A 72,089-nucleotide genomic window follows, 5' to 3' on the forward strand; every position below is an offset into this window, starting at 1 on the left:
AATACAGAGTTGGAAATTTTTTTAATATTGACCATATCAATTTTGTTGTCCCATTTTACACTTTTTTTTTTCAATGATGAATTTGTGATTTTATGCACACTTCTTAATTCTATTAAGAATTTTTCTCATGTTTCAGGAGGAGATGTTGTTGTTATTTCAGTTCATTTTCTTTGGGAATGAAGAAATGAATTGTAAGTGTTATATTTAAATACTCTAAGATTAATGAATTAATTTAGATTTTATTACTGTAAATTTAAACTTATTTGATAGTTTACCATTTGATCGTTATGTAATCAAGTGCTCCTGCTATTTTTAGTTGATGATTCAGAAGAGGAAGAAGATGATGATGCGGAAATGTTAATTTTTAAGGACGATGGTGGTTTGGTTAGTGACTCTGACAATGATGGATACACAGAAGCATTTGATACCTTTCCGCCTGATAAAAATGGTGAATTATATTACTATCTGTTGTTAGTTCCCATTGTGAAATTTTCTTTTGTTAAAAAAAAGTAATCTTCCCCACACAAAATGTGCAATCGATTCCCACCCCACATAAAAGTTATCTGATATCTTTACTACGAGCGATAAAGCAAAATTTGCCATGTGAGCATGTATCACTGGAATATTTTGGGCCATGAGCTATTGACACTCTAAGGAGATTTCCTCTAACTACTTAGTCAGAAGGGTAATGCGAATTACGTTTTCTCACCACAGTAATGCTGAGGTGTTGAGGTTCATAGTTTGGTACTTTGCATTGCAGGGAAACTTGAATCAAAACAATACAGGAAATAAAGGCTTGACAAATCGCTCTCCAGCCCTGCCATAAAAACAGCTGGAAGAGAACTCAGCTGCGGGATAAGCTTTTAGCTTTTATAAAATTAGACACCACCCAAATTTCTTAGGGGCCAAGCAGAGTTTTTTGTGTGAGAAACAATTTAAAATATTTTTTCCATCTTAGTATGGACCCCTGGTAGACATGCCAACATGAATTCCAAAAAACTCTTCCATGTCATCAGACCCCAATCAGAACCTCCTAGAGATAGAAGGCCTCTGCACTCAGCTTGTAACGTCAGTAAGCAGTCCATTTTCCCTCAGAATATTCAGGGAAAAAAAATTCCCTGCTCGTGCCAGTATCATCGTTGTGAGGAAAAGAAGTTATCGGGTTCAGAATTGGCGATTTCTACGCCCCACATCCAATCACTATGCTGTATTTGTGAGCCAACCAGGAAGATTCTACGCCAAAATAAGAAGAAACGAAATAGGATGCTGTGTTTCAAAATGTGGCAAACTTGCTAGGTAGTCTGAATGACGTTTATGGCAAACAGTGCAGAGGCCTTCTATCTCTAGGAGGTGATGCCAATTCAGTAATCATGCATAGGAAATTGTAGATGAAAACACCAATCTTTTTAGGGCCATGGCAACTGAGATTTGTCAGATGATTATTTAGCTCAAACTACGATGCCCAGTTCAAAATTAATGGGTGATCAGTAATGAAATTAAAACAATTGCAAAAATGACAAATTTATTAATGGTTTCAAAAATTTACATGATTACTTTATTTTTCTACATAATCACCATGTCGTTCCAAACACTTTTGATATCATGAAACAAGCTGCTTCAAACCTTCTGCATAAAATTCTGCTGCCTGGGATTTCAGTCAGTTTTGTACTGAAATTTTCAATTCCTCACTTTCCTCAAAACATGTAGAGACAAGCCAGTTTTTGAGATGTCCGCAGAAATGGTAGCCACTGGGGATGAGATCAGGACTATAAGGGGATGATCAAATATCTCCTATCCAAATTTTTGAATTATTTCTGTACTCCATCGTGGTTAAAACGGTTGGGAAAAGCATGTGCAGATGCTATTCTATGATCTTTGTGAGCATCTGTGAGCATTTTAGGTACCCATCGTGCACACAGTTTCCAATAACTTAGAGTTTCAGTCATGATTCTCAACAATGTTGTCCTAGAAACTTCTGGAAATTCTAGAGAAAGATTGCTTATCTTAAAGCAACAGTTTTCTTTCATTTTTGCATTCACATGCTCAATGAGATTGTCAGTCCAGACACTAGGTCTGCCACTCCTCTGCTCATTGTGAACATTTGATCGCATTCCTTAAACTCGCGACACCATTGCCTCACTTTTCTTTCACTCATTGCGGTAGGCCCATATGTTTCACACAATTGACAGTGAATTTGAGCAGCATTATGTCCTCCTGCATTTAGAAATCTAATCACTGATCAAATTTCACAACTGGCAGGATTTGTTATTACTGCACTCATTTTAACATACTGTCTTGCGAAGGCAGACAACAATCAAAGAGGACAATATAGCGGTTACATTCCGAACAGACTGAGTAATACTACTACGCATGTGTGAACCAATTGGTATTGCCATTCATTTTTTATACAGGATCGGCCCTTAATTTTGAACTGCTCCTTGTATATTACATATCGTTTTCCTATTCATTAAAATGTGATTGTGATTAAATTTAAAGTTTCATGGTTAAGTTTGAAGTTTTTAACTTAACATTATTAAAGGTTTTAAGTTTTAACTGATAATTTTTTATTTCCAGGAGAAGAGAACAAAAAAGACAAAAAACGTAAGATCGTTTATACTTGAAAAATAATTTGTGAATATTTTTTGGACTTATTTATACAATAGAATCCTTTTAATTTCTTTTGTACACTCATTTTCTGGTTTTTCAATAAAAGTAGTGTACCTTTTATTAGAATTTGACTTCTGCTATAAAAAATATAAATAATAGCCTAAATGAGAAATATTCGAAATAACTTTTATTTATAAAATATATTTCTGATTATTAGGTATATAAATGAATTGTTTTCAGAATGTTCATTGTTATTGTTGGGTTATCTATGAAAAAGTGTAACATTGAATATGTATAGAAATGTGATAAAAGCCTAAATGATATTTTCTCATAATACATCATCAACATCGTGATTAGATACATATAAGAGAATATTTCTGATAACAGCCAATTCAAAGCACAAATTTCAGATTTTGAAAGTATTAAATTAGAAATGTCTTGAACACAACAGCAATAAGGAAATACTAATATTATCAAAAGGAAAAATGGGATATGAATTTTATATGATTAGGGACTCCAGAAGGAACTAAAATTAGCTTGTAGTTGCAGTCAATCTATTTTTGATTGAAACAGTTTTTTGAATTGCTATTTCCTGATACCTTCAGCCTCAGAAAAGTGATTTATTTTTTTCTGGTTTAAATTGACAATAGCTGATAGAGCCTTGATCTGTGTAAGGTTGCAAAATAAATTGGAATATAATTGAACATATAACCTATGTCCTGCTGCTCCAGAATAAGCTCTTCATATAAGTACAGCTTGCAGGATGACTTTTGAATATAAATTAAAAATTTAAACTATGATTTTAGAATTTATATATAGCGTTTGTTGTTCTTGTTTTTAATTGATGTAATAAAAATGAAGAAACATAATTAATCTATAATTTAAATTCATTTGTCTCAATCTTTGAAATTCTATACTGCGACTTTTTTCTTTATACCTTAAGTTTCTTTTTCAGAATTTTGGGAGCAAAGCAAAAAAGTATCTAGTCATTGGGTAGAGGCCTATAGGACTAATTATAGTCTTTTTCCTGTGATGTGTTTGAAGCTAAATGTGTTTCCCAACATTTTTAAAAAAATAGATTTCATTTGTAGGGATCCACTTTTTAATCTCAAGAAAATAAATTTGAGAATTTCCTGATTTGAAGTGAGAAGTTCTCATACTATAGGGTTTGCCTGTTAAATAATGGAATGATAGGTTTAATGGTAATAAATAATAATAAAATAATAACTTCAGTAACTGAAAGTTATCTTAGTGTAATAAATAGTTTGAAATTTAAAGTAACTAGCTTCATAACCTATTTGATGGTTTATAAGATTGCATTGAGTTAACTTTGTCCATTGTTACAATTAAATCGTGTAAATTCTGTTTGTATGACATGGGAGTTATATTTAGCATTTTGCATTCTATGAAAGATGATGTATTGAATGAAGTATTCTCTATGGGTTGTTTAGTAAATTTTCTGTATTTTCTTTTTTATCAAATTGCAATGGGCACATACAGATAAAATGGAGGTATGGCTTTTGATTTATTATGCTTAAACTAAGTATATTTTATGCATTTTTTACGATTTATTTATGATAGTAAATATTTAGGCAGTGAAGAAATATGTCTGTTGATGTATACTTTAAATTTTGACACTCCTTTTTTTAAAAAATAAACAATGAATGATTAAAAAAAATGTAGTCGTTATAATTAATTATTAAGTGTTATATGCAAGCCAAGTGAAAGTATCAAATTATCAAATTGCAGATTTTTGGATTATAGAAATAGATTATGTGATGATAGTATTATAGTTGATTTGTCAAAAACGTGTTACATACATTTAGGCACTTATTAGCTCTCATACAATCTGGCCTCATACGAAGACCAATTTTCCCTTAAAAAATAATTCAGTTATATAATTGAACTTTTATATATACATCTCACAGTTAGGTTTTTTCATTACAAATATCAAAACTGGTTTAAACTATTAAAACTATGTAGCTAGTGTGTTAAAATACATTGTTGCCACAATATGTGTGTTAAATTACAAGAAACTTGCTTTTATGTAGATTAATTTTTTAAATATATTTTGAAATAATATATTGCAATAATTAGATTCAAAATATTAATTCTAATATTTGGCCTTATTATGGTTTTGCTTCCATAGTAAAATTAAATTACTATGCAACATCTGATAATGCATAACTTATTTCACTCACTTATTCTCACTCAAAATCTTTCTTAGCTTAGATTGTGCAAATCCAAAGTTTGAAACCACTCTTTTAATTGAAGCTAAGTTGTCAGTACTCAACATAGCTAAAGTATTTCTAGTTTTTCAAGTTTATACAGACTGAACTAAACAGTGGTCTGTTTTGGCCAAATTTGGGTCAGTTTTCCAGATCTTCCATAAAATTCTGGTTCTAAACAACAGACCCTTCACAAAATACAAATTAATAAAACTATAAATTTGATATTTAATTTCTTTTCTGATAATTTAACTATATTGTTCACTTTTCATAAAATTAATGGCTATTTTCACAACAGTAAGGAGCAATTTTGCAAAAAACAAGATTCTAAAATAAAGTCTGGACAGACAGATACCCTGCTAAAAACTATGAAATTCTCTGTTCCCAGATCATGGAATCAGACATTCTTCTTATTTCACTTAGAGTAAGATGTGTTAGACAATTGGAGTTTCTTCATGTGCAATCACTGACAAGCGTTTCTTTTTTTTTTTTGTATTGTTCAGTTTAGAGCCATATTATTTTTCCCTGGAACTATTATTAATGTAAGGATTTCCTACAAACTAGTGTAGCATGCTCCAGGATTCTGTAAATAAATGGTTAGAAGAAAAATTGATGCATAAGGGAGTTGAATACAGTGAAACCTCCTTTCAACTGTCACTCCTCTTTTTATGGCTGAAAGTTTTTTTTAAACTCAATAACTATCCATTCCCATCAGATATGGTTACCTCTCTTTTATGGGCAATATTTTTTTGTCCTGTGAGTGTCCACAAAATAGCGGTGAATAATATTCCCCTCATTTTTTAATTTCAGAATGTATCGATTGCTTTTGTTTGCAAGATATTTTTACTGTGTGTGTATATATAGTTTCTTAAGGCTTTTATCATTCTTCATGTAGAGGATAATGCTTACCTTTTTTTTAAATTTAACATTTAGCGGGAAGCAGTTAAAAATGCAGAAGAGCTCATCTTAGAGGAAGAAAGGGAAAAGAAGAAATCCCAGAAAAGAAAAGCTCAGAAAAAGGTATTTGAAAATTTTTGCTTGCATATGTAAAATAAATTATATAGTTTGATGTATTATAAAATTGTACCTAACATTTTATCTTTAAATCTGTATATATATATAGCGAAGAAAAGAAAAGAAGAAGCTTGAGAAATCTGAGCAGCAGCTGAAAAAAGATACAGAAGTTAGTGTTTTTAATTTTTTTAAAATTTTTCTTAATTTTTTTTATCAAATTCATTATTTTGTATTCATTTTCAGTTGATTGCTTCGTATATTAAATAATTATTTTCATTATTAGGCCGAAGAAAATGTAACAAAAACATCAGAAGCTAAAGTGTAAGTAGTACAAAATTGTTTTACTGGTTTATTTAATAATTGATACTATTATATGAGTTATATTAATACTTATGTATATACTACTTATTATGAATTTATAACAAGTCAGATTTCCCAAAATCTATCAGCACATTTGTTTTACTATAATTTTTGAGATATTGAATGTGTAAACAAGCTACAGTGGTGCCTTGCCATTTGAAGCTTAAAATTTTTTGGGAACTGTACATAAATGAAATTGCTGAAAAGACATGTGGGAAAACATTGTCCCTGAATTGGAGGTTTATTCACGGATAGATTAGTGTCAAATGATAGCTTATTTTTTCTCCTGTAAGTTTTTACTTCAGCATAGACTAAAGATGGGGGTGGATTAGCAGTGAGATGTGAGGGGATTGAGCTTAAACACATATATTGATGGCTTATAATGAAATCCTTCTGTATCAAAAATTCTGTTTCACAGTAAGAACAAAAAAGTCTTGTTATAACTATTGAAGGACACACACACACACATTCCTATTCCCCCCCCCCCCAATAGAGAGCAGATCAGTATCATTTTTGAAAAAAAAAATGTAGAAAGTTTTCATTATAAGCCCTGATATAGTGTACACCTTTATACAATTGTATCATCAGACAACATGACACTTGACCTGTTAATGATGATAAAACCACCCGTACATTCGTGCTGCCTCTGTGATACTTCCGTTTGCAACTCCGTAAATTTAATGCACGTATGCTTTTTCTGTATTACTAAAGTGCGCCATTATCCTATACATTACAACTGTTGGAATGGTTGCACGCTGGAATAACTTCACAGTGTTGAGGTCCACACCTTTTGTTCACTGTGACACAGATTTGCATAAGGTTCCCTCTTCTACCCCAATTTACATTTGCATGCTGCATGTGGTGTCCTTTTCCTCCCGTTAAATTTCAACAGGAATGCCATTTCAATGTTTGCGGAGCGGCTGTTTTGAAATGTGCTAGCGCGTTTGCGTTTCATGTTAGACCATACATTTGTTGATGAGAGTTGTTTGTTTTGGTGTGTACTACCACCTCTTAAAAGTTTTTCCCATCTTTTCTGAATCACCCTGTATAAAAGTTTCACTGTAATATGCCCTGTTTTGTTTTTGGGCAAAAAGTGTTTACTTTATTTTTTATTGAACCCATTTCTGAGTACAGTGAAACACGTTTAAGGCCGGGATTACGCTATAAAAATTTTACAAAAGTTCTTTTATAAAACTTTAAAAATACAGTCAATAAGACTATTGGTTGCATTTGCGCGAATATAACTGGTATGATTATTGGTTACATTTTCAAGTTTTATAAAAGAACTTTTATCCAACTTTTATAGTGTAATCCCGGCCTAAGATGGACACTGTATGAGATGGAAACTTGCCTTAAACCGACCAAATATGTAGTCTTGTGAATAATTAATGCTTTTTGAATCATTGGAAACCTCTTTAAGACAAACTGTCTAATGCGGAAACAGAAGGCATATTTAGTATATTTGTAGATACAAAACCTGCTAAAATGGAAAGAATTTTCGGTCAAGTTCAAGTTTCCGTCCTTTGGATGGGAGCAAAGTTAAGTGGGTTTGTTTCACCCTTTTGTTAGGTCAACTCTCACTTCTTGGAAAAACTATGAAGGCTTATTATTAGAGCCCTAATTATATGCAAATGCATATATTTTGGCCTTTTTTTTAAGCATTAATGCATATAAATGCATAAAATCAAAGCATTTTGAGAATAAGTGCATATATATAAATAAATAAATAAATAATTTATATATATATATATATATATATATATATTTGTGAAGGCTTATTTAAGCGTAATCAGTTTTTTTTATAATTTTTCAAATAAATGTTGTTAATAATACAGTAAAATTTTTCTTTTGCAGTCACCGGTGGGACAAAAAAATTTGTTCGTAAAAGAGGGGATGACCGTTGATCAGGGGTTCGAAATACATACTTCTGTTATACAAGGGGAAAATATTACTTGACCGTAAAAGAAGGGTGACTCACATCTGAGGGGTCCGTTGGGGGGGGGGGTTTACTGTATTTTTATAACATCGGTTTTTCTGTCACAGGTGGAATTTGGTGACTTAATAGAAATGTTCATATTTTCCAAACATCAAGTGTTCTATTTTTAAGGCTATTTAAATGCATACTTTCTATTTTTGGTAATTAACTTTTTCAGGATTTTTTTAGTGTATAATTTTTTGGTTTTTAATGCATATTTTGACATTTTTAAATGCATATTTTCGCATTTTTAAATGCATATTTTCGCATTTTTAAATGCATATTTTCGCATTTTTAAATGCATATTTTCGCATTTTTAAATGCATATTTGCATATTTTTAGAGCATATTTCTCCACTTTTTTAGTGCGTATAATCCAGGCTCTATTTATTATCTATCTGAACTGGTTCTGGGGTCAGGCTGGAGAGGAAGTGGATTTACTATTGAAAATTTAGTAAAAGTTTGTTTAGCATTTCATTTATGATGGAAATGGTGACTTTTGTTAGAAAACACTCTTATTTCTTGGAAAAAGTTTGATAATTTCAGGATAGTAATACGCGCGGGAGACTGAAGTATTGTTCTCAGTTTAGTGATACTGTGTTTTGGCTACTGCAGAGATTTTCCTTTAGTGTAGAGATGGCCACCAGCATTAAGAAATGCGTATTGAGTTTGAACACAAAAATGGAGTTCATAAAAAAAAACCAAAATTTAAGTCTTACTATGTTAAAAAGTATGAAATTTCTAAATTTTTATTTTAAATACAGTGAGACCTCACTACAATAGCACTCGATATAACAGTATCCTTTACTATGATAAATCCCTCTATAATGATATTTTTAGATTTTTGAAACCCTTATATAAAACAATATTTTTTTTTATATTTTGCTCAAAATCGTTTTGGATTTAAACTTTACGCCACTTGTTTTCCTTCTTCTGAAGTGCATCTGAGAACATTAATATTTTGCACTAAAAAATCACTCGAAGCTAAAGTAAGTTATTGGTATTGCTACTTTCTGTGTAAGACACAAAAGTCTTCTTTGTGAATTTTTATAATAAATTAATCAATTACAATTTTTTGCGGTGAATAAATACATAACTGTACATTTTCTGATGGTATTAACAAAAGCATAAATTTGATCACATGTAAAGATAATTTTGCCTCTCAATATAACGATAATCCCTCAGCAACTGTATCTTTTCTTGGTCCATAGAATATCATTATATCGAGGTTTCACCGTATTAAAAAAATTTCATTTTTGACAATTCTATTGCTATTCAGGAGAACGTTTTATATTGAAGTTTAACGATTAGCACATTAAATATGAAATTTCAGATGTAGTTATTTGAAACAGCAAACATGAAAAAGTTCAAAATAATTTTATGCATGGCTCTGTTTAACACTCGTTGGGGTGATGTTCTCAAAACCCAAGTTTTGTAAATGATAGAAATAAATCATTGCATACATTTTTATGTGCACTTCTTTAAAACAGAAACCTGTGTGGAATGATAGATAATTTGTCTCTTGACCTTCCGTTTTGTACCGGTTTCACTATATTAGTTTGCTTTATGTAATTCAGTATTTTGTCTTATGTTGCTATCGAGAATCTTAAACATTCATTTTGTTTTGTTTTTTTAATCTAGGGCAAGTAGTTCTTCTGATTCGGAAGAGGTAAATAAATTCCTCGATGTTAATTCCTTTAAACTTGGAAACTATTGCATTAATAAGGTTTATTGCCATGTTTACAATTTTATATTCTGAACCTCAAGTTGGATTTTAGATATCCCTGCAGAGTTCCTGATGACTTTTCAGTCGTGGGGGAATGTTAAATGTTTGGCAGAAAGCCAGAAAAAATTCTGAAGGGAAAAAATCAAACTCAAAAACTATTTGGAAGGTTGAGATTCTGAATTATGTTGTTTTTTTTTCAGGAGTATGGCATACACAGGATTTTCTCGGGGAGGGATTCAAATTTTTTGTACTTTTGGTTTTTACTGCAAAAATACACAATCTTAGATGGGGGGGGGGGGGGGTGAGTTATTTTGCATATGCCTACACTTGAGAATATTCTTGTAATTTGGTTCAGTGCCATGATTTTTTTCCCCTCAAATTCAAATTTGCTTTCTATTCAAGTTTCAGAACCTTGATACAGACAGTGCTTTTGTAACAGAGATTGCAAAGAAGAAAATTGGTCAAAAAATTCCCCAGAAAAAAGATCCAACAGCTAAGGAGGAGCTTGTAAGCTATTTTATTATTTCACATATTGTATTTTATTTCTCAGTACTTATCTCATAGCGATATGATGCTTATTTTTTTTGTGATTGTGTGAATCAAAATAACTTCGTGGCACTGGAAATGAAGTTGCTGAAGATAGTGATAAAATTTATTTTCTTAAGTCCAATCCTGTTAAATTTTTGTTTTTACAGTGACTCTTATTTAATTTACAACCTTGAGAGAATCGGTTGACATTGTTAATGCATTGTAAATGGGTGTCTCCTTGCATGAACATAATGTGAGAGTAGGTGGTTTTTCAAAAAGAAAAAAAATGAACTGATGTAAAATTGCTGTTTTTTTTTTCAACCAGATTTTCATTATCTGGTCTAGAAATAGACATTTATCATTGTTTCAAAAAAATGATTCACTTATATGTGCATGCAAAATTATTATAGAAGGTTATAGTAGTAACCAAAATGAGAAAAACATAGCCCCATGTGATCAACGTGTGATTAGCCTTAACTTTAAGCAAAAACATTGGTTTTCCCTTTTTAGTTTGTGCTCCCCCTTCTAAATCTAAAGCAGAATGTACCAAAACTACTATGATGTACATTACAGAATGATCAGTGCTGCCACAGAACAATTTCAGGAAAAACGCCGAGAAAACAAGGAAAAATATGAGAATTTTATAAATTCTCATATTTATTCGCCTTCAATTTGAGTCAGCTGAAGGCTCATTGCAGGACATTGCAAAACATTCAGTTGTGCCTGAAGGCAATTTACAGCTGCTGAACTTCGTTTCGGATCCTTTCATGGACACCAAAGTTGCTTCTGTTTTGAAACTATCATGCATGGTTATTTAGCATGTGATTAAAGCTATAAATTTGTATTTAAAATCAAGCATGTCTTATACATTTTCCTTTTATTTGTTTCTAAACTTTTGGTTTTATTTTGTGATTCAGAAGATCATTTTTTTTTTCTTTAACATGATAATCAATATCGTTACAATCTGTAAACGGTGGATGGCGCAATTTTTAAAGGGCGCCTCAAACAGTGTCACAGTTTTATGATGCAACAACATATTGGTCTAGTTTCTTTTTTTTGCACCGCCGTCCGATCGGTTGAGAATGTTCTGGAGGGTTTCATCTCCCAGAAGTTGCTGCCACTTTCGGGAAAACTATGGATCCGATAACTCTCTCTATAGAAGTTTCTTTGGATCTATAAAAATGATGCAAAAACAGATCGAGGGATTAGAGTTAGACTCTGTGAGAAGTCGGTTGGACTTTGCGAGAAAGTTTTTCGCTCTCCAAGTAGCTTATAAATATGTGTAAAATGTTGTTTTGTAAATAAATCTGTGTTTGTCCTGCGAACCACTTCTTGTTTTGCAATCTTGAAGTCTTGTAGACAATATCCGGAACAATATTATTTCATCGTCCTAAGTTTTTGAGAAAGTTTATTTGTATGCCTCAGATTACATTTTTCATTGGCTTTAATGACCTAATTGGACTGTTGTACCTTGGAAGCACATAATGTAATGTAATGTGTGCCCAAAAGTAATGTTTATTTTTTTTTTCATGTGAAAGTTCATGAGAAAAAAAAGAAAAGTCTAATTACAGTGCAAATGTGAAAAATACATAAATGAAACAGTGTGTATATACCATAATGCTAACTGAATTGAAATTAAATGTTTTAAGCTAGGAAAATTTGACAATTTTGTTATGGTTCATGAATATATTTTCTTTTAGGTTGATGAGCCAATTCCTAAAACTTCGCGTATCAGACAGTATGCATGTAAGTATTAGTAAATAGGTTTTTTTTTGTAGAAAAAACATTGGAATTTCTTAGTGCTGCATATTATCTGCAATTTTGTCGCCAGAGGCTGGGATAGATATGTTTTTAAAAGTTAGTTTGTAAAAAATAATTTTTTAAAGCTTTAATTAAAGTGAAAACTGCTACAAGTTGAATGGATATCATTTATAATTTCCTGTATGTAGCCTGTTATAGTAAAGATAAATAATTGAAGTTAAAAAAAATCTGGCATAGAGCTGGTGCCGTTCAATACTCTGCATTTGTAGGTTTGTATCACTTTTTCATTCAGTTCTTTTGGGAGAGATACTCTGAAGAGCCAAAAAAACTGGTGAACCTACCTAATATCGTGTAGGGGCCCCCGCGTGCTCGCAGAAGTGCCGCAACACGACGTGGCATGGACTCGACTAATGTCTGAAGTAGTGCTGGAGGTAATTGACACCATGAACCCTGCAGGGCTGTACATAAATCCGTAGGAGTTTGAGGGGGTGGAGATCTCTTCTGAACAGCACGTTGCAAGGCATCCCAGATATGTTCAATAATGTTCATGTCTGGGGATTTAGGTGGCCAGCGGAAGTGTCTAAAGTCAGAAGAGTGTTCCTGGAGCCACTTTGTAGCAATTCTGGACGTGTGGGGTGTCGCATTGTCCTGCTGAAATTGTCCAAGTCCGTCGGAATGCACAATGGACATGAATGGGTGCAGGTGATCAGACAGGATGCTTACGTACCTGTCACTTGTTAGAGTCGTATCTAGACGTATCAGGGATCCCATATCACGCCAATTGCACACGCCCCATACCATCACAGAGCCTCCACCAGCTTGATATGTAGGGTCCATGGATTCATGAGGTTGTCTCCATACCCGTACACATCCATCAGCTCGGAGCTATTGGAACCGAAACTCGTCAGACCAGGCAACGTGTTTCCAGTCCTCAACAGTCCGATGTCGGTGTTGTCGGGCCCAGGCGAGGCATAAAGCTTTGTGTCGTGCAGTCATCAAGGGTACACGAGTGGGAGCTTCGGCTCCGAAAGTCCATATTGATGATGTTTCGTTGAATGGTTCGCACGCTGACACTTTTTGATGGCCCAGCATTGAAATCTGCAGCAATTTGCGGAAGGGTTGCATGTCTGTCACATTTAATGATTCTTGTCAGTCCCGTTCTTGCATGATCTTTTTCCGGCCACATCGATATCGTAGATTAATTTTTTTACCGGATTCCCGATATTCACGGTACACTCGTGAAATGGTCGTACGTGAAAATCCAAATTTCATCGCTACCTCGGAGATGCTATGTCCCATCTCTCGTGCGCCGACTATAATACAATCACGTTCAAACTCACTTAAATCTCGATAACCTGCCATTGTAGCAGCAGTAACCGATCTAACAATTATGCCAGACACTTGTTGTGTTATATAGGCGTTGCCGACCACAGTGCCGTACTCTGATTGGTTCCATATCTCTTTGTTTGCATACGCATGCCTGTACCAGTTTTTTTGGCTCTTCAGTTTAAATGGGTGAAAAGATAAGATAAAAAGAGGGATAAATGGGTAAGGAAAGGTAAATGGGTAAAACATCTAATGAAATAGCGCTAAGATGTATACTATTTCTCGCAAACCTGTTTCTGGGGTGCACTTGCAAAGAATGAGTGAAAAATTAGATGCATTTTTAGACTGGGACTAGAATTTTGTCAGGTTCCAGAATAAAGAAAAATATTGTTGTATTCCTTGCATCATTAGATTGCCTGTAGAACATAAAACTTTTCCTTAGATGGCTCATGAATATTACACAAGCAATGAAGGTGTACGCACATAGAGTTAACAATTTTTGCTAAGTACGAAAACACAATAGTGGACTTCCATAATGTCATTCAAACAAATTAATAATGCAGTCCAACTTGGTTAATTCAAACTCCAAAGTAACTGGGAAGAAGTTTGAATTATCCAATTAATCTATAGATCCATAAACTGACTACAAATTGCAACTTAATTATCAACATTCACATAAAATTTTAATAATTGATAATTATTATTCTATCATCAGTTATGTGAAACTGTTTTCCAAATTTTATTAATTTTATAATTATATTAATTGATCTTAGCTGCTACATTATTCCACTGTTCTGGAATAAAGCATAAATTCAGCATCACTGTAGAATTTCTTGACCATGTTCAAAGCCTGATTTATGGAAACAGCTCATGATCATTCTTTATGAAACTGGTTCGCAAATTTCGCTTATCATTCTCATACTATCAAGGAAAATATACTTCCATTAACATACTACCATCTAAACTTTCCATATTCTTAATGACGACAAAAAATTCATATTTTGAATGTTACACCTTGATCTCAGGATTGGGTTTTTGACATGACAAGTGTCAAAAATTGGTTTAAACTGTCAAAAACTGGTTTAAACTGTCAAAAACCTAAATGAAGGCTTTTGGATATTATTTTGAACACAATAGGTTGATGACAGGATGAAGAACTTACTCTTTTGTATATTGCATTTTATTTTTAAACACAAATTTATTAAAATGATTAAAACTAAATATTAATTATAATTTTCAATTTTAATTTTTTTGACAGTGTAGACCAGATATATAGGTTTATGGTCCATTGTATCTAAACTGCTAATGTTATCTAAACTACTGATTACCTGCATTCAATTTCCTAAGCGAAATAGAGCTTTTTATTCAAAATATATGTGGTAGGAGATCACAGGATTAGGTTTTTGACCTCAAAAACTTAGTACTAAAACAGTCAAAAACATCTTGTCATGTTGTCATTCTTACTTTTACACCTAAAATAAGTTATAGGAGCTTTTCTTAAGCATCATATGCAATCAGTACTGCTAAATTAAAGGAAATTTTAGTCTAATTTAGTATTTTTATTGTTAGCTATTATTCTAATGTTATGCACAATAAGGGTATCGTTTTAACCAGTCAACTGTTCAATTAATTTCTCCGAGCATTACCCGCAGTGCCCACTTTTTTTTGAAGATGCGCACGCTTTTTCCCTTTTGTTGGAAGTTTGAAATATTAAAATATTTTTTTTTATAGCATGTTTTTTTATAGCTCGAATGTGTCGAGACTTAATATGACACCCCAAAAGTGGGGAGGGGTGGTTATAATGTCCTGTGACTAAAAGAAATGCTGTTGATGGATTTATGTGGAACCATAGTAGTTGAACCTTTGCTAAAACATATATGAGTAATAAAACAGTTGCATCTTCACAAGGGAGTTGGAAATTGAAACAAAAGCGTTGGGGATGCAGCTTTGCAAAACATGACAAAGATAATAGTAATAATAATCTCAGACCTTGAAGTATAATTGTCAACTCCATCTAGTGATGAGATGATAAAGTAGAAGTATGGCTGTACAGAGATGGCAGCACATGTATGACAAATTATTTCGTCATATCTATGTGAAAAAGACAGAAAAATCTGAGTGTCTGCAAATGCCGTCGTAGGCACCAACATTACGTATGGCAGCGACGGCAAACGCCGTCGTAACCACTTGACTGGTTAAGTATCGGTGATTATCTAGAAAATTTAATAACAAATCAACATTACATATATGGTGTAAAATCTTTTTAAACACCTATCTGTTATGAAAAGAGTACAGCAGATGGTTTATATTGCTACGATCTATAGACGATAGATGGCGCGATTTGTTCGATGCCTCTCTAAAATATCAAAATCTGTTGATACCGGATTCGGTATTGCGCAAAGTAATGCGATTGGCGAAGAACTGGTGAAGGGTTGGACAGAAGCTTCCAGAAGGTTACGCCCATCCAGAGACAGTAGTGCCACAAACCTGGTACTATGAAATAGAAATTTGTGGGATGTTCTTTTTCTTGAAGTTTCTACCGGAGCTATAAGTATGAGGCAATCGCAAGAGGGAGGTTAAATTCCAGGCTCGAATAGAGAGAGACTGGATGAAAAGTCAGCTGTGATTGAACGTTGAGAGAAAGTTGTTAGCTCTCTGATTAGCCTGTAAATATGTGTAAATTGCTGTTCTGTAAATAAATCTGTGTTTGTCCATCGAACTGCTTCTTGTTTTGCAATCTCGAAGTCTCGTGAAAAATTATCCGGAACAATATCAATACACATATACTGTATAAGCAGTTAAAGCAATTTTGGAAGGTTAAGAATGATCTTGAATTGAAGAACACATCAAATAGTTCCATAGTTTTTCCTTCAGCTTTTATATTATGCTCTATTGAAATTGTATATTTTACATGAAAAAAAAAAAATACACATATATTATCCAAAATAATTTTTTAGAAAGCAGAAAATTATTTTACAATCATATTAAGTGTTTATTCTTTGTATAATATAGTGACTTTAAGCATTACATGCAATGTGTGTATTTTCAACAGGAATTTTTATATTGAAAAGCAATATTTGAGGTTTTTGATGGTATTCTTCTTTTACTTCAATAATTTTTTGCAATCTAAAAAACATCAGTTTTCCTTAGAGAAAAAAAATTGTTCATCAATTTTTTTATTCCAAATATATTTTTCAGCGGAAGCGTATTATATGGCCTCAAGAGGTTTCTATGAAGAAGCTGTACAGTTGTATTCAGAAGCCATTAAGTTAGAACCAAAGGACTCCAGGTATATACTCTTGATACACCAGGTCAAATACTCTTGATACTTTGAAAAACTGAAAATTTCAGGCTTAGGATCCCTGGTCCAATGTAATATGAATTCTTAGACTTTTCCTTTACAGATGAGAGTCAGGTAAGACTCTGCTACAGCAAACACCCTTAGTGAATAACTGTACATCAATAAATGGAGGCGTATAAATATTTCCTTTTGACTTAAATTCTTCAACTGCTGTTCTCTTTGACTTCATGCAATGTGAGGTGTCATTTCCTGTTCAATTCGAGTTCTTTTCTTGTTAAAGTTATTTATCGACTGCGATTGCTTTAAATCAGTCATCTGTCCAATACATCTTAATAATTTTAGCAAGGAAGAATAAAGCTTCAGACTGAATGGTGGGGCATTTCATATTACTTGAAGTTGAAGAGAGGAACAGTTGAGACATTAGGGTGTGTACATAGTGAGTCAGTATTTCCGATTCTGGAAACCCTGCGTCATCTCCAATTAGTTGAAAACTTGAATTGCAACTTTTTTTAGCTTTTAAAAGCGAAAGAGTAATGAGAAAAATTTCTTGATGTTTTCGATTCTGGCAATCAGTAGTGATCGGGTCAATCGGAATAAGGAACCGGCCCATTTATTTGCATAGCGTGTCGCTGCTTTACGCGAACCGACTGTGAAAAGCAGAAAATTTCTTTCCAGTTAAAAATTCCGTGTGTGGTGGACTTGGTATAAACTTTGATTGTGAGCGATAGAAGATACTGATTTATTGATTAAAAATAAAATGTGTTTTTTTTTTAAATTTTCTTTTGAAAACTCAAACTTGGTACTCTCGTAAATCTTGTGCATGCGTGCCTATGGTTAGGAAGCCAAAAAAAAAATCTTATTTTCCAAGAAACTCAATCATATTTTTTTCATAATACATTAGGGCTACACACTCAAAGCTGTTGTATGTGTGTATAACTAATTCATTAGAAATTTTGCCAGAGAAAGTTTTATTAGGTACATGTACTCAATCCACTGATAGTTATAATCTCTACACCGAAGTTGCAGACAAAACATCTGGGAATTTATATTGTATTGAGCTGTGGCTCCTCAGGCATGGAACTTTCTACCCATTGTATTGTGACACCAGCCACAAAAGCATTAATTCTCTGATCTTTATAAATTTTTTCCCCATTAAAGTTTTTCGTTGTTGAAAATTTTTAACTGGTTGTTTGTTACCCTTGAATTTTCATCAGTCTTTAGATATATTACAGGATTATGATGTTCTCAAAATATTCATTGATAAATGAGTTTTTCCTTTTCCGTTTTGTTCTATTATGTAGGTTATTCTGTAATAGAGCTCTTTGTTTTGAAAAATTGGGACTTTTTGACAGGTAATTTTTCGTCATCAGTTTTTATAAATTTCTTGTAAAGTAAAAAAAAAATAATAAACACCATTAAAATTAATAAGGGCTTCAAAATGTTATCCATTGTTTGACATTTTTCATTTATATTGCTTATCATATTTAATTTCATTTTATAGAGCTCTCAGGGATACTGACAAAACCATTCAGCTAACACCAAATTCAATCAAGGGCCATTTTAGAAGAGGAACAGTTTTGATAAATCTGAAGGCATGCCAAACTCTTTTGAAATGTTGTAAACAAGTTTCTGTTGGGCTGCAATAGTACAGTAAAACCTCTCTTTTGGGGTCACCAGGGGGACAAAAACTTTGTCTGTAAAATAGGGAGGTGACAATTAATCAGGGGTTTGAAATGGTTACTTTTATTATACAAGGGAAAATTATTTGGTCATAAAAGAAGGGTGACCACATTCGAGGGGTGTCTGTCTAGAGGGGTTTTATTGTATATGGTTCCTCAGATATATCGTATTTTGATATGTATAAGGAACCCCTTTTTGCCAAAAATTGAGTCCCAAAAATATGAGGGGGTTTGTTATACATGGATAGCATTAAAGATATAGCTTTTCAACTTCTTTTCCAAATTTTAAGCCCCAAAAATCAGGGGAGACGAGGTTCCTTACATTTTAAAATACGGTACTTCATAAGTTGTAATGGATATGTGTTCTTTGAATTTAAAGCATTTACACTTATACAATGTCTGTATATGTATTTGTTTTAGAGGTATGAGGATGCAGAGCAATGTTTCTTGAATGTCCTGAGATTTAGCCCAGAGAATGAGGAAGCCATGAAAGAGCTTATGTTAGTTAGGATGTATGATCTTGGTGTGATGAATGTAAGTAAAATCAGTTTTTCAAGGTCAGGTTTCTTTTTTATTAGAGAACTATGGTTCTCATATAATTATGTGCAGAGGGTGGACGAAAATATGAAAACATTCTCTTTATGAAATTCAAATCAGTTACGAGTGATTTTGGAATTGTGTCTCGTCCATAAATACCGTAATTGGGGGAGTTCCCTTTTCTGGTGCTGATAAGAGTTTTCTAAGCAAAACATTAAATTCAGCAATTGCGTTTTGTCAAGTTGTCTTCTTATTTCTACTGACAATCCTATGCAATGTTGTCCATCTCTATCATTCAACACAGATTTCTGCCCACACCGGTATTTCTCAAATGATGATTGATTTGGGTGGGCAGTGTGAGTTCATAAAAATGAATATTAAATCACTTATTTTGCATTAAAAATGTTCTCTAGGGTATAACAAGGGAACAGGCCGAAGAGGCTTTGAGGGTACATGGATCTGTGGATGCTGCTATAGAATCTTTGCTAGGAGAAAGTGAGAGAGCATCTGAAATACAGAGCAAGTTGGAAGAAGTTTTTATATCAGATGATGAAGATGAATGTCTTTCAGACAATCAATTTGCTGAATATGCATCGCTACCGAAGCCGGCACAGTTTCTCCCAAAACCACAAAATGCAGCTTCATATGACATAAAGCTGGAGTAAGTTGTAAAAAACTATAAGCATAAGTAGGGGGGGAAAAATTGATTCTCACAAAACAATTGTTGTATTTAAATTTTTTCCTTCAAGCATTTCTGTCACTTATCCATTATGTGCGTTTTTCAGTCCATCAAATCCAGAGAGCCTTAGTTCAATTTGGATTGGCAACATTCAGCCAAGTTTGACGGAGACTATGCTTGTTTCTCTGTTCTCCAAGTGAGTATGTGGATATGCTTCAAGCTTTTCTAATTCTGTATTCTGGGCTGTATCATTACTCATCTAAACAAGATTTATTTTCAGACTTGGTCAAGTTCTCGATCACAAATTACCCTCATACTTTTCAAAACAATGCAAAAGATCTCCCTCGAAAGATTGGTTATATATATTTTTTGGAGATGATGATTATATGGAAAAAAATTCATTTCTGCCTCCACTGGGACCCGGACCCTGGTCTCTTGTTTGCCAGACAAGTGCTCTACCAACTAAGCTATGGAAACATAGCTAATAAAACATACAAATAATTTTTTTCCTTTTCCCGTGAGCATCGGTGCTCATCAAGCCCTCCCACATCCTGAAGCTAGGTCTTCCCTAAGAATATAGCAAATTGAAGTGTAAAACAAAAACAATGAGATTTGTGCTGGGCCTTTCTGCTACAGCCCTACAATTGTGAGGGGTCATGGTGCTAACTTAAACCATGGAGTATTGCTTGATTTCGGACTCGGGAGATATTCACAGACAACTCAGATGAACACCCTATGATTCAATGATTAGTATGATGATTATTTCAGTTAAAGCCACATGTCAGAGTTCTTGAATGTGTGCTTTTTCTTCTGGTGATGGTAATAATCAAAGATCTTGATTCAGGGATATGCCTCCCGACAGCGGGCATGTGCAGGCTAACAGGGCTTCAACCTCGTGAGTTCAACCTGGCACTGCACGGAGACCTATGGCCCCACATCTGGCAATAAGGCTGAGATCTCAATGGCAACCTGTCAAGGTTCCAGTCTGTATAGGTTTCACTGTAAAATTGACATTTTCTTTGATTATCACAGCTCTTCCTACAATTTTTACGTATTCTATTTTTGTTCCTAAAGGTATGGTCCAATCGCCAGCACTAGGTTATTGCCAGATAAATTCTGTGCTTTCATCAACTACAAAAGACCCGAAGCAGCTGGTATGGCGATGCGAGCCTTGCAGGTTGGTAAAATGCTTTTTTCTTCTCCCCTGTTATCATGTCTTTATCATAACCTCATTCACGTTTGAGGCAGATTCACATAATTGTGAATCCTCTAACTCTAGTTATATGCTGTTATTTTTCTTGTAAATTTTTCTTTCACTAAATTTGAACAATTACAGAATGTCTGCATTTATCATTTACAGTAATTTTTTGTTGCGTATCGCTGTGTCGCTAACATTGTGATGTAGCTTATCTCTCTCCCCCCCCCCCTCCGCCTGTTCCCTTCAGGGGCTGAGAACATAAAATACTAGTGAATCACTATGATAAGACTGCTCAATGCTGATTTTGTTCTCAAAGATTTTTCAGTGGTTTTAGAGCTCTGAATCTGTCATTGGAAAATGTTTGTTACAGATGTCGCCAAGAAGCATGACAGACTATGAGTGGCCAACTGTTGTCATTTTGAATAATTTTTTGTGCCTTTAGTAATTGCATTCTACTGTTAATTTTTTTTGTCTTTATGTGTTTCTGGATGATATGAATGTACTTAAGTTCTTCACACATAATATTTTGACGACGACACTTTTAGAACCTTTTCCTTGTTAGTAATAATTTTTTTAAGCATTGACTTTTTTGATAGAAACGGGAGGAGCGAGAGGTTCTAGCAAATTTCAGAACAGGTTTCTCAGTGACCTAGAAAGTCGGAAAATTAAAAATGGTCAGAGAAAGTCACAGGGAAAATTAAAATATTTGGCAATAGCTAGGAGAAATATGCAAAAACTTGATAAAAAGTCAGGGTATAAATTTTGTAAAGGGAAAGAGCAAACTTGAAAAAATTTGGAAGGTTATGATTTTTCATAATTCCCCCCCCCCCCCCCCCCAGGTGTTTTTGTCAGGGAAATGACCAAATGATCAGACTAGGAATCCTGTAGGAACTTTGGGAAGTGGTGGAAGTACGGTGGAAAGTTTGAAAATCCCTTTCTATAACTTCATATTTTCATGTTATAGTATAATTTTTTTTCTAATCATGCGTTATATTTTTTAATGTAACTGAAGTCCCCAAAGCAAGATGTTTTGCAACAAACCCTTGGCTGACTGGAAATGTTCTGTGGTAAAAGTTCCCATAATAGTGTTTCCCTCACTGTCATGTAAAGGGGGCCTTAAATACAAGAAGAAAAAGTTTAAGAAAAGAGAACAGAGAGGAGTGAATTATAGTTTGGGGGGGGGACAGAAAGAAGAAAATAAAGACATGTACGTTGTTTGGTATTATCTGCCTTTTATGTATTTCTATGTTGTATGTATTTTATGTATTTCTACATTATCTGCATGTGGTATATTTTAGTTTTTTACTTTCTGATAAGGGCTCAGAGTAACATGATGAATGAACCTTGGTTATTTTGGGTAATGAGTTTAAAAATTATGGTTAATGGTCCAGTAATTTTGGAGGGAAGGTGTCATGTAAAAGGGGCCTTAGAAACACCAAAGAAATGATCCAGAAAAAATAGACTGTGGGGGAGTGAATTCTAGCTGGGGACACGGAGAAAGAGAAAAAAAGATATATGGGGTACTTGTGGTGACGAGTGCCAGAAGGATTTTTATTATTACGTGTGTATATGCTCCAGAGAGAAAATTTTGTTGTTTTGTACTTAGCCTGTTTAAATTGTTTATAAAATGTTGTTAGTGTTTAAAAATGTGACTGGAGTTATTCGATCAATTCTATAGATGTTCATAGTTCATTAAGGTTGTGAGTTCATATGCACTTTTCTTGAAATTCTTCCGGATTGTTCTGCAGTGGCACAGATTTCCGCACATTCTGCTTAAAGGGACTGAAGTATTGAATTTTTTTTATTTTTCTCTTTGGTAGAATGCTGAGGTGTGTGGTGCTAACCTTCTCATACGTTTCCCAAATACTACTGCACAATCAAGGTATGTGGCAATTAGAATTCTAAAGTTGTTTCTACTACTTAACCGTACATGCACCTAATATACATTCCTCTGTGGATTTTCTAATGAATTGGTACATACAGGAATGTGTTGCGTGTGCATATGCATAGCCTTAATGTATTTATGTTGTTGGTGTTATGCTTGTTTTGTGTTATACTGGTGCAGTCACTTGTCCTCTATATTTTTTTTAAAGTGAAAATGGCGAGTGCTCGAATTTTCGTGTTACGTAAGTATCATGTTGAACGTCTGCCTGCTCTCAGAAACAATATTTTGAAGTAAACATTTTGATACAGCTGCTAGGCAAAGGATGATCAAATTGTCCATGTCTGTTTGATAATAATCAGTATAGATGATTCCGGGCTTTTAAATTGATGAACATTCAATGATAATCAGAAAATATAAATTATCCCTTACAAGTTCATTTCAATTATGCCAGATAGTTGAGATTTTACAGCACAAAAAAGTGCTTTTTGTATACCTGATTAGATGCATCATTAATTGAATAATATTTTCTGTTTTCTTTTGCTCAAAGTGCATCTGCTCCAAAACCCCTGGGAGCTCCCAGCAACGAGGAATGTGCATTTTGGCGAACCACTGGTTGTAAATATGGAGATAATTGTCGTTTCAGGCACATCAAGAAAAACAAGGGTGTTGATAAAGATAAGAAGAAATAAAATATTCATGGAAGCTGTAAATTGCAATTTGTGGGGTTGTCCATCATATTGTGGCATTTGTTGTTTTTGTTGGAAATTTATGGTGTTTTTCCCATTAATATTTTGTCTACTGTTGAAATGTTTAAGACCAGACAATTCAATTCCTGTCAGCTCTTTGAATGTACATATATATCGATCCTGGAAAAAAAAACAAGATGGAATTATGATTTGTATTTTATTCATACTTTTTGTGCGAGGTGATGCTTCGTTATTTTTTAACCTCCAAATGCTTAGGGATTGTTTGTTTTCTCTCGTGCTTTGTGGTGCCATGAAATTTCATAATCATTTGGTGATTTCTGAGTATTTTGCTGTTGTTCATGTTATTTGTCATGTTGTTTTAGCCTCAATCTTGTTCAGCAATTTATTCAGTGTGAAGTGTTTTCGATTCCCATAAAAATTTGAGACTATAAATTTGTTGATTTCAAGTTTTCTGCAACTGTGGGTGGATGGTGTGTATAATTGTGATCAGCTGAAATGTTTGGCTCTTGTCTTGTAATGAATTTTTTAGAAAAGTAAACACAATGTAACTAAAGGTAAAAATATTTTCTAAAAAAAATAACGGTGAGTCATCATTGTAAAAAATGGTCAGATCAGAGTTTCTTATTGATTAATAAAGCCCTATTTTATTTTAATTGTCTGACAAAGCTCAACCTCTTTGACTCGACCCTGAGGCCACAGGGAAAACCAAAGCCCAGCTGCTATTCCCGATCAAGTCACTATTCTGAATGCTTTTGAGATTCTTGTTATGTTAGAAAGCTTTAATGCTAGAATTTTGCCAGCTATTTCATTTTATGACCCCAAATACTTCTTTCAAATTGCTTTCTGTTATGCAGACTTTCGATTATCAGGATTATACATGTTGCCTGGGATGATTCCAAGACATATAACATAAAGTATTTTTCCTCAGCATCTCTAAAGCTTTTTTGTCTTGCATTCTGAAATTGTCAAGGGCATAGTTTCTCTTGAGAAGTACAGTTGGTCCTCAATCTCTCTCTTTCTATCTGTATAACCACCGGGGAGAAATTTTGGTCCTAGAACATTTTATCTGATTAAGCGGGGCTGACTTTATGTGCAGACAATTTTAGAAATAATTCCTCGCTTATTGTGGCAGACTTTTGGGTTGTTAGTCCATAGATTTCTAAAGATCTATGGACTATCTCTTGTGGAGGATAAGTTGAATATGTTAACTCAATCCACAGAGAGAGAGATGGCAGAAAGTCAGATATGTTTAAACTATCCAGATGCATCTCTAGTGTTTTTATTTTGACTGTTAAACAAAGTAACAGTAGAGCGTTAACGTGTCTCTTGTACAGGCAGAGTGTTTCAGGGCATGGGAAAATGTTATTGTTCTTTTCCCTGATTGATGCTGTTTATACTGTAATATGTATATACCAATGGTGCTCGAATTTATAAAGTTTAATGCAGAGATTTTTGATACAAATAAAGTTATATGATGATGAGAAAAGAAAGCTTATGTATTTTTTTTTTCTGTGGCACAAAATACATGTGATTTTTAAAAAAAAAATTCTCGCAGTTGTACATCTGGGATGAATCTATTTTTGATAGGTTGTTTACTGTATATATACATTTGAAATATTTAACTCGAGAGAATAATAAAAGTGTTACATTTCCACTTTGAAACACATATTTCTTCATTGATGTGAGTGTTTTTTTCCCTACACGCATTCGCCAATAGCCGTTGAAATTCCCATAGTTTTTTCTGTGTCTGCTTTCTTTTAGTGGTTCTGTTTCAGAGTTTGGAAAAATTGTTGTTGTGGCTGGTTTCATTGATCGGAATAGTGGCGCCTTTCTCAGTTTTCGAATATGGTAACCTTAGGGCCGCAACTAGATGCTTGGTCACCCGGGGCAAGTGCGCATTTTGGCGCCCCCTTGTAATGTTGAAGAAGTTTGAGAATAAAATTTGCTCCCCTCTCTGGTCCATAGGTGGAGATAGACTTGGAAGTCTGGGGGGAGGGCAATGCTCTGGTCCGGGGCACGACACCCGCTTTCTTCCCCCCCCCCCTCCCTAGTTGCGGCCCTGACCTTAGTTAGAACCGTCCTCTTTTAGGAGGACATGCCCTCGTTTTCGATGTTACTTCAAGCGTCCTCCTACGTTTCGGAAAATTTGCCCTTTTGTCCTCTTCAGATTTCCGAAATTATTTTTCTCCACTTTTTTGAAACACATCTATGCATTGATATGAGTGGGGTTTTTTTTTTTTTTACCCATACGCATTCACCAATAACCGTCGATATTGCCAGAATTTTTTTTTAGTGGTTCTGTTTCAGAGTTGAGAAAATCCTCGTTGCGGCCGGTTTTATTAGGGGGAATAGTGGCACCATATATTGCGGAAATTGGGATAAGTGACGTCACTAAGGGTGCGTACACAGTCTTCCTCCTTTTTCAGTTTGTGAAACTCCTATTGCCCCCAATCAAAGCAATTTTATAGTGAGTGTGCTGTCATCTAGTGACAGAATTACTAAACAATCCTAGTCCAAGATGCGGTGAAACGTCGTTAGATGGCAGTATCAATAACTCTTTTGAAATCGAAACTATTTCGTAACGTGATCTAATTGGTGTTGACATTGGTTTACGGAAAATTCACCGACAACAGTTCGATGAGAGTCAGAAAGCGAGGGAGTGAGCGAGTGATTGAGTTACTGAGTCAAGTGAGCGAGCGAGCTACTGAGTGGATGAGTGACCCAGCGAATAAGTGAGTGAGTGAGCTAGTCAGTGATCCTAAAGATATGGCGGAAAGTTTTAATAATGACTTTATTAGAAGAAATTTAGATGATACGGAAGAAATTACAAATTGCTGTTGCACAAGAGAGTATATTCAGAATAATTCCATTAACTCTATATTTTACTCAGAATCTTCTAACGAAACGTTAAAAGGAATAATAACAGAGAATTAAAAGATAATAAAGTAAGTGGACACGCGATGAATTAACTTCCTAAAATGCTTAAAATCATCTCCTGTTATCACTTTGATATTATAAAAAACATTGTTGATCATCAGTAAGCAATGGATTATTTTTTATGATGAACAAGCTGTTACCAGCGACTTCACTGGTGTGGGGATTCTGCAATCTTCAAATGTACTCAGCGATGATTTCCTCCCATACCACTTGAACACCTCATGATCCCCCATGGGTGATGAACTTTCAGAAATCCCGTTTTAGTGCGTGTCTACATCTATATACTGTATATAAAATAACATGTCCTGACTGATTCCTCATCGCCGAGCCAAAACCGCTGAAGCTATAAATATCAAATTTTGTGAATAGTTTTGTTTCACGACGTGAACTGACTAAGAAAGGTTTTTCCTTATACGACTCCTAAGGGGGGTTCAATAATGGAGGGGATCATTCGTTGGAATCACACCGAGCCGAAACCGCTGAAGCTATAAATATGCCATTAGATCGATATTGTAATATATACAATAAAACATATAACAATCAGATTTTTTAATCATTTGTGTTTTACTAGGTTAAAACTAACTAATTCACTCACTCCATCACTCACTTACTCACTATGTTACTCGCTCAATCACTTAATCCCTCACCCACTCACATACTCTCACTAGGTCACTCATTCAGTTACTAGGCCACCCACTCACTCCTCTCTCACTGACTCAGTAACTCAATCACTCACTCCCACGCTAACTGACTCGCATCGAACTGTTGTCGGTGAATTTTCCTAGCTGTGAATTTTCCTAGTGGTGAATTGCATGGCGGTGAATTTTGCGGTGGTGAATTTTCCTAGCGGTGAATTGTTGTCGGTGAATTGCTGGCGGTGAATTTTCCGGACACGATTGACATTGCCTTGAGGGCAGGACTCGGCGAACAATATCCTCGCATTCCGCAATTTGGTGTTGGTTTGTGGATATGTGCTTCCAAATGGATTGCTCTGTCAGAAAACATCGCCAAGAATCACTGGACACCCCTTTGCACTTTTGTCACAAAACAGATATGTAAACGAGGTGCTTAAAAAAACAAGAATTTATAGTTTGCATTATTCGTGGATGTACCGTAGTCGCTGGGATTCCCCGGAACGTAACCCTCTAAAACTGGGATTTGTTGCACATTCGTTTGTGACGTCATCATTAGTAGGTCCAAGTCTTCCGCCGATTTCCATGGATTGAAGAGCTTTTAACTGAGCTTGAGAAGTGCTCAGTTAAAAGACGTGAATATCTATGCAGCCGAGCTCTTTGTTTATAAACTTTCATTGTTGAAATCGGTAGCTTAATTTAAATATCTTCTGATTAAAGACTAAAGCTTAGGGGGGGGGGGGAAGTTAGTTTACGATCTTCGCTTCCCATGCTTTGCTATGGGAAAAATACAAATACAACACCACAGCAGGCAAAATGCCCAGCGAAGTGGCTGAGAAAAAGATGCCCATAAGAAATATAGATGTCATATACTTCAAAAATAAAGCAACCCAATTTAAAATTGAATTAGAAACATTATAAACAATATATACACATGATAAAATATTGTACAATGCCCATAAAGAATACTTATGGTTGTCTTATTCTAAGTATGGACAGAGCTTCCCGATTTACCCCAACATGTTTATCGTATTTCTTTTTAAGCGTGTCAATTGTGTTACAATTTACTACCTCCGGGCGTAAGCTATTCCATTTATTAACAACCCTATTAGAGAAAAATTCCCTGCGACACCATAGCCTTGCATTGTCCCTCACCAATCGATACTGGTGTCCCCTTGTAAAAGCACAAAATTGATTGGCGGTGTACTAAAAGTTCATGGTCCATCCTATCCATCCCATTGAAAATTTTGAACACTTCGATCATATCTCCTCGACACCTGCGTTCATCCAATGTAAACATATTCAAAAAATGAAGTCTCTCTTCATAACTCAAGCCCCGTGTTCCAATAAGAACACGTGTAGCTCTTCTCTGTACCCCTTCAACCAAGTCTATGTCCCTCTGTAGGTATGGTCTCCAAAACCTTACAGCATACTCCAGTCCAGGAGAAATTAAACCTCGAAAAAGCGGAAGAATGACTTTAGGAGAACGCGAAGAGACCTTCTTGAAAATGAGACCAAGCATTCTATTCGATTTTTTGACCACCGCTGAACAATGTTCAGAAAACCTAAGCCGCTCGTCAATGAGAATTCCCAAATCGGTGACTCTAGTTGCATCCGGGATAGTGACACCATTCAACTCGTAAGAGAACCGTGGGTTGCTTGAACCAAAATGAGCTACCATGCACTTATCAACGCTAAACGTCATGCTCCATTCATTTGCCCATGCTGCAATCCTGTTTAAGTTGGTCTGGAGCAACTCCCTATCGCTTTGATTTCCGATTACCCCCCATTAGCTTCACATCATCTGCGAATTTGCTAGTTATCCCATCGATACCTTGATCGAGTTTATCGATAAAAAGTGAAAAAAGTATGGGGCCAAGGACACTTCCTCGAGGAACTCCACTTGTGACGCCTGTCCAACCAGAGATATTCCCCGTTCACCATAACTCGTTGTGACCTATCTCTTAACCACGATTCTATCCAATTCAGCAAGTGACCCCCAATTCCAATCTCGTGTAAACACTTCAGGAGTTTACCATGTTGGACCCGATCGAATGCCTTCTGGAAATCAAGGTAAACAACATCTACATTTTTGCTCTTACCCAGAGCCTTAGTCACGTGATCATAGAAACAAAGGAGGTTAGTTAAACATGACTTCCCCTTCCTGAACCCATGCTGATTATCCGACTATAAATTATTCTCGTCTATCCACTTCACAAACTGCCTTTTGATAATAATTTCCAAAATTTTCGAGAGGGAGCTCGTCAAACTCACTGGACGATAATTGGACACAGCTTCTCTACTACCCTTCTTAAATATCGGAACAACATTAGCAAGTTTCCAATCCCTTGGGACGATACCCTCAGCAACACTACTCCTGTACATCTGTGCGACTGGCCCTAACACTTCATTAGCACATTCCCTGAGGACCCTGGGATATATATCATCTGGTCCTGGTGCTTTGCTCGCACATATATTTTTTTAGAAGATTTAGGACCTCCACATCTTCCACTTGAATATCGTTGAGGATTTCATTTCCCCATGAAACACCCGTACATTGAATATCGTTATCTCTGTTAAAAACCGACGCGAAAAAGTCATTGAAAGCACTACACAAGTCAACTTTGCTCTCTAACCTATCGAGAGGGGGCCAACTGTCCCCTTACATCCATTATTGATGTATCGAAAAAATGATTTCGGATCAGAGCCAATGTTATCTACCAACCTAGATTCAACTTCCTTTTTACTATCCCTTATCGCTTTCTTCAACACTCTTCTTTTATCAGTAAACAATGATAGGTCACCTCGTCCACTTTTATACTCCCTGAATGCTCTTTTCTTTTCAAGATAGAGGTTACGCACGCTATCCGTGAACCATAGAGGGTGCGATGTACAAACACGCTTTTTTCGAACAAAGTGTATGACTTCGTGCAAAACAGAGGACAGTTTCGTACTAAATTCCTCCCATTGACTTACCACCCCTACTGATTCCAACCGGTTTTTGAAAACTTCCGCTAACCTTCCTCTCAGAACATCAGAGTTAGTTCTTCGAAAACAAGGAACCAGTCTTTTGTTATCAACCTTACCCGAGGAAAAGTTACAGTGAAATCTGACGATACGATGATCACTGGAAGAAAACTCTTCCCCTACCGAAACATGTTCAACAAGATCCTCAGAACTAGTGAGAACTAAATCCAAAATTGCATACCCCTAGTGGCTTCTGATACATGCTGATACAAAAAATTTTCGAGTGCCAACTTAAGAAACTCTCTTTCATACTGATCTCTAGATGAAAGGTTCTCCCATTGAATACCTGGGTAATTGAAATCCCCTAAGTATGAGAACCCTCTTACGCTTACACATGTAGGAAATTTCATCATGCAAATTGGTGCTGTAGTTTGGATCCCTTTTCGGTGGATTGTAACAAACCCCAACAATAAGTTTATAATGTCTTTTGTTCTCAAGCTCAACCCATACAGTTTCAATATCACATCTCTTCACGTTACACTCTCTAGCCTTCAAACATGATTTCACGTATATCAATACTCCACCCCCTTTCCTATCTGATCTATTTCTCAAAAAAGTATCGTGTCCTGAGATGTGTAAGAAAGATTCATCCCCATCCTTTGCCCAAGATTCAGTAATGGCTATAAGATCCACTCCCTCCACAACCATCATAGTTTCTAAAAAATCTTTCTTATTACCCAAGCTCCTGGCATTAATTAGCACACATTTTAATTTACCCGGTGATTTATTGTTAATCGAGAAGCCATTCAAGTCAGTGGTGGGTAATTCCCCGTCAGTATTGTTATTATTATCATTAACTAACCCGCATTCCCGACTACGTGGTCTGGGAGTAAAAAACCTAACCTAAGACTATCGTAAACCTCCCAGACCCCCCTTTTATTTAGATGGATCCCATCTGAACGAAGCCACCTATCTGCCTTTAAGGAACATTTAAAAGTTTTTTTTTCATTTCAGGCACTCAATTTTTTTTTCTCAAATACTATGGATATTCTTATACAAGTTAATGCGAGCTTTTAAGATTCAAAAACAAAATTGTTGGTTATTTTTTCCTTGAATTTTAACTTCAACTACATGCCACTTTTCCAAAAATCACCAAAATTTACCCATATTTTGTGCCATAAAATTTTTAAAACGAATTTTAATGAAAAATCCCCTAGTTTAAAATACACTCATTGCCATAAAAATTTGCGCACCCAGAAGAAGTCGTCAAAATGAAACGAAATTTTACACATGTAAGTACTACGTTGATATAAGTAAGTGATTAGAAAATCCAAGAAAAAGGATCATTTATTGCAGAAAAAAGTACAGATGAACAGAAGTTTTAGTACTCTGTTGGACCCCCCCCCCCCTCTAGCGCGAATGCACGATGCGATACGAGCGGGCATTGAGGTATACAAGTTCCGTATGATGTCCCGAGACATCTCGTTCCACAGTTGCTATAAATGCGCCTCTAGTTCGACCAACCTCGTAGGGTGTCCAACTTGCCGTCCCAAATGATCCCAGATATGCTCGATTGGTGACAAATCTGGGGATAGAGCAGGCCAGGGAAGGGTGGTAATATGGCGGAGGCAGTCTTGTGACATCCTTGCTGTGCGTGGCCTAGCATTGTCTTGTTGAAAAATGGCTCCTGGGAGCCCTCCCATGAGTGGCAACACATGTGGCTGAAGGATGTTATGGACGTACCGCTGGGCCGTCATTGTGCCATGGATCAATATTAGGGGTGACCGTGTATCGTAAGCAATGGCACCCCATACCATGACACCAGCTGTGGGAGCGGTGTGTCGCTGTAAAGCGAAGGCAGGATTGAAGCGTTCACCACGGGGCCTCCACACACGAACACGATTGTCATCACTGCTCAAGTTGAATCTCGATTCGTCGCTGAAGACGACCTGGTTCCATTCCGTTGCAGTAAAATCCCGTCGTGCTCGACACCACTCCAAACTGAGGTGTTGTTGGGTGGGTGTCATTGGCAGCACACGTAATGGGCGCCGCGATACCTGATGTCCTTCAGCCAGGCGCCTTGCGATGGTTCGGGAAGACACAGGGGCCCGTAGTGAAGTTGCTGCCTGTGTCTGGATAGCGGCCAATGAGGCAGTTGGCTCTACGCGTGCGTTTCGGATGATGTGACGGTCTTCTCGACGACTGGTCTGTCGAGGGCGTCCTGAACCTGGTCGCCGTGTAAATGACGTCTCTTCTGTCCACTGGTCCCAACACCTCCTCACAGTAAAATCAGAACTGCCTAGTTGACGAGCTACTCGCCGAGCTGACCACCCAGCTTCCATCATCCCGATGATTCTTCCCCTATCGAACTCTGACAACTGCTCATATGGTCTTCGACGGCGGCGTAACGGCATGTCTACCTCAGCATTTCCTTTGCAAACGATTAAATACACTCCAGCAAGTTCTGCTTACCTGTTTTATACTCCAAGGAGAACGAAGTTCAACGCCCTCTAGTGGCATTACGCAATGCGCAATCACGCTGCATTTCTAATCATTTGCATATCTGCCCGACATGTACCTTCAGGCCAACTTTTGTTTCGATCCCACAATTATTTCTTGGTGCGCAAATTTTTATGGCAATGAGTGTATGTAACACCATAGTGTTGAGACACAAGTTTTTATGGGAGTTTTTCTAGTACTATTTATTTTTATTTTCTCCTTTTCCAGGCACCTTGTTAGGCAATTTTCCTGTTGTAGTTTCCAATTTTGTATTTGTATGTATTGGGAAACATCTCTTCCCCCCGCTTTCCCCGTCTCATAAAATGTCTACCCATTCTCCTAGGATGCCTCTTCTCACACATAAAAACTTGGTATGCGAAAATCCAATGCCCCTTTGTTTGGAGAACGTCCCATCCCTTAACGCAGTATAAAAGGTCTATCCAGAGAGTGCCTAACAAAACTCGCAAATGATCGATTTCATCCCACGAACCACGAATATTTTTCCAATGCAATTATTTACCGCAATGATGGTGATTTCGATGCCATTAGCTATCCGTTGCGTTCTTCGATACCATCACTAACCCACTTGAACGTAATTTTATCACATTACGAAATGGAAAAAGGAAAAACAATTTATGTAAGAATGTATGTGTTATAGCATTCGTTACATTATTATTATTGTTATTATATAGATACCAGCCATTACTGAGAAATGATAATAATGTGGGCGATAAAACACGAGCAAACTGCGTTGATCTCAAGAGAGGTCAGTTTGATCTAAAATTCTTTTATATTACATTTTTCTTACGTATTATCTGAATTAGCACATGAGGTGGGGATGCCTATGAGAGAGAAGCGCGTGCATTAATCTACTATTTTATATTAAACGCCCACTACATTTATATGGTTAATGCTCTCCATAATTGCATTATTTCTTATGCACCACTTTTTCAGGGAAGATAACTTATCTTTTTTTTCCCGTCTTATTGATAACCGCAGCTCGCCAATTTCCTTCGGAAAAGTCTTTGAAAAATGGTCTCATTGTCAAGCTGCGACTATAGCATAATCGGCGGAATAATTTGTTTGAGGATTATATTCTCCACATCGCATTGTTTTTCGTTCTCCATTGACATTATTATGATGATCGTTATTGTTACTACATTATTCAGGCAATCCCTTTAAGAACGAGATGTTATTATGGCGGGGGGGATTTGACCTGCGAAATTCCCAACCATTTCCTACCGTGGATAAACAATAATTGATGTGGAAAGTAATCTGTGAAACAAAATAAGAAATGCGTGTGAATACGAAACGAACATACACTATATAGCCAAAAAATCTGCATCCACTCAGGAGTTTAGAAATTTGCTCGTATTTCTAGAGAAATTCCGAACGGATCGTTTTGAAGTTTCGGTCATACACAGGGTCTCCTGTAGGTGCTAAACGCGGCCTGTATCTCATCAATTGTCGGTCAGAGAGGTGCGATTCCAGTTTAAAAAATGTTCAAAAATGCACTGAAATATTCGAACTCGAACAAATTTGGGAAAAAAAACAGCGTTAAATGCGGGTAAACCGGTTTTTTTCCCAAAGAGCTGTTTTTCCCAACTTTATTCCGTTTTTCTAATTCGAATATCTCGTAACATTTTAATATAAGGTAAGGGTACAAATTGAGAGAACGTAAAAGTAATTTTCTTTCGAAAAACTACATGAAATTCATAACGTTTGTGATGTCTAAAGCTCACAGACATAAGAGAAATCATTAAAGAGAATTAAGTCTCTCTATATGTCATTTGAAAGCGAACACGTGCACCTTGAAGGCCACACATCAATGAATATCCTTTTGAAACGTGACGTGGCTAATCAAAATGGAAAGACATCGTAATAAAAAGAAAGGGGGAGAAAAAATAGGCATTTTCTTCTTTTACGATTCTTAATTTTATTGCTACCATTCACTTTCATTTTCAGAATCTCGCTTGCAACTTGCGTTTGAATGTACTTGGCATTGACATTGGTCGGTTCAAAATCATTTTCAAAGAAATAAGTGAAAAAAAAAGACATTTCGCGGCCTTTTATTCGGGTACTACCTCGTCACGGCCGTCTCGCTCATTAAAGAAGACTTTCTCGAAGATTAGTGAAGAAAAAGCAATGAGTAAAATGTCTATAATCACTGAAGAATACTGTTCTTTTGGAGCTATCGAGGGGGAGAAAAAAAAAGAGTTAACGCGAGTTAAAACGCCATCGCTATGGCCTTCAGGAAAACCCTTGTCGTTCGAGCACCGGGAATCGCACCACCACATCCACGAAAATAGCCATTCGTATTGGGTTGATGATTCTGCGATCCCAGACGACGTCTGGCAAGCCTTCAATGGCCTTAGAACGCGTTCGTTCTGAAAGAAAAAGGAGATAAGCTCTTCAAACACTGTTTGCATTCAATTACTACTCGGTTACTTAATTGGAATGCATCATTCTTCAATCCCTCCCCCCCCCCCTCCAAAAAAAGTGGTCTCATTCACTGCCATGTGTCACCTTGACGGCAACTTTTTATCTCTGCTTCAAGGTCAGACTTGTCTGAATTGAACATGGCTCTCTCTCTCAGGACCGTGCTATTCAACTCGAATCTACAAAGAATATGCCATTCCTTTTTTGAAGTCATAAAGCATTCACTAATTATTACAACTTTCATTTTTAAACTTAAACATATTCAGTACTACCAAGATCAAGGCCTTGAGCAATCAAATGCGGTGCAAATCCACGTATCCGTTGAAGAATTGCTATTAGTAGGAATAGGGGGATACGTGCATGATTACGAAAAAAAAACGCGACGGCCCTGAAACTGCGCCGCTTGTCAATTGATATTAATTGATCTGAGACTGTGCTGAGGGCCATTTAAATGATCCCAAAATGTGCAGCTTGAGTGCTCTGGAATTGTGCCACAGGTCACTCAAGTGATCTGTAAATATGCCGCGGGCCTCTTAAGTAACATGTAAATGTGCTGCGAGCCACTTGAGTGATTTGGGAATCCCTTCGAGTTAGCAAATGTGCAAACGTTGTTCCAATCACGAAGTATTTAAACGCTCTTCCAGTCAACTCAGTGCAACAGATGTGCAAACGCACTTCCACTTAACTCAGTCAAGAGAGTTTGCAAACTTTGCGACTGAAATAGCGTTTGCAAACTGTGTGACTGAAAGAGTGTTTGCCAACTTTTTGTGACTGGAGGGAAAAGCGTTTACAATCATTAGATCAGATCTGAGACATAGTTTACAAACATTGCATGTGCAGGAGGGTTTACTATAAACATCGTGACTGGAAAGTGTTCATAAACATTGCTTTTGAGAAAAAAATTAGGGAAAAATTGCTATCATGAACTCAGAGAGCCAGAACTCTCATCACCATTTGAGAGATTTCTCTTTTCTTCCTTGCACACCCTTTCACTAAAACATTCCCGATGTTTCGTAGCTTTCTGATGAATGGTTACGGCTGTGGACAGCTCTCAGAACCGACAAACTTTAATTATTATACGCTACGTACATGTATTATGTTACACTGTACCTCTCTCCACAACAGCTCATCTCCCCCTACATCAATCGATTTTTTTTTTTTCTACGGTGATTCGACGCAGCAGCAAAAATAACTCGACTGATGTTTTACAGGAACTTGAGACATCACATGTCTTTTTATTTCCCGTGGTGTTGTCAGGTTCGGGACACCCGGGTGATCAATCACAGCTTCTTTTGGTCAAATTTGCGAATCTCTATTGTGTTATGAAAATAAGAATCTTTATTATTTATATCTTCTATTAAAAATAACTGAACAGAAATCAATTAGTCTTTTTTGTTGCAACGATTACAATAACAAATAGTTATAAAATGGAACACACATGAAAATGTTGGAATATCCCACTGACGTTATTTTTTTCTTTAATGTTGAAGGGAAAAAAAGCTGCATGTGAGTGTAATTCATGAGGAAATCACAAAAGAAGTGGAAGATTGATCGGATCAGCATTACTTACAATAGGGAGAATGGCACTTGCATTCATGTCAACTGATGTAGGACACCACATTATCATTATTATCATTTACTGATGGCAGAGATCGAGGCTTTTCTAGCGTAAGAAAGGAAAAGGACTTTTCTTTTTGCGCTTATCTTCGGCATTTTTCTCTTCTTCAGTGAATAGGAGAAATGCATCGCGCATTGTCGTATTGCCGAATGTCAAAAGAGATGAAATGTCTATCGCGGAATATTAAACTACGGAATTTTTCCGTACGTGGGAAAGCTATTTATAGCGTTTCTACTTTTTTTTTCGGGCTGATCAAGAAGAATAGACGCATAAATATACGTATATATACACTAACTACCAATAAGTGCACCTACGCATACCACGCAGTATGGTCTGGTGGTTTTTCTCCTACGGTTTCGGACTATTTGCTTGTGTTCCTATTTCCATGACGGAAGATGAAATTCTAGACCGGTGTTTCTCAACCTGGAGTCACATGGCTCCCTTGAGGTCTTGAGATACTCCAAGTGGACCACGAGTGAAAATCATGTTAAAAGGGAGCCATGACAGACTTCTAAGGGGCAATAAGCAAGCTCTGTGGGAGGCGGGGGGGGGGCACAAAATGCAGATGTAAATAAATGAAGTCCAAGTATGGTATGATGGGAGAAAGAAGTGTGACTATTTTCATAATGATGCAGTACTGACCATAGATCCAGGCTCATCTTAACACATGCGCCCACCCGGACACAGCCTGAGGTCTTGAGTGCGTAGGAGGCCCTTCGACAATAAGATTTAATACCATCTATTTCGAGTTAAAAATTACTCAGTTAAAAAAAAAACCGACAAGATCCAAGTTAATAAATTGCAGAATACGACGAGCACGTTCAGCATATCGTCACCATTATGTCAGAGACACGAATGTGCAAATTTTCACTTTTGGGTTTATCAGCTGGTTGTATCACTTATTTTGCTAAGTTTTGCCAGAAACGCACAAGTGTGTATCCCCTATTGGAGCACATTTTACATAAAATGTTAGAAGAACAACTTCCATAGAGTAACGTGGGTAGAGTAAACATTCAAAAGTCGTTTTCCAAGTTCTAGAAATTTACGCATTCATGTTTCTGGCAAAGGGGACGATATTAAAATTGCTTCAAGTGGGTGGCCTTCATTTGTTAATCTACATACAGGTGATGGACTTTCTTTCCCATTAAAATAAAGGCTACGGCCTTCCTGTGCTAATAGGATAAACGCGACAGACCTTTTGTGCAAATAAGATGCGGTCGATGGACATTTTGTGCCAATGAGATAAATGCCATAGACTCCCAGTGCCAGACTCTTATCTCTCTCTATTTTTGTTTCATTGAGATAAAAACCACGGACCCCTCACCTCTCCCCTGTGCCATTAAGATGATGGTCACGCAATTCTATTTCGCAATAGATATTGTAAGTGAATAATAAAGTATGATAATGCTCATAGTTAGTTCCTCGGGTATTTGTAAAAAAAAAGCATTAGCGTATTCGCTGCATCAGTGTAAGCATCCCTCCAAAATTAAGTTTTTAAAGACGGATCAATAGCATTTTTATTATTGCACGGATTAAAGCAAATGACAGGAAGTTGTTCCAATTGCTTATTCGGTCCTCAACATACCATTCAATCGAGATCTCACTATGCATTGCCGCATGTAATCCAACGCTCTCGGGGTCACGGGTTACTAATGTTGTCTACCATCTCCGAAGTAATAATCACGCAGTAAAACAATACCGCCATAATCATCATCATTATCGCAATCCCACGAGGGAACATACGAAAAAAATAGTCATGATCGAAAATAACACCAATAGTCAATTGAAAAAAAAAACCAAGATATCCTTGCAGATAAACGGCGGAAAAATAAATGATCTCTATCGAGGATCGTATATCAATCCACATTCCACTGAACTTCACTTATGAAAAAGAATATCCGGCCATCACCATACAAATCACTCCAAAACCAACGAATGGTCTCCAATAACTCATAAGAAACGTGAATACAATGTTGCACTCAAACTAACTGGTCAGTTCCGATGACTGACTGACCTTCAACAATGATGGAAACTTTCAATCGATACCGACCACGACTTCATTGTCAGCCGTTTTTTATCTTGTAAAGAAAAGAGGCATTAAATCGTTTTGTTCCGTTTTGTTAGAACGACTGTTTGTTGTACAGTTATTATTGTTATTATGTTGTTAACAATGGGAGAAACGTATCTAATTGCTTCCGTTTATTGTGTGTTTATGTTAGTTTTTTTTCCCCCTCCGTATTTTATTGTCCTGTCAATTTCTCTTTTGTTGCGTTTGTTGTCGTATCGTCTCTTGAATGGTCGTATTCAGGCCAAGGTCCAGTGATGGATAGCATTCCGGCCAATGTTTATTAACGGGTTATTATTCTCTATTGATATTTATATTCGGAAGAAGTTTTCATTTTCCATGTGTGTGTTGTGTTATAATAAGAGGAAAGATAACTGTTGGCTTTTTACTCTCTTTCATGAAGAAAATTCCGCGAGTTGTGTTATATCGTATGATATATTGTTATACTTATCTTTCCCGGCTATTGTCTGGCATTGATGACATTGGAAGTGTTTCCGCCCGCGCCGCGATGAAAGAGAAACCTTATTTTTTTTAACTATTATCGTCATTATTTTTGGTTTCGTTTTTAACTCCATTGTTATCATCATCATCGTCGTCATTACGGCTATTGTTGTCGAGGGAAGAAACATCTGCTTATGTTGCTAATGGGAAGATTATCTTTCGCCCTTCGTGATATTTTTAGTCGTTTTTTATTCGATCCTGTTTAGAGCAGTAGTTTTTCAAAAAGTTGTCCGTGGACGAGAATATATCAATAGGGTTCCGTGAGATTTTTTTCAAAACAAAACATAGTTCAATGATAATTATAGAAAATCTGTATATCATTATCCCGAGCGTGTATCGAGACATCACCAAGGAATTTCCCAAGAAACAGCAGTGGCAAAAAATCGGGTAACGGCTCTACAGCAGTGGTTTACAACTTGAGATACGCGTACCCTCGGAGCAGAACCTTTTCAATGCAACCAGCTCCCGAGTGATGCCTCGTCTTCGACTATGAAGATTACCGTCAAGGGGTCCACGGGATCGAATCCGGGCAAACAATATTAGAAAACATGTTTTACCTACCGATCCTGGGGAAACCACCGATAGATGGCGCCTTCATTTCCTACCCATCGTTGGAAATTGTCGTATGGCTATATATGACCAAAGTTGATTTGCGGTAAACGAAGTTGATTCACGTTGTTTGGATACTTTTTCCTTATGGGAAGCATGCTTCGAGAGTTATTCCAGGATGAAAGGACTTTTCTATGCACCCTGCACATATTCACCAATTACTTTAACGTAATAACTGTCAAAATATTAAAAAAAAAATTAGTCATAATGGAACCTGGACACAATCGGGAATGGTTTAATCAAGGTCATATTAGATAACACAGATCGAACTTCTCGAAGGAAGGAGGAAAAAAAAAATCTATTTTGACCTTTCCAAAGAAAAACGCCTGACACCCATTAAATGACCACACGAGGAAGGCACTTCATCATTCCGAAGATGAGTTCCGTCAACTTCAGTTAGATTACATTGGAATATTCTCAATTTCACGAAGACGGAACTAGTCATTAAGTGTTCATCCGTGAGCCGGAATCAAGCTGGGTTCACGTTTTCGCTGTCAATATAAGACACGCAATAAATAAATACTCAACGCCCATCAAATAACACGAGGAAGGATGGAAGAACACCCACGCGTCCCAGAAGCCTCGCCTCTATTCTTACTTTACCGCTAACCAACATGAAATATTAGCCGAGGCCCGATTCTAAGAAAGCAGATGTTACAGTAAAGTCACCTCGTTGGAGAGGTGTGAAGTCATTGACGCAGATAGCACTTGGACCAAAGGCCGAATCAGCCGAATCCAATACCTTTTCTTGGGCAGGTGCTTTAACGAGGATTCGAGGAGATTAAGGCCGCCGAAGACGAGGTCCGGCAATAATCAAAGGACCGTTCCAAAGGTTAAGTTCACGGACGGGGTCTTGTTCCGTTAACCATCAAACACCTCTCAAGGCTGTGGTATATTTGTTTATTGCGCATATCATTACGGGGTTCAGTCGTTTCAAAAGCGGATCCGTGGAGATAATGATAATAATATTAAAAAGAGAAACAACCACGAGGTCCGTGTCAAGTTCCATGATTGTGATGTGTTTGCATATACACGTACACACGCCACAAATAGTTGTAGAAAAAAATTCCACGGGTTGAAGGTTAATTCGATGCCGTTCTCCCCTTTTTTTTCAATACGGCATCTGTCTTATTCGATGACATGGAGTTAATGACATCAACGAAATGAATGGATTTGAATTCGACCTTCAGGAATCCGCGGCATCGATCTCGACACTGCGTGTTGTCTGTCTCTCTCTCGCCCATTCACGGAAATATCATACGAGTATTATATCGGTGTGTGTGTGTGTAAAATCAATTATGGAAAGCATTCAGCCTTGCGTAAACATTCACCTGAAAAAAAAAATATTTGGTTATATAAATTTCATGATGAATCCAAATCGAGTAATTTAGAAGCGAAAAAGTCATGCGATTTTAAGAGAATTCGCGTGAGATTCTGAAGGCGGAGATTCCGAGGAGGGGGGGGGAACTGCTCCTACTGAAAGCCTAGAAGAAAAAATATTATGGGAAAATAACGAGAAATATCCATGGCCTACCCCAAGTCAACCAAAAAAAACTTCCATTTTTTTTAAATATTTTCATAAAAGAAATTAAAATACTAAAACTGAATTAAAAGACACGAATAATGTAAGAGAAATTTTTCTGTCCAAAAAAAATACAGGATGATCCAATGCGCCTACATAATACGTTGTTTTTCCCGATACATCGCCCTAGATGTATATGCTTCCGCTTCATTCGCAGGTGAAGATGACTGCTTCCTCTTCATTCGAAGCTTCATTCACAGCTGCAGATGTCTGACTTCATCAACTTCATTCACAGCTGCAGATGTCTGACTGCATCAGCTTCATTCACAGCTGTAGATGTCTGTCAGCTTCATTCGAATCTGTAAATGTCTGTCAGCTTCATTCGAATCTGTAGATGTCTGTCAGCTTCATTCGAAGCTGAAGATGCCTGCCTCCGCTCTATTTGCAACTGGAGATGTCTGCCTCCTCTTCATTCAAAGCTGAAGATGCCTGCCTCCACTCTATTTGCAACTGGAGATGTCTGCCCTCACTCAGGCAAGGATTCAGAGGGGGCAATTAGAACTATCGCCCCCCCCCCCAAGAGCCGAATAGTATGCAAAAACGTCTGTCCTCAAAAACGGCACGATTCAACGGACTTACACAATTCGCCCCTCCCGACACATCGTTCTGGATCGGCGCCTGATATTATGAGTGAGACATTCTGTTCAAATTACTTGGTTTCAGTCATCATGGGTTCGCAAGACCTTTCCCACACAAAAAGTAATTTCTTCACGTGACGTGATTAACGAGTGAATCCCACAATCCTGAATCATCCAGGAATCGGATTCATCATCTCTGGCACAACTTCATGGTCGCTCATCTCTTTCACACCTTACAGAAACGATGCATATGGAGATAGATGCGTACGCAAGATTAGGGGAAAAGGACAAATTTCGTCCTTGTCCTCCAAAGACAACTCTTTCTCTCTCTCTCTCGCTTCCTTCTAGCCATATACGTCTAACGGGAAGGTCGAGAATCACGCAAAGTACGTGTGGGAGGTGAGATTTCTTCAATTAATTAATTCATTTATTCTTGTGATGAAATAACAACAACAACAACAACAACAAGTGGGTTACGTAAGTATAATCCCGTGGGCAAATAACGGCGAGACCTCGGGATACTCTCAGGTGTTTGAATCGTGATCATTTCGGGCCACAAAAATTGGCAATCATCATCAAATTTCACTCTTACTAGTGACCCTGTTGTGTGTAGAAGATATAAACACAATTGCCTTAACAAATAAATAATCAACACAAAGATTTTATTGTTGTTCCCAGCCTTGTTAAACCAAATTCGATTGTTAATCGAACAAAAGAGCGCAGAGGAAAAACAAACAATTTTATGACTCGAGTCATTTGCTTTTCCCGCTATTTATTGACCATAAAAAAAGGAGCTTTTCCCGACAGACACGTCACGTCCGCTTACACGAGGTGTTCGGACAGTGGCCGATTCGACACGTAGAGGAAGTCACGAAGGAGAAAGTATTCCTCCCATGGCCAGTCAATGTTATTGTTTTTTCCCGGCTTCCACAGGCGGTGATAAATTGCGGGTTCTGAAGGCCATTATAATTATTATGACGCTTCGTGGCTCGATGACCATGTGGCACAAACAATCATATCAAGATCACCGTGGAACAATTTTTTGGAAGACTTGCACCCAATGAAATAGTGATAGATATTCCAGATCTGGATCAGCCTCTTCTTGGCAGGGATCTCCATATCCGAAAGTGATATCATTTGGCAGGAATTTTTCCATTTGAAGATATGTTAACAATTATCCCGGTTAGTGCTCTGGTGGCTTCCCTCATGGGGATGCCATACTTATTTGAGCTAAGTGAAGGTTTTGAACATTAAGCTCTCTACCACACATCGAGATATATATATATTACACAGGATCCAGTCAGTGAATTACATCATAGATGCTCAACAGCAGCTGATATAGACAATATTTTTTCCTAGTTTAATTACGAAGCCGATAGTTTATTTACGCGCATTGAAAAGATTTACTATAACACTTACTATATTTTATAAAAATATTTAGTATAAAAAACACAGTTCTGGAATTTTCAACTGCTCAGTAAAGTTGCCACCTATCACAAGCAGAAGTCTGACAACAAAAGTACATTGGGAAGAGCATATGCATACACACACACGAAACACGTTCTGATATGCTCCGAATCGTTGGCAGGATAATGCAACATGAGGCATGAAAATGCACTCCAATTTGTTCCCGGTCGAGGAAAACGCTGCCTATTCGCTGGGGCTTTCGAGATTCGTCGTACAGTTACAAGTTATGGATCACGACCCAAGTTGATTCTCAGGATCTTACAAGACGATTTGGGCAAACTCATAGCCAGGGATTCTTCATACGTCACTGCCCAGACTTAATTCACAGGGTCTTCCGAGAAGGGTCACAACCCAATCTTGATTCGCACGGGGTTCCGAGATGGGTCGTGTAAATCCACAAGGATTTTTGAGCTATGGGTTCCGTTCCAAACTTGATTTGCAGGGGCTTCCTGGAGGAATGGAACGAATCGAATCTATTTACAGTCCAGTTGTGAATGTAATTATTGTGTCACTGGTTTCACAAATTTCGAAAACAAATAGTCCCACAGGTCGTGAAGATGATCTTTTTGTTGATTTTGCATCGTGGGTGAAAAAGGTAGGTTAAGAACCCCTGGCATAGATGATACTCACGACTCAAAAAGTTTGTAGACACTCGGCATAGACGGTGTTCGGGGGATCGAAGAAGGTTGGCGATCCTTCGCACAGACGGTGATTCGCGAATAGAGGAAGTCGGATGATTCTTGGCACTCGTGAATCGAAAAAATAAGGTTGCGATATTTGGCATAGACTTTGACTTACGAATCTAGGAAGCCGGACGATTCTTGGCACGGACTGTGACCAGTGAATCAAAGAATGTTGACGGTGACCCGTGAATCGGAGGTGTTTTGAAGAACCTTGGTGTAGACGGTGGATCGAATGAAATTGAAGACAACGGAGTCGAAAGTTTTGTATACCTGCAGACAGGGGCGGATCTAGATCTCGCTATTGGAAAAGGTGATTTTAGAAATCGCCAAAACATTAGTCTGAGCGTTTTCTTGAACTTGTTGTGTAATTTGTAGTTGTGCAAAATATTATCATACAGAAGTTCCGAAAATTTCACGAAGTATTGCATTTCGCTTGGGGGGGGGGGGGAGTTGATAACCCCAATCACCCCCCCCCCCAAATTACCTAGGCGAGAACCATGTCCGACAGTTAGCGACTTTAACCAAAATTATTGCTGCGGAAGCCATCTACCAACAAATTCACATTATCATTATCGTTCTCAAAAACGTTTCAAATACTTCGAATCATAGAATGAAATATCAGATGATACCTCATTCCTCCCCGTATTTTAAAATCAAGGCTTCAATATGTTTAGGCTTATTTTCCCAAAAAGGAAAAAAAGAAATCCTAAATGGACATTCAAATCTTCATACACCTTCGCATGACCATGAATCATGGCTATAGCATGAAAAAAAAAAAAGGCACGAAATTTTTCACGAACGTGGGTCCATATAAAATACGCGTCACACAAAAAGAAAAGCAATAAGTATTTTTTCCCCCTTCAAAAAACGAAAAAAAACGAGGGTTGGAGCGTGACTCTCCTCACGTACGCCATTCCGTTTTGTAACACTTCTTATTTTTCAACTATTATTTCGGTCTTGTTCAACGTTCCGCTTTTTTAGTTTTGTTTCATTTTACGGCCGTCGAAGGTCGTTGCGACCTAACTAACGTTTCAGAAAGGGAAAATGAAAGAACACGGTACGTATGTAATCTCATGTATGCAAAAAAAAAACCAGGTATGCACCTATAGAGAGAGATATGAAACGAAGGACAGCACACCCTGACACTGAAAAGCTAAAAAGGCGGAAGGAAGCCTTGTCAGTCCTAAAAGCCCACTGCCCATGTTGCGGCTTCCACGAGAGCCATGTTTTTTACGTTTCTTTCTGTAGTGGAAAACACACACACACACACAATGACATAAGAGACACAATTCTACCACAAAAACCTTGGCTTTTTAAATACAACATGCGTTTTATCCGGAACACAGATCATGTCTGGACTGGGCGAGGGAAAAGATTGTACCGATTGGATGAAAGAGAGAGAAAGCAGTGGCGTAAGGTGAACCAGACACACATACACCACTGTCGGACAAGGACGTGACTTTGTTTTATCTTTTTTTTTATTCAGTTCGCCGCCGTGTCTCCTGTCACGTTGGCTGTTACAAGAATAATGACCATGATTAGGATGCCTTTTAAAATAACTGTTTCTTTCGGTCACCAGCGAGCGTTTGGCTTCTTTTGCGGTTAAAAGTGTTTTTTATTCTTTATTCACGATAACTTCGATCTTCGTGTAAAGAAAAGCACGTGCGTTATACTCAGTGGCGTATCTACAGATTTTTTAGCGGTTTTCTCCAAGTTTTGTAAAAGGTCATTTATCAAACTTTTATAGTGTAATCCCCGGCCTTAGAAACATTTCCAGAAGCACTGTAAAAACTGTTAAGGCTGGGGGTTGGGTTTCAAACGTCTGTTCACCACATATAATTTATATTTTGTTCCGATACGGAAATTGCCACAACAATAGTGTTTTACTGAAAACTGGGAAAGAGACGGCGAATACGAAAACCTCGAATATGAAATCCGCTAATACCGAGGGCTGACTGTTTATTTTTTTGTATCACTTTTTGTACTTTTCCCTCTTTTCTAATTTATGCAATATGTTTTAAGTATTAATCTATATATTCTTTTTGTATTTTTGCATTTTGGCACAGAGTATGCCAAAATTTCTTCATTGTATTGTATTTTTACATTGCTTCATTGTTTTTGAATTTTTTGTGCTATAATATCTTGTATATATGTAAATTCTATGCATGTGTACATTTGATTATGTTTAATAAAGTTTTCTCTGACACAGTCTCGCCCCTTGACAAGAACAATGGCTAAAATTGGCTGAAGCCAATAGAGCCTCAACCGTGCTCGGTTTGAAAGAAAGTGATTAATGAATATACAATGCAACGCAACCTTTCCCCCTCCTAGATTACAAGCTTGTGTCCCGTATAAACGGGACGACAGGCGTTTTTCAGGTCCCCAACGTTCACTTCATGTCAGTGCCTTGTGTTGATTTTGGTTTTAAATTTTCACTTTGCAAAATAAGTTGTAAAAAACATTTTCAAAGTCATGTGAAACATTTTTTTCCGATTGCGGACCGCGACTGTTTATCAAATCTCACTCAAGTGGCCCGCACTAATCTAAAAAAAGGTTCAGTACCCTCATAGCGATGCAGGGGGCCCCCGTGAGCCGAAATTACAGTGGTGTTTTTTTTTGCAGTAAAGAAACGAAAAAAAAAAGCTGTTTGGGAGCGAAAAAAATCCTAACCACTTGAAAAAATCTTGCGTAGGCTACTCGCCAACCCTGCTGTAAGTTCACTATGGGGGGGGGGGGAAGCATGAAATATTTTTTCCATGAATACCTACCAATGATTGGTATTGGTGGGCGATGGAATGGTCCAAGGGGGCGATAGAACCTACGGATTTAACATAAGATCCTATGAGTTTACTTGAGTTGGGGACGATGAGAGAAAAAATTTCTGAAGAAGGGGGCGATGGAGCAAAAAGTTTGGGAAACTATGCACTAGGCTGTTGGACAAATGTGGGGAATGACTTTCTCACTTATCCCTATTTCATTGAATAGGAATTGCACACACACTTCCTCTACATCACAAAAATTACTATGATCGCAAAAATGTATACACCTGTAATTTCTCGCATGGTATTCGCATAATATCATTAGACGCGATTTTTCCGGTGGCAGCCTATCAGTTAAAAATGACTCGGAAGTAAGACTAGGCACTCCACGCGCGCAGAATTTTCCACGTGATAAGAATTTTCCTCCTAATACCGGGGTTGGCCGGGAAAATCGAATCACCTATAATTCTATAATTAGATATAGTCACCTATAATTCCGAATAATTCTCAAATATCTTGACCCGAATGAGTGTGTGTTTTGAGCCTCGTCTATACGTTTCATATTTTAGGATTCATTCTGTTTTACGAACTACTTTCAATTAGTTTTAGCTGTGTGTTTGCTTTCCACACCACAAATATATGACATTCATGAAAAAAAACGTCGGATATGCAAAGAATATTCATTTGCCAAGATAAAATGCGTTGAGTGGAAACATAAGTAGACTGCGAATTATTTTCGTAATCCTTGATCACGTTTGTGAAATTCGGATAATCAGAAAATTGCAGAAATGCGCTGCAAAACATGAAGGCATCGTGCAAAAGCGCTAGTGCATTTCTTCAGCCTTTGAACACGCAGAAAAACACGAGTAAACTAACTGTACAAATCCTTCTTCCAACCAATCAAGATGCATACATTCATCTGCTCCTTTCCCAACCACGCAAACAAGAAATACGATACCATGGAAATTCCGTTCATTTCTGCTTTCTCCAACTCATGGAGAATGAGATGTACTCGAAGTTATTTATGGTGATGTGTATGATGTGGTTTTTTTTGCGTTAAGGCCTTATTACTAAAGCTAAATACTGTACACTGATCAGCCTGTCCTTGTTATAAGTCTATATGAAGCTGGATGACTTTTTTTTTGTCAAAATTTTCGTTTTATCCTATTTTTGAATGATTTTGCGTCAATTGATCGAAATGTTTTGGCGGCCACGGGTTGAAGACCTTTACTTTATATACATAAATTTTTGCCCTTAGGTCAAATATTAAAATTTCTGATTTTAGCGGATTTGGAGTATTAAATGTATTATCTTACGTTTTATACGATTATATGGGTCTTAATCAAGTTCTTGATGTTATCGTTCGTAGCCAACTCCCACCACACTGCAATAGCGTAAGTTACTCTTGATTGGATCCAAGCATGGAAAACTATTTTAAACAGTTCCAGACTTATTTTGTTGTGTAACTAACATAACATTTCCATCGACATGTGTAAATAAATTTATTAACTGACTATATATGTAGACAAAAATCTAAATTTATGTGTGGGTTTCGTGTAAATCTCCCGACGCACCTGTTTAATTTTGATGAGTTTGTATGTTTTTTCTCACATTTTTTTTTTAGATCGAATGTCTTTCTGGAAAATTCTGAATACATAAATAACATGATCTGACATTCTGTATAAATTATTATCAAGGGCATCTTCTCTCTCCATCCCTTTGTTCTGATGTTTCCTAGAGAAAATATTATTGAATAATTTTTCTCTTGAGATCTTTCTCGAAATATTTTACCGTATTACGAATTATTCGATCAATAAACAACTCGTTGCGAATTTCATAGTCATGATTTTTTGTATTAATAATAATAATAAAAACAAGGATGTTAATGACGTGCCCTTGGAAATGACGGAAATTCACTGTCACGTTGAACTAAACAAAAATAAATTTTTTTTACGGTGTTTCTTTCTTATTTGATTGAATTATAGCAAATACCAATTTCCATATTTTCAAATTATTCTCAGTCATGTTTCTTTTATGAGCTGTCACTCTCATTTTTTTATGGATCATGTTCCGGTAGTGGAACGCGATTATAAGCGAGAGCTTTTCAAAACATTTTTGATGCCTTTTGTGAAATTATACATTCATATATTTACCTCTTTTACATGTGCTTTCTACTTCTTCTTCTTTCTCTTTTTCCCCTTCTCTGTACGTGTACACTTTCGTTTGAAAAAATTAGGACCCCTTCCAGTGGCGTATTTACAGGGGGGCGGGGGGGAGCTTAGCGGACTATAGAGCAGGACGGCAAGTTCAGAACGGCGGCAAATTTGAGGAATGAGTGACCAAGAAAATTAGTAGAATATGGGACAAGGGTGGCAGAATTTATATATCCCTCCATAAATCCGCATCTGACCAGACAGCTAGGGAATAGATCAGTGAACGACCAGTGACCTAGAGAGTTTGAAGGCACGTGAGTGAGCAAAAGAATAACTTAGAACGCGAGCAATCATGTGAATGACCAAAATAATGACCTACAGAGTGAAGGACCAGGCCAGTGAGTGACCTGGAGAGTGTGAAAGCATGTGAATGACCAAAGAGTGAACTAGAGCAATGTTTCTCAACCACCGGGCCTTGACATCAGTCAAACCGAACCGTGAAAGATCCACCATTTCATTTTTATCCATTTATTTCACATTAGTCGTGTGTATTACCGTGTGTATACCAAGAAAATAATTGAAAAGAAATCAATCGGGCCGCGGGATCTCAAAGGTTGAGAACCACTGATCGCATGTATAAACGTGTAAACAGGGGCGTCGGAAGTGTTTCGAACCTGTGGGTGCTCATCTTGAGTTCCATATAGGAAATTTCGATTTCTGAATCAATTCTGTGGGTGCTCGGACTTGTTTTACAAATTTTCGTGGGTGCTCGAGCACCCACAGCACCCCCGGCTCCGACGCCACTGTGTGTAAATGAACAAAAGAGTGACCCTTAAGACAAAGAACCATGTCAGTGAGCAACCAAAAGAGTGACCTAGAGCGTGTGAAGTGCGTGAGTGTCAAAAACAGTGTGCAAGCTTATGAGTGGCCGAAACAGTGTGCAAGCACGTGTATCCAAAACAGTGTGCAAGCATGTGGATCCAAAACAATGTGCAAGCATATGTATCCAAAACAGTGTGCAAGCATATGAATGACCAAATCAGTGTGCAAGCATATGTATCCAAAACAGTGTGCAAGCATATGTATCCAAAACAGTGTGCAAGCATATGTATCCAAAACAGTGTGCAAGCATATGAATGACCAAATCAGTGTGCAAGCATATGAATGACCAAGTCAGTGTGCAAGCATATGAATGACCAAATCAGTGTGTAAGCATGGGAGTGAACAAAAGAGTGACTTAGAGAGGTATGCTTGAGGAGGGGTGGGGGGGGGAAGGCCAAGCATTATTGCACAGGGTGGCGAATTCGAGAAAAGATTAGGCTAGAGAATTAGACTACAATGGGAGAAGGGCTGCAAAGTCGTGCGGCCCACAGGCGGCAAACCCATAAATGTGCCTCTGACCTCTTCATCGCATGAGCGAAGTATTTTTTTGGAAGGTCCTATCTGTTCAAGAAAGTCTTAACATCTGTAATCAGGTAATTAAATATATAGCGAAATTTAAAAAAAAAACAAAACTAACTCTTTAATGGAGATATCGTTTGCGATCTTCTTTACGATCTAAGAGAGGTTATAACTCGGCCTATCCCAGGCGAGGAAACGCCTAACCATAACTCTATAACTCCGGCAGTAAAGTTTTCCCTTTTTTCAAATGGATGACGACCTCAATGATCGACATTATACATGTTCTGGATTCTCCACTCGAATTACCACAGTCGGAATCGAACTAAGAATGCGATTCCTTGAGTCACGAAGACGTATTAAATATCTTGAAATAAAATATAAAATAAAACGAGCCATTGATGGTATAATAGAGACAATGAACGGTATGGTAATAAGAGGTAATAATGAATCCTAAATACTTCCTAAACGATGATCTTTTAAGATGTGCAGGGATCGCGTTCTTGAACTCGGTGCCACATTCGTGCTGACGCTGGTTGTTCCCTTTGACCAGACCTTTCAAGGGCATCACCATCATATACGTAATTTTTCATAAATATTACGAAAGATGATCTCTACTTCTTCTTCTTCTTCTTGTGCGGATTGCTCAATTACACAACTCATTTATCTCTCCATCATTACTATTTTAGAGATAATTTCACACCGAGGCATGAACAAAAAAAACGCAAAATGCATTCATGCCTTTTTTCCCCCCCCTTGCATTTCATTATTACCTAGGCATTCTTCCGCCGTGATGTCAGGATGCACTTTTTAAATGTGCACCTTATGTTTTAAGCACGTTTTATTTCTTTTCTTGATCAGTTTCATGTTCATTAAAGTATTTTAAAATTATTCATCTTGGATATGATAGGTAATAACCGTGACATGAACGTGCACAGGCTGGAAGGTTACGGAAGATGCGTACAAATGTACAGGGTGTCTTATAAGTGCTAGCACGGCCTTTATTTCATCACCCGTCTGTCGTAGAGGTATGATTACAGTTTAAAAAATGCTCAAAATGCGATCAAAAATTATTACCCTGTACCAGCTTTACGAATGAAAATGCAGTGTGTCGCAAAATAAAAAAAAATCTAATTTTGTATATGGTCCCCCGTCTCCTCTAACTTTAAATTAGAGAAAGTTGTTCCCTGTATCTCCCGAGTCCACTAGAGAAAAAATTTCATGTTTCTAAGTTTAATATTCATTAAGATATTTAAATTCAAAAATCGGGGAAAAGATACGGAAGAACAGCAAAAACTAACGGACAACGCCCCTTTCCTCTCATTTATGCTGCCCTTACCCAATTCTTCGCCGAATTTTGAATTCGAATATCTCAGTGAATGTTGCACGGGTTATTATCTGCATAAGATGTAATTTCTGCTCGAATTCGATTCGCATCTTCATATTATACGCAACCAATTACGGTTATTTATATCCGAACGCAGTTTCTCTCGGAAAACAAAAATTTAGGGGAACAAGGAATTTTTTTTCTGCATGAAATTTACTAATAAAATTTCTGCCTGACACTCAGTCATTTATATTTAATTACTAGCTATAATACCCGGCGCTGCCCGGGTTTTCTTCAATGAGGCTTTTTTTGGATCACGTGATATCTCCCTCTCTTTTTCTTGAGGGACATACAAACCGTGTCCAAGTTAACCAATATGGCGACCTGCGCGATTCACGAAATAAACAAATCTAGATTTACACAGAAACGTAGAAATTAATATATATTTTTCTTTTTTTAAGGGGCGCTAGGTATTTTAATAAACCTCCACCCCCTGAACTTCAAGTTATCCCTCTGTCTGTTCCAGCTTCCAAAAATCCTTAGTTAAAGCTGTGGAATTTTTTCGATGCACTTTTCACGGGCTCATAACTAATTTTAAAATATCCTAACCCACATGAATTTATGCAAATAAATATCAAAAGAGACAATATGGAGACATTCATTTTCATACTTGAGAAGATATAAATGAAATCAATGATATTGCTTGAATATCCAACTCAAAAGTATAGGTTTGGCTAATTACTTCGTATTTAATCTCCTGGGCTTCGTATATCTCTAAGCGAACTGAATATTTCAAAAATCGAGAATTCAATACAATTTTTAAAATTATTGATGGGGCGGAAAATCCCACTAATTTCCGCATTTCTACAGTAAAATCGACAATTTTAGCACTGATTTCTATGAGGATCACCCTTTTCCTGACTCTCAAAGCGATGCTGATGATGATTATGACGTCTATTCAAAAAGCCTCATTACTGAGAGTATATTGAAAATGTGGCAAACCATTATAAAGGCATAAACTATTATACATATACTAACAGGATTAAAGAAGTGACAAACCATCGTAAAGGCATATACACGTCTGAAACGCATTGCTAGGGAACCACGGTAACCAAAGTAAACGTTCGGAAAGTGATTGTTGAGGCCCAAAAACCATTGTTGCCGGACAGTTTTTTTGCCCATTTGGGGCATTTGGCCTGGGCCGACGAAATTTTAAAGTAGCCTATCGTTCAAGTCGGGTCCCATTTGGTACATATGCAAAATTTGGCGACGATCGATCTAAAATTGTAGGTTTGTATAGAGAACATACACACACAGACAGACAGAAAATCAATTTTATATATATAGATTATACACATTTCACCCTGTTTTTAGAAGAAAAGTAAAAAAAAAATTTATTAAATACTTATAACCAGTTTGTAATATTTTTTTTAATCCGCATTTGCCCTGGTCTGACGCCGCCTGGCAGTCGAGTGGCTAGGGAACTAGCTTCTCACTGTGCAGATCTGGGTTCGAATCCCGGTTTGGGCATGGACGTTTACTAACACTAACAAATTCCCTGGACGGATCATGCTGATCCCAGGGGAATACGTGAGGATCACGTTATTATTATTAAACTTGAATATTTCTATTAATTACATACCCTTTTGTATTTCTTACCATTTTCGCCAATTATTTCCGTAATTAATTACCCATTATAATTATCTCATAATTATCTTTTTTTTTTTTGCTTTGATGAATTCCAGATGACCAAGCGATATACCGTTGCCAATATATATTTTCCTTCCCTGTATTTATCTTCTTTCATAACTTTTCAATGCGCTTTATTGTCAAAATGTTAAAAATTGCCTGAAAGTGATTGTTGAGGAACAAAAACCATTGTTGCCCGACAGTTCTTCGCCCATTTCGGGCATTTGCCCTGCCCTGACGAACTTCTAAAGTAGCCTATGGTTTAAGTCGGGTACTATTTGGTATATATGCAAAATTTGTGGTGACGATCGATCTAAAATTGATTGATCTTTTCTTCTATTACTCTGGGAGAATTTTATATACATATCTTCTATGACTGCGATTTTTTTATCAGTGATCATCACTATTCAGCCAATCACGTCGAAATTCCCACTATCGTAATATCGTACGATCTGTTGTGCTTTCGGTCACAAAGCTTCGTCATCAACATCATAACTTCGATTAACACACGCTGTATGCGATACATTGTTTACTTGAATAAGCGTAAGGGAAAAATGAAAATTCCGTGGTTAATGGTAGCGAGTGATTTCGAAAAAGGCAAAATTTTTTCCCTTCAGAGGGCTTCACTAAAATTATATGCTTCTGGTTGTTAGCAGTCTCAGGCCCGGATTCGGCAACTGAATTGGGTATTAGACTATGAACTTGATTGCCAAAGTTCGAATTCAACTTGTTCATTTAACATTTTTTTTTCCCCACTCCTCGCCGAAAATGATTTAAATCTTTTCATTTTCCTTTGCTGATACAATACATTGCAATATATTTTGCCGACTCTTAAAATTTTAGTTCAGTCGAATCCCGTTATAACGAACTTCAAGAGACCGGAGAAATCACTTCGTTATAACGAAATTTCATTATGAAGGAATTCCAGGTTTTTGCATTGTTCCTATGTAAACTTATCTGGGGGACTGGGAAAGTGTTCATTAAAACGAGATTTTTGCTATATCGGTATTCGTTAAAACGGGATTCCACTGTATTATAACATAAACCTGCAGAAAAAATTGTTAAGACCAATAATAATATGCTTAAAAATGTCATTCCTTTTAGCATCTTTTCTCTTTCGAAAGTTATGATATTTAAATATTTTATAGCTGTTTACGATCATTAACATGCATGCCTTTTTTTTTTTCATACTACAATTTATCCGTTTATTCGTCATCAATTTGATATCGAAAAATGCATTGATGAATTGGAAAAAAAATTTCACTAAAATTTACAACGGTTTTTTATCACATTTTGAGAAATTTGAAATTGTCATCCACCTTTAGCTGTTTGAATATTTCAGTTTGTGCTCTCAGTTTTTTTTGGTCAAAAGCCAAGATTTATCATAATCAAGTAAGATTATGTTTAATCCCAAGCTCGTGTTGTTAAATATGTTAATTAATTACTTAATTAACTGAATATAAGATAACTATTAGCCCAAGATGCTGTTGTTTGTTTAAAGTGTGAGAAAAAGCCAACATTGCAAAACTGATAATGTAATTATGAATGTTTTTATCTTCACACTTATTTTAACTTAATTTAATTTTTATTGCAAAATATGTTTTGTACATGAATCATGTACGGGTAAAAATAATTAATTGGTTTAATGAAAGAAAAGAAATGTTGTAAAAATTTTTCCATATTTATCAGACGCTCCACCTTTATTTGGGAATTATGCATAATCGTAGCTAAAAGTGACGAATGTGTCGTGAAATTTAATCAAACTTTCTTTATCGTACGAATGGTGATTACGGATGATCACCGTTGCATCCCTTTTACAAACAAAGTAACATATACATTTTAACATTAAAATATATGTATAGCGACCAAACTTATTGCGACGCAAGCCAAGCTCTGTATAAATGTGAAAGTCGTATAAACACGGCCCCCACTGTATTTATTTATTTATTTATGCACTATTGTTGGCCCAAGGCCTACACAAGAGGACGTGGTAGATTTGTACACATATGCTTTGTAACATTCGACAAGAAATCGGAGATCGTGGGGAGTTAACAACTGTTCCATTCAACTATGATATTGGGAAAGAAACTGAGTTTAAAACAATCTATAGAGACAAAAATAGATTTTAATTTCTTGGGGGTGGTCTAGTCTATTGGAAGGCTTAGTCCGAATACCACACGTACCGAAATTTAAATGACCATGAATAATCTTGTAAAGCTGTGGCTAAGCGGGAGATAAGTCGGTGAGTAGCGAGTGGGTGAAGATGAAGTTCGAGTTTAAGATCGGAAACAGAACAAAAAGATGACCAGCAGTCGTGAATAAAGCGGACGGATTTATTTTGGATAGATTCAAGTTTGTCGATGTATATCGTACCTCCCCATTAGCGGACAAAATTTTTGGTCCCATGGGTGTCCGCTATCGAGAGGTTCTACCGTATAAGTAATCGCGCTGGAATAAGAAATGAGTTGTTGGAATAAGTACTAACTAAAATAAACCAAGAAGCAAACACACAATTAGAATTTAAATCTTTCTTTTTTTTCCCCACTGCAATTACCTTCATGTTAAACATGTTTTCCAATATTCCATTCAAAGTTACAATATCATGAAGTTCACGGAACGTTCCAAAACTCAACCCAGTTTCTTACATCATCCACGCAGCAACGAGACCTTACAATGTACGTATATATAACACGGATACGCACACTTTACCAAGGATATCTAACCATATTTTTTTCTTTTCATCCTTTCAGACATTATGCATCCAACCCATAATTTACGACCCCACAAAATTACGGGTCGTTAAAAGAGAAACGTTTGAAAAAAAACACAAAAAAAATGAGGCAGATATTTAAGTATTTAAAAACGACGCGCGTGTATATGGGGTTTTAGCCTGAGACTGGCGCCATGAATATGTAATAGGCCTAATACTAAACCCAACGACAGACGCCAGTGTTATTTTATTTTAGTTTTTTTCTTTGGAGCCTAATTAAGTGTGTTTATGCCCATCGAAGGCTTCGATAGGTAATGTCTTAAAGAAAGAGCTGCCTTTTTAAATAATCAATAAATCAATTTCTTTTTACAAAGAGCTTATCTTTATTCATCCTCGTTTAGGTTCAAATATCAAAAGCCAAGAAACAAGAAAAGAACTTTCTAGAAAACATTGAACATGACCAACTTGGACCTTGTGCAAGGATTTTTTTCTATTCCCCACCTTGAATTAAAATATATAAAAAAAAAAAAAATGGCATAACCTTGATGGACTTAGTCCAAGGTTAGAAAAAGCTCCATACAAAATACCTACATACGAGAGAATACTTTCAAGAAATTGTGTGGTCATAATAATAATTATTATTATTATACTGCAGATGCAATAACTGTAATCATAATGACGTGATAACATGAAATATTACGAGTCAATGCTTCCGCCCATAACGCCACATGAACCGTTCCCCGCGTAGAATATCCCCGAATGTAATTGCGTGAACGTTATTTATAGAATATTTTTCGCAATATTAATCTCAATTGATATAATGTTTTGCAATCATTGTATAAAGGGTGCACGGGAAAGTCCCTTTGTCCTGGAATAGATAGCGAACCGTTGTCGAAGAAGAACACAAACGCGCGTTGATGACTCCAAAATAAAAATTACGACCCCGTCTTAAAATGTCTCGAAATTACGCGAGTTCAAGGCTCCGTTTGCTGCATGTAAGCAATTACATACGCACGGTTACGAAAACCTCAATTCCAGGGGGTTACGGGGGAAGGGTTTTAATTGATACTGTTGCTTGGAGAACGTAATTGCCCCTTAATCTCTTGAAGAGGAGGGAAAAACCCTCATCAAATGTACTATATCGCTCACCAATATATTTTTTGCAATTATTATTTTCAACCGGTAACTGCTATAGTTTCGGTTTCGTAACTACTACTACTATCATCATAGCAATCGTTTTAGACTCCATTAATCAGAAAAAAATGAATCTTGATCTTCTAACACAATCTATAGGCGTAAATTAATTTCATTAACATGTGTAATAATGTTATCTTATTATATAATCAATGCCCACACCCTTAAAAAGATGTTTCGAAACTCCAATAATTCATTCTTATCAAGGGTTTTCCATCGGTTATCATGTGCAATTCCTTCCCCTACACTCCCAGTTACCATTATTTTGAGTTATTTAAAAGCATTGCAAAACCAGGTAATATCCGATTATAGCAGGGATGCACAAACTCCGGTCACCGGGCCAAATACGACCCGGCGAATGGTTCCATCCCGTTCACAAAATATGTTCCGGTGGAAAAGTCTCAATACACGCGACATAATAGATAAATAGATCCACTCACAACCCCGGAAGGATGAAAAGCAACTTACTTCCGTTATCTAAAAAGAGGCAGTGTTGTGTATACGAAACATGAGAAATACCTAGGCTTATTCGTAAAAATACGGGAAATTGGAATCATACGGGATATCGTCAATTATAAAATTATCAAAGCAAAAAATTATCAAGCGAAAGTGAAGTTCGCCAATTACCACCAAAAAATTGTTGAAGGCAAATAAAGTTTCCAATTAAAACCGAATAATTGATAAAGGCAAGTAAAGTTGCCAAAATACAGGAGAAAAAAAATTGTCAGAGGCAAGTAGTCATCGATTTCAGCTAAAAAGAATTATCAGTGACGACTGAAGTACCACTTCCAGACAAAGAAATTGTCAGAAACAAGTAAAATGATCAATTTGAATCGAAAAGATTGTTAGGGACAAGCAAAGTTGCCAATTAAAACCAATAAAAAATTGTCATGGAAAAAAATTCAAGTAAACCTCGTTGAAAATAAGGGGGAAAACGGGACATTTTATAAAAAAGTTGACAAGACGAAAATTACTGGAACGTTCCGTGAAATCACTGGTCATATGGTCACCCTCAAACGTACAAATTTCTACCCCGTGCAGAATCACCACATGTATGGCCCGCGGACTGAAAAGGGTGTGCTGCACCCCTGGTTTACAGCGTTTGTGAAAATATTGTGAAATCCATGTTAAAACTGTATTCAAACAGTATTTCCCATACGACGGTGATATTGCCAGGTGCATGAAGCGTAATGTTTTCTTAATTGTATATTTAGTAAAAGAATGAGTAACCCATGCTTCAATGACTTTGAAATGCGGAAGAAACACCTCAGTGCAATGTTGACACATTGGCCTTTTTTTTTAATTCTTTTGTCATCAGCAGACATCATCAGCGCATGCCATCATCAGACTGAGGTTTGAAATGCGTAAAAAGAATGGCCACGAAAACGTTAATGGTCTCGCCCAAAAATGGGGAGAAATAAAACACCATATAAACTGAAATGAGTAGGTGTTAATGAAAGACGAGAGAGAGAGAGAGAAAAAAAATGACATAGGAGTCGACGTGTGAAAATACATTTTTTTGCAACTTTTTCTTCTGCAAGGTTAAAGTCAAGGCTCCCATCGACTGGAAATCAAAGAAAATCACCTTGATGAAGATTTCGAAATTAACGAGGAAGTATTCCGAGCTATGTAAGCGACTTTGCGTGTCCTAGCTACAGATTATATGATTTGATGCGTCTCATCACGGACATCCCTTCCAGAATCCTGACAAGTTTCCTCGTCCCTCTGTTTGGAATACATATTAGGATGGATGAAACATTTAACAAGTAGCTTCAGCAAGTTTCTTCACCACAACGTTGTTTTGGCAACAGTTACACTATGGTCTTCATTCCCGTTCACATCTTCATATTCTTCCTTTCTCATGCAAATCTTCTATCAATTTTAGGATGTCTTTCTTCACCCAACTACAAGCGTTAGCAAACTTTATCGTCCCTCTATATTTGAGGAAACACTCTGACCTTACGGTCGTGCGAAACGTCTATCCACCCTATCCATCCTAGAGTGCCTTTCCTAACGCATACAATTACTATCTTCAGCAAGTTTCTACTTTCTGTTTGGATGACACTTTAGTGTTCCTCCTCGATGCCCATCCTATCCCGTAATGTAGGATCTTCCCTGACAAATATATCGTACAGAAAGTTTCTTCTCCGTCCACCTCTGTTGAGGTAAAAATGTCCATCTTTCTCCAGTTTCCCTGTCTTTCTGTTGGGAAAACGCCCTGGTCTCATTCCTTTAATGTCACCTGACATTCAATTCGTCTACCCACTTGAGGATTTGCCTTTCCTGGCACAATTAACTACTAGATTCAGCAAGTTTTTCTCCACCCTCAGTTTGAGGAAAAACTCCTGTCTTCCCGTCGTGCAAAACGTCTATCCATCCTAGGGGTGCCTTTCTTGACGCGTGTAACTACTGTATTCAGCAACTTCCTACGCCTTTCTGTTGTGGAAACTGTCTTGCCTCATTCTGTCCCCCTTATCCTGACGTATACACAAATCGTCTACCCATAACAGAATGTTTTACCTCACGCACAGTCTTGGCATCAGCAAGCATGCCCGACCCCGGGCATGTAACTTTAAATAATACTAGTAGATACTCGAATCAATATTTTACATGCCCGAAAAATATCTCATCACTGAATTTTCTTTAAGAAATTAAAAAATAAATCGTTTTATTTACATAAAAAAATACCGAAAGTGATGTAATTTTTTTTTTGAATAACCGAAATTTTGGAAGAAATACACAAATTCAAAACCAGCGTGGTCACCAATTAAAAATCTAAAGTTCGTCAAACTTTTGATTACAATTTTCCGTGCTGTTAGCGTCGGAAAAGTCACTAAGTTACAATTTACCTCGCTTATTGAATGATTGCCAATTTACGGTACGAAACCGGCGTTGGTCTATGGTAGGTGGGGGGAGGGGGGGGGCAGATCATGCCACTGAGAAAACTTGGGAAAATTCTGATAAGAACCAGAACATGACGCTAATTCACTGATAAAAGTCAGGGCATCTTGAAAATGTTTTTTCAGAAGGCATTATAGTGTCGAATCGTAAGGCAATGGTTAAAATTACCTGCCTTGAATTAAATTGGCACTAAAGCCTATGTACACTAAAGCCCTACAGTATTATTTAACTTTTTTCTCATTCCAGACTGCTGAAGTTAATTGAACATTTTTGCGAACCGACATTAATGAGACAAATACATAATTTACGAACCGGCGGAAAAAAGTATTGAGAAAAAAATTTCCTGACCTTCTCTCACTGGTTATATTTGGTATATTCATACTTTACTATTATGTATTAGGGATACGTAAATTTCGTATTTACGAAATAACAGCGATAAATGCGAAGTTCGCGAAATAAATGCAATAAATGCGAAATTCGCGAAATAAATGCAATAAATGCGAAATTCGCGAAATAAATGCAATAAATGCGAAATTCGCCAATTTTGACGAATAAATAAAAAAAAATTGAGTTTTTATTACTTTACTGCGAAATCTCGATAATTTACATTTTATCGTTAATTCTTTCGAGTGTTTCCAAACTATAATTGACACCTTAAAAAAATACGAAAATAAAGGATCTGGTATCAGACTCTGCGCGTTACATGACTGCGTGCTTCAAATTATTAAAAACACTTCTTGGTGTGGAAATATTTTGCACTACCCAATGCTGGACGCATTAAGTGAATCTTGTGGGTGACGCATTCATTAAAGAATGCAAAGAATTTAATTCTGTTGTGACCAAGGCACGAAGATAACTTTTTCTTGCACTCAAGAAAAATGAGCAGTGCGTATTTAACTACCGAAAAGAAAAAACAGTATCACTGTATAAGTAGGGCTATTACTGACAGCGAAATGCTTCCCGACGTCTGTAGTAACCAGGCAGAATTCGTGGTTCAAAAGTGTCATTCATCTGAGCGAGAATATCATGTATATTGCTGGTTTTCTCAATAAATATGACGATGACTCCGTAAGTTTCTTAAAAATAAGTCTTGACAATGAAATTCTAGCTCCTAAAATACTGGTTCAGTTGACTTTCATTTCCGAGTTCTGTAGGAGAATTATGCTAATCGACAATTCGAAAGGATCAAACTTTTCATTCGCACATCACAAAACATGTGCGAATGGAGAATAAGTTAGTAGTGCATGTGTGGTGTAGTAGTAGTAGGTAGGGCCTCCAAAAAATGGCTCGGGGATCCATGATGTTCTTAAGTCAGCCACCTCGGTGGGCAATTTGCCTGTTGTGGCGTTGTATTTGTATTTGCGAAATGTAGAGAAAAGAATATTATACGTCTTGGAACTTAATGTACTCAAAGTTGTGACGAGAGGCTACTTGCTTCACTCGAAAACAAAAAGTAGCGACACCGAAGTCGGATGAAGAATTTATAGAACATCAAACGCGAAATATATTTCCGCTGGCGTTTATTGTGGTCCAGAGTCGCGAACCAGCCTGTACTACTTTTATTTCACAGAACAGTTATTTACACGTATTTACAAGCAGAGATTTTGACGAAACACAGTAGAAGCAGAGAGTGACTTCTCCAACATAGTATAGAGATCTTTTGTTCAAGAAAACTCAACAAAACTCCTAGTTCCGTCCTGGCGGCGCCACTATATAGTGCGAAAAAAAACCCTTCCAGAAAAATCTCCACGATTCTTGCGAGATTTTTTTACACTTTTTTGGCGCTATGACATTGCCAAATTATCTGAGCTGTCTCCAGACTTGCTAAGTTTGTCGTTAATTTGGCGAGATTTACAGAGAAATTCGAATATGGCTTTTTTACAAGTGAAAAATGACATAATAAATGATGATTATTTACGTAATTTTCACAACGATTTTACAAGTTTTTAATGCGAAGGGTGATTTTCCGCATTATTGAGCAAGACTGTATCATATATTAAGATTGCATTCTTTTTTTTTTATCCTGAATTCAATATAATGCCTTTCCTTCCCATGAAAGAGTTACTATTTTTCAGTACTTGCCCACAAGTCTTTTCCACACATCTTTCGAAATCCCAGGCTGTGGTCTCCGGTCCTTATGTGCCACTGGGCGCACGTGCAATTTTTCTCCCTAGACATTGGATTCAGTCACCCATTTTTGTCAAATGGCTTATATGTTGCATTGAGTTGATGGCTGTCTTCATGGGGAGAACGACGCGAGTAATTCGAAACTTGCGATTACGGGGCAGGGGAGCCACTACTATAAATCTTTGCTAACTTTGCCGATACAGCTCTGCCTCTTTTGAGGTAACGAAAGTAAGGTGCTTTGCATCAGTCCGGGGCTGTGAGCGGCTCTATCTATCTATCTATCTATCCTGAATTTATTTTATTCTCTATCTTATACAATCATTGCATTTTGGTTCTTGAATTCATTGCATTCCGATTCTTCAATTCACTGCATTCCGATTCTTCAATTCACTGCATTCCGATTCTTGAATTCATTGCATTCCGATTCTTCAACTCATTGCATTCCGATTCTTCAACTCATTGCATTCCGATTCTTGAATTCATTGCATTACGATTCTTGAATTCATTGCATTACGATTCTTGAATTCATTGCATTACGATTCTTGAATTCACCGCATTTCTCTGTGTTGTATTCATTGCATTCCGATTCTTGAATTCATTGCATTCTGTTTCTTGAATTCATTGCATTCTGTTTCTTGAATTCACCGCATTCTCTGTGTTGTATATTCATTGCATTCTGTTTCTTGAATTCATTACATTCTCTGTGTTGTATATTCATTGCATTCTCTGTGTTGTATATTCATTGCATTCTCTGTGTTGTATATTCATTGCATTCTCTGTGTTGTATATTCATTGCATTCTCTGTGTTGTATATTCATTGCATTCTCTGTGTTGTATATTCATTGCATTCTCTGTGTTGTATATTCATTGCATTCTCTGTGTTGTATATTCATTGCATTCTCTGTGTTGTATATTCATTGCATTCTCTGTGTTGTATATTCATTGCATTCTCTGTGTTGTATATTCATTGCATTCTCTGTGTTGTATATTCATTGCATTCTCTGTGTTGTATATTCATTGCATTCTCTGTGTTGTATATTCATTGCATTCTCTGTGTTGTATATTCATTGCATTCTCTGTGTTATATATTCATTGCATTCTGTTTCTTGAATTCACTGCATTCTCTGCATTTTATTCTGCATGCTGCTTGATTTATTCATTGTGTTCTGATTCTTGAATTCATTACATTATGAGTGTTGTGTTCATTACAATAAGTGTGTTGCATTTATTGTGATTCTGTGTTTTATTCCTGCATTCTGTGTTTTGTATTCATTGCATTCAATGTTTTCTATTCATTGCATTCGATGTTTTCTATTCATTGCATTCGATGTTTTCTATTCACTGCATTCTGTTTTTATTCAATTCACTACATTCTATTTTTATTCAATTCACTACATTCTATTTTTATTCAATTCACTACATTCTATTTTTATTCAATTCACTGTATTCTGATTTTATTCAGTTCACTGTATTCTGCTTTTGTCCACTTCATTCTATGTTTTCATTCATTGCGTTTTGTGTTTTGAACTCTGATTCTTGAATTCATTCTGGGGTATTTTTTCATTCTGAATCTGCAGTCTTGTACTCCTTGCGCATTCGGATTCTCGAATTCAGTCTTGTTTTTCCGTGTATTCTTTGTATTGTACTCATTGCATTCCGATTCCCGAACTCATTTCATTCTGGGCATCGGATTCGTTGCACTAATTCCGATTCTTCAATTCAGTTCAAAATGAATATTTTCATATACTGCTCCATAATTATTATTGTATCTGTTCGAGCGTAGTTACTTGGCCGTTATCTGAATCAATGTTCTGGGAATGGGAGAAATAATTTGCGGACGGCAAAAAATAAATGAATATATAATTCGCTCTCATTTGACCCTCGCAGACCCCAATGGAAACGGTACAATATTTGTTAAATCTACAATTATATTGTGGCTATATGAATTAGTATAAATGTTTCAGGGACCGACGGGAAATTCTCACAAGCCAGTCCACTGATCAGCGTCTGAAGCAGCAGCGGCTCGAGCTCACCCGCCGCCCGGTTGCAAAACTTCATGTGCCGCCCCTAAAGATAACCTCCGCAATGTGAACGCCAGAATAATCCCGTTGCGAAGATCTCTTCCGGCCTAGCTTCGTGGCAGAGTCCTGACAGCCACAGACATCTGACAGGTCTTTGGCCCAGAAGATCCTGGGATGAACCACGGCCGACTAGACATTCATTAGTGGGCTATGGATGAACCTTCCTTTTTTTTCTTTGAACAAAGTGGCTCATCATTGCTTACCGAAAAAAATATGCGTGTCCATACGTCCCGCTTTTGAAGAAACTGTCCCGTTTTCAACTGTTCTCGTTGTCTCTTTTTTTTTTTTTTGGTCCAGAATTATTGCATCATTCTTGATTATGGCAGTGACTAAATCTACAAAAAACACTTACTGATGAGCCATCATTACTCGCACTTACCCTGTAAAGAAGATGGGTGACAAGGCTTTTCTCGTGCTCCAGGGATCAGGCAAGTGGGAAGCCAAAACTTTCCGTTTACCTTTATTTTGACCGTTCCGGAAGAGGGCACCAAAATGTACACTTGCCCTTCATGATAGAGTGCATTCTTGATTCTGATAATACGATCCCAGTCCCTGTCTGTTCCCTGAAGTTTTCTCAGTCTTTTCGTCATCAAAGTGTGCTCAACAGCAAATTTTTACTATCGGAAATTTTTAAAAATTTCTTTGCCCAGCGAAAGCCCGAGCTACTGCCCGGATGCACCGCATCCCCTTGCATCCTTGTTTAAGTCGCCCCACTAGTCTGAAGAACACCGATCCAAGTCCCACAGCTGCAGATCTTCCGATTTATAAGTTATTTCATTTTGAAAAGACTTTCCCTGTGCACCCTGGGTATCAATTGATAGTCAATAAAAGTTCGTCATTAAGGCTAGTGTTATAAAGAAGAATAAACAAAATAGTGAAGTTATCTATGATCGATTACATTCTCGAGTCCCTTCTTGAATGTCAAGGAAATTCTAGGAAAGACAAAAAGAGGATGTTCCTCAACGATGGAATTTCCGAGTTACGAACCAAAAACTTTCCTCAAGAGATTACAAGATTGTCTCCAATGAAGAAGAAATCTTAGAAATTTCTCTCAAAAGGAAAGGTCACGAACTTTTGAAGTTCTCGACCCGTTGTTTACGACCTGAACCACATTCGTGACGGTGGTGGCGACGCCTGGTGCCACATCTCTGTTGATGTATATACGTATGTATAATATTCGAGCTTATTAAAAGAAGACAATAATCTTGACAACCTTGAGAAGGTTGGTTTGGTTTTTAGTGTGTGTGTGTAAGTGTGTGGCCATTTCGGATGCCTCGGGGATGGCGTCCTTGCATTCACTAACACCGTGAGGATGACATTTAAAAACCTAGAAATGGCGTCCTCGAGTCCGTCAAGTGATCAATGTTGGGATTCCCCCAGCAATTAGCTAGAAATTTAAGGTGGACTTTTTTTTTTGATTCTAGTTTTGAATCCTGTTTTTCAGTTATTTGTTGCTATTGGTGTTAAGATGGATTGATAGATGGCGCTGCAGCAAATACGTCATTCTGCTGAATCATTTATTAGTGATAAGGTTACTAGATGTCTTCATTTATGAGGACATGTCTTTGTTTTCCATGTCATTCTGAATGTTCTCATACGTTTTTGAAATTGCTTCCTTTTTTCCTCATTTTCAGGATTCAGGATTTTATTTCCCCTTTTTCCTTTCCAGATAAAAAATGCACTGTGAAACAAAAACCTGTTCATCAGGGTGTGTTCAGTTGCGGTTTTTCGCCCACACGTATTTACACTCTTTGAAGAAACCTAGGGCTGTACATACCATACACTAAAAAAAGTACCCCTTCAAAAACTCCAAAAAAAATACTGTATACGATCAATACGTCCCTGTTTTCGTTGGAAACAATAATTGTTGTTCTTTGTTAGTATAGAGGTGGCATCTGCTGTTAAAATACAGGGTGATTATAAAAAAACTATCCCAACATATGGGCCCCTATCATACCATTCACAGAAACTGAATGAAATTTTGGCATAACGTATTTTGATGTATGCGCTCAAGAATGATATGGAAAACAACAGTGTCATTCTAACAGTTACGGTTACAGTGAGAAAATTTCGAAAATATCAAATGGCAACACCAAGTTTTTTGTATTGGAATGTGATCTGCATTGTGAAAAACCCTAAATAGCGTTCGAACGGCAACTGTAGCATGAAAATCACCGACGGTAGATAGGCTAAAAGTGAGGACAACCAATAAGGACAGAGAAACAGCATAAAATAAAGCATTTTATTGTTCCACAAATTTTCCACATGACCTTGTGGAGGACTAATCAGGCTGGGATCTCGGTGTGATGAATGAAACGAACATTAATGCTCTGGTGCACGACAAAGTCCTTTTTCCTCGCCCAGCTCCGGGGATTTTCGTGCTACAGGTGCCATTCCAACGCTATTTAGTGTTTTTCAGTATGGAGATCGCATTCCAATACAAAAAAACTTGGTGTTGCCATTTGATATTTTCGAAATTTTCTCACTGTAACCGTAACTGTTAGGGTGACACTGTTGTTTTCCATATCATTCTTGAGCGCATACATCAAAATACCTTATGCCAAAATTTCATTCAGTTTCTGTGAATGATATGATAGTTAGGGGCCCATATGTCGGGATAGTTTTTTTTATAATCACCCCGTATATATAGTTTAAGTGTACTTGTCAATAGTGTGCACGCGTGTCCTCATTGCCAAGTTTCGAAACTCGGTAACCATAGATTAGGTAACCCTCTTAGCCTTCTCCAAACCAGGTCATGGCCCAGGGGCGTAGCCGGAAATTTTGTTCGGGGAGGGGGGACTACTTTCATTTCGGGGGGACCAAAGTGATAGAATAATAGATTTGGCCATATTTTTCCCTTTTTTCGGTCATTTTCTCACAATTCGGGGGGGGGGGGAGGCAGACTCCTCAAGTCCCCCACCCCCTTGTCATGGCCTGCCACTCTATTCCACTGAAGAGATTTCAGTATGTGGTCGAATAAGACCTGGATCATCTTGGAAGCTGTGCATGTATGTGTTGTGAACCTTACGGTACTAGGATTACCAACCATCCTTCTTTGGGAGGATATGTCCTCCTTTTCGATATCATTAAAAGCTTTTTTCAACCTCCACATCAGTGTTTCCCAACCTTTTGAAGTTCGCGGCACCCCCGAGAATAACATTAAAAACTTGGGGCAACCTTCCTTGAATACAGAATACAGTTTGCCACAGCAAAAATCGCATCAATAAAGTTTTGTTCGATTAGTCATTGATATGAAACTTGTGACTGATGCTTAGAGCACAAATACTTGAAATCGGACCTTACGGTTGGCAACGAAACAAGTAAATTGTCCTCAAGGCCTAGCAGTCTATTTCCCGACAAATGGCAGCACTACACATAACAAGCATTACACAGAAACAAATTTCACGTTAGATTCACAACACATAACACGCACATTCTGGCGTGTACCAATTCGTTAGAAATTCCGTAGAGGAACGTGCATCGAAAGGTTTTTCTCGTTTTTGGCGCACCGAGTAAGATGTCATTGAAAATATTTCATATCTTCATAAAGGTTGGTTGATGACGTAATCATTATTCAAACCCCCCCCCCTCCCCCCTTGTCATCAAATGTCAGCAAATCGGGAACCCCACCCCCTTCCCCCCATCGATGCTGACGCAATTCTTGAATGACCCCTACGCACTAGGGCAGCGGTTCTCAACCTTTTTTGACTCGCGGAGCCGTTTTCAGATTATAATTTCTGTGGCGGAGCCCTATTTGACTCCAGGAGCCATTTTTTGCGTGTAATTTTTATGGCGGATTCCTGTAGACCTCTTTTTTTTTAATTCATCTCTGCCAAATTTACTGATTTATTTTATTTTCCTTGAGTCGTGGCTCCGCGGAGCATCGGTTGAGAACCGCTGCACTAGGGGAAGTAACTCCGGCATGCAAAATGCACCCATTATGATGGCTTGCATCGTGGGCCACAAACATTTTGAAGGGATTTATTAACTAAACTCTTCATTTAATTAAATACTAATTGTGAATAATTGTGAATATATATATATATATATATATATGTATGTATGTATGTATGTATATATATGCAGGAATCGAACTGCAGCCGATTACAGGTCCAGCCAATGAGAAAAGATCGAACTCAGAATCCAATGACATGCGTGCCAGTGGCGTAGTTCAAGAAACATCGCCTTTCGAGCTTTCTCCACAGCTGAAAACATTAATTAATAGTCGTACTAATCATCTGAGGTTGTGCCGGCATTTTATCTGTAAACTAGAAAAATTTAAATTCATAATTTAAAATTTTGGAAACCAGAGACCAATTTCCCTGAGTTTTGTACAAAATATTTCTTTCTTTTACACTCATTCTACACTTACACATACATTACGCCCTTGTCTTTCCCTTCACACGTAAACGCCGAGGCTACAATTTGTAAGCCTGCAAGATGGCCCGGGAAGTAGAAATTTCATTCAGGTCTGGTCTGGCAGGGATGATTGACAACACTTGTCGGGGCGGGAACGAGAAAGCCAGGAGTAGACGACGCTCCATCAATTACATTTCAAAAGCTTCGCTCAAACTTCACGATGAAGCTTTATGTTGTTTTGTAACAGCGCAATATAGAAACTGAATGGTAAGAAAGGATGGGGGGTTAGGTGAGTGCAGTAAAAGTTTGGACGAGTCCATTTCAGAAAGCAAAAATAGGTTACTTCCACGGACCTCCGGATATCCTTCAAGAATCGGTAAAGGATTAAAAGGAAAATTTTTTGCTGGAAATTTTGCTCGTCGAGATGCTGACTTCCGACGATGATTACGCAGAACATTTGCTACCGCTTCTCCCATAACTACTACCGTAGGTTTTCGAAATAAGTCATGTGACCCGTGTGTTTAAAGATCGAGGTTTTGTGTTTGTGTGTTGAAAATACAAATTGTGTTTGTCAAATCAGAAATAATTTTTCTTTCTACATTAACCGCAATTTCGTCAATCGAAACTAATATGAAAACTGTCGCGGGCCGCACAAACTCACCTCGCGGCCACCCTTGCCCTAGATCAAATTCTAAAGAAAAAAAAAAAATTGCACTAGCAAGTTCTATTTCCGATTAGAATAAAGGTTTTTTTAAGAGTGTATAATCGCGCCATCTCTTGTGAGAGTAGAGATGAATAAGTTGCTATTGAGACGGCACAATCACGTATCTTCATCTTTTGAGTTCTCCAGTCGGGTAATTTTATTTGTGAATGATTAAATAGTGATAATAAATATAATAATAGGATAATAAATACTTATTTATTTCGATTTATACACTAATATAAATTTTTTAAGGTATTATCTAATATAATGCATAAATACAATAAATTTTTAGCTTCTGATTCCCGATCGATCATATTGTACAGGACAAACTCGAACAGGAGTTAAACGTGCCAAATCAGGAAGGACAGGGTGTGCTTTCAATAAACTTCTCCCTTCTACGGCCATCACAAATGTGATCAAATCTGCATCATAGTCGAAAGTACAGAGGAGTATATAGACAGAGATTTACCAAATAATATATATGACAAAATAGTTTTAGTCCATCCAAAAGCAGCAACTCATTCCCTGCTCAAAATATTGAACAATTCTTGAACCTCTTAGAACCGTTCTTGAGGGAAATGGGTCTATTCAGGGATAAAATTAAATTTACACTGCAATTTTTGATAACTATAATCTCACACTCCAACAATTAGCTCGCCAAGACTTGCCAGCAGGAAACCGCTGCGTGTTTTGGCATGGAATGCCATAAGTCTGAAAAGTGACCAGTGGGAAGGTACTCTATGATATGGAAATTGATGTAGCCCTCGTCTGCGAAACATGGTTGAAATCGTCACACGCTATAAACTAACATATTTAACTACACCTACCTCAGAATAGATAGGATAATCGAAAGAGGAGGTGGAGTAGCACTCTTCACGAAAATGATGTACCACTTAAAGAACTTGATACACCAGACTCTGACTCCACGGAAAAACTGGCAGTTACCATCTTTATTAACAACCGCTCGGCCATCCTGACGACCTTTATTAACAGGCATCCAATATCTCTATGTGCAATATACAAGCCACCTAGAAATATGACCTGAATCTACTTAACTTTCTGATCAACACCAACAATCTAGTTCTACTGGCTGGGGACTGGAATTGCAAAAGTCCTGCCTTCTGCAGTAGCAGATCAAATTCCTGTGGTAGAACTCTGGAAAGATGGTGTAGAAACAAATGCCTACAACTACACTCCAGTTCCACACCAACCCACCACCCTGGAGGGCGGGGTACACCGGATGTACTTGACTATGGTCTTTCTAAAATCTTTCGGAATAATGTTGACTTAGAATCGTTCACTGGCCTCAACTCAACACATAATCCAATCATATTCACGATTGGTCTAACAATTCCTCAAGATGTTCCTTTCTGCCTTGCCACTGACTGGAATAAATTCAGGGATCTGCTAGATGTTGACGAAGTTCTCGAGCTCCAGCATGCAAACAAGGAGGAAGTTGAAGCAGCAACGACCATCTTTTCGGACAGTATTAAAGCCGCATTACACAATTCAACTAGAAAAATCAAATACCCGGGGAAACAAATTTGGAATCTCTCTTGAGCTAAAGGAAAAAATTAGACTCAAAAATAAAATAAGAAAATCCTGGCAAAGATTTCGTCGCCCTTTGGATAAAGTTGCACTCAATCGACTGCAAAAGGAAATCAGGAAAGAAATCAAAGGATTCGTCAACGAGCGCTTTTCGAACTTCGTTGAAGAGGCCACTGCGAGTGAAGGTTCCCTTTGGAAAGTTTGGAAGATCTGCAAAAAGAAAAGCAAGAAAATTACCAAAATTCAAAACGAACGAGGTGAATTGGTTTTCACTGATGCTGAGATAGCGGAAGTGCTTGCCGAAACTTATGAGGGTCAATTCAAACCTAACACGAATCAACCGATTGGCATTCAGCGGGAGCACTTGAATAAATTTGAGGAATTTCTCAACAGACCACGTCATCAGAGTCTTAGTGGGTTTCAAGATTCAGAGCTAACAAATATGGAGGAGGTTAGAGAACTTATTAACAAGCTCTCGATCAAGAAAGCCTCTGGACTGGATGAAATCTCCAATCTTGCCCTCAAAAATCTGCCCTTATGTCTCTCACCAACATTTTCAATAGCTTGTTAAAAACCAGTCATTTCCTGAAAGAATGGAAACTCAGTAATCAAACCTATGCACAAATCTGGCTATAACCCCCTCATAGCCAAAAATTTTCGACCGATCAGCCTTCTAAGCAATCTATTTAAGTTCTTTGAACGTATCCTTCTTATACGATCTCTCCAATAACTATCTCGACTCCTCTAATTTCCTTCGTCCTGAGCAGCATAGATTCAGAAGAAATCACTCCTGTGTAACACAGCTGCATCGAGTAGTAGAATTCGCAATACAAGTCTTCAACTACAAGGAATTCACCTGCGCAATGTGCTTGGACATTAGCAAGGCGTTTGACAAAACGAATCACGTAACTCTGTTAGTCAAGCTTGTTGAATACGGTTTTCCTAACCACTACGTTTTGTTCTTCAACAGCTATCTTAAAGACAGGCATTTTCTGGTCAAAAATGGAAATGTTTGTTCTTCCATTCGTCCAATTAGAGCCTCGGTTCCCCGAG

At 37.1% G+C, this 72,089-nt stretch overlaps 1 protein-coding gene across 1 annotated transcript; it reads left to right on the forward strand.

Annotated features, from left to right (window-relative positions):
* Positions 1 to 404: 404 nt before the first annotated feature.
* On the forward strand, positions 405 to 23,634 carry LOC149078038 (uncharacterized). Its single transcript, XM_089241606.1, has 18 exons — positions 405 to 448; positions 2,575 to 2,601; positions 5,769 to 5,855; positions 5,959 to 6,018; positions 6,133 to 6,170; positions 9,825 to 9,852; positions 10,312 to 10,416; positions 12,138 to 12,183; positions 16,723 to 16,813; positions 18,127 to 18,177; positions 18,327 to 18,417; positions 18,925 to 19,038; positions 19,455 to 19,702; positions 19,827 to 19,916; positions 20,795 to 20,897; positions 22,739 to 22,800; positions 23,012 to 23,044; positions 23,351 to 23,634. The coding sequence occupies exons 1-18, from the start codon at positions 446 to 448 to the stop codon at positions 23,490 to 23,492; spliced, it is 1,419 nt and encodes a 472-aa protein (XP_089097732.1). The 5' UTR covers positions 405 to 445; the 3' UTR covers positions 23,493 to 23,634.
* The last annotated feature ends 48,455 nt before the right edge of the window (positions 23,635 to 72,089 follow it).

Source organism: Pholcus phalangioides, unplaced genomic scaffold (assembly GCF_987345545.1).
Source record: "Pholcus phalangioides strain wild (caught in Gottingen) unplaced genomic scaffold, Ppha-v1.0 ptg000014l_1, whole genome shotgun sequence".
NCBI lineage: Eukaryota > Metazoa > Arthropoda > Arachnida > Araneae > Pholcidae > Pholcus > Pholcus phalangioides.

Coding starts and splice junctions, on each gene's coding strand:
- LOC149078038 (XM_089241606.1), top strand. Junction 5,856..5,958: donor AAAGAAAAGCTCAGAAAAAG/GTATTTGAAAAT, acceptor ATATATATATAG/CGAAGAAAAGAAAAGAAGAA. Junction 22,801..23,011: donor AATACTACTGCACAATCAAG/GTATGTGGCAAT, acceptor TTTTTTTTAAAG/TGAAAATGGCGAGTGCTCGA.